Below are 72,089 nucleotides of genomic sequence, written 5' to 3'. Positions count from 1 at the left end.
ACTCCCACTATCCTCTTGACATATAAGACTTTCTTGTCAGATATTCAAGAGATAGTGTGGATTCTAATCAAGACAAACACTTCACACAATTGGCCTTAGTTGGTCTTTGTTTTATCCAAAACGTCACAACTTACCAATTTCAAATGTACAAGAGTAGGATACTTTTACTCTTACATTTGACTTGTGTTAAGAAACCTTCCTTTAAGATATGTCACTCAAGTTACAATCGTGGAGTATGACTCTAAGACTTGTTTTGGAACGAAGTATGACTCATCTTCTTGATTTAACCACTTCAACAATTCATAACTCCTCTTCTTAACTATCAGAATCCACTTAGAGGATGAATTGTGATAAGGTCTCAAAATCATTAAGATGGTCTTAAAACATGATACTAAAGTACTCTCCCATCTTTTCAGATTTGAGAAACTTTTATCTTTCTGCCTAAGTTGATTCTTCTTATTCGCTTTGTCATACATTGGAACCTTTTTCAATGTCTCAGAATTACACTTAAGCTTGTAAGTATAACCATATTTACTGAGCTATAGTAAATTATGGTGAATAGTCTTATCGATCTTTTGTGGTGGACTTAACCAGTGCACAAGAATGTGTACTCGATCCCTTAGTCCTTTACTTGACTCACACATCCATGTGAACAAGTAGTTAGTCTTAAATTTTCTAATGCTTGAAAGTTCTCATCCATCATGCTATACAACTTGCCTGATTCCAAGTCTCGGTCCAATTGAAACCTTGGGTGATGAGAATCTTTCCTTATTTGGTAAATTTAGACATTACCACAAATGATAGAATCAAATTCACTTTCCAATATTGCTATCAGTGGAATCTTATAAGCAACAATTTTCCACAAACGCCATTGTAAGGAAACATAAAATAACTAAAATCAAAAGATTTACCTTTTATTTTAAAACTTTGCGTTAAAACTTATCCTTACAATCCATATGAAAACTTGTTGTTATCTATTCCTAAGCAATATATATCATAACTCTTAAGTAACAGATCAAGAATCCGATCTTCAAACTATGCGATTAGAAATCCATCTTCGCAATCAGAATCTGCATATACTTCTTTTAAGTTTCTACACTTCTCCTTTGATTCTTAACCACCAACATGTGACCCAGTCACATCATGTAATAAGAATCTCCAAGTAGGAACTTAATAGAGTTAGACAATGGACTTTACCTGAAGTAGAGTCAAACTTATTGACTTTAACATCCTTAGGTAAATTTGGCAGTTTCGCAACCAATGCCCCTTCCTTTGGCAATGGACCCTTGATAATGGGACTATCTCAGACTTAGCCTCTCTCTTTACCATTTGGTCAACGGATTTGACTATGACTGATCCCTTTCCATTGGGAAGAGAGAGCTTTACTGGATATCTAATGTCATCATTGTCAATGTCCATAAAGTTTTCGGAAGTTGATCTTAGCAAATAGATAAGATCATTAAGGGTCTTGTCATAGTCTGTTTCATAGGAGTCCCAAAGGAACTCACTATGTGACTTAGAAAGTGATTGAACCACCAACTTTCTCAAGACTTTGACACCAAACTCTCCCGACTTGTCAATATATGATTATGTGACTTCATCTCCAAGATGTGATCACACCTAGACCTTGCCTTGCTAATAGGTCTTGAGTGAGCTTGAACTTGTGGGTTAGGGAGAATAATTGGAGGAGGTGGAGGAAGTGAAGTTCCAAGAGATTTGGGAAGATCATAAAAGTCTGAACTAGACATCTTTTGGGAGATATTCAAGATAATTGATTTAAAATCCCTAATATAACACCCAATATGAAATATTAAGGCTAAGAACCAACACAATACTTTTATAACTTGGAAGAGGGATGCCGTAATCCAAGCTATACAATAGTTGAAGGTAGGTGAATGACGATTCACCAATTTCCACCAAGATAAACGAAATGTATTATTAGGTTTTAATTGGTTTTGAAACTCCTAGTTCCTTTTGAGATTCATTGAACTTTTCAATGGCATGTTTCAATCTCGAGTGTGCCCTTCAGGTTTTGTGACTGGGATGCCAAGGATCACAAAACAAGGTGTGAAGTAACCATGCAAATTACTTGGTACTCTTAAGTGTTTACCCCTCAATCGATGTGCCGGTTAACCACACACGCTCCATCGATACTATGATAAACATTAAGTTACCCTTTGCCTACCTTGTTAAATACGAGTTAGTGTGCCGGTTAACCACACACGCTCCAATAACCGACTTAAACAAAGTGCAAAGTGTAATTTCATGGATTAGCACCTAATTCACATTTTCCTAAGTAACTAAGATTGGGTATTTATAAAAGGTTTAGTTACTTAGTATTTATCATTAATACTTTTAATGAAGGGAGAATTCTAGTCCTTGTCCTACCCGTTCGACTAACGACCCTCCACCGATCAAGGAAGCGGTGGGTGAGAGTGGATACCCATTAAACTGCCATTTTATAGGCAGTAACCTTATACCCCCCTTATAGACCGGCTTCATGAATGAGACCTACTAACGGAAAGACTGTCTTTACTCTTACACATATATATAAATATTATTAACTTATAATATTATAAAGTATAAGGGTTGAATTTTAACTTTTAAAATTCTAAGGGCTAACTTTTAAAATTCCAAAACTTGAGGGCAAGTTTTGAAACTATTCAAAACTAATTAATTCCATAACTTATGTGTTTAAAGTAGTTTTAATTAAAAGACTCTTCAAGTTTCATAACTTGAGGACAAGTTATGGAAGACTTTAAACTAATAAAAGAATCTACCTTTTCTTTATTTTGTAACTTACGGAATTAATTAAGGTTACACATTTTATTACTTGATGAAGTGACTCTTGAACCTCCATAACTTGAGGACAAGTTATGGAGTCATAAAACCATTTAATGAGAATAAGACTCTTCATTTTGTAACCTTTGCCATCTTTTATGAGTTTTAGAAACTTGAATGTGACCTTTCATGTAACTCGAGGACAAGTTACACAAACACATTTTAGAATCATCTCTTAGATTAAAATGGATTGAAAACACATAATCAATTAACTTATCTATTAATCTAAGCAACTCATATGAACAAAGATAATTCACATCAAACTTTTTCATGTAATTAGCATAACTCTTAAACTAATACAAAACATGAATCTATTGAGAATTATCTTTGAAATTGGATTAGCATGAACATTACCACATCAAAAACAAGTTTATAAGTTCAAAAACAACTTATGGTAATGTTCCTAGTCCAATTCCATCCAAAAAACTCGAAGATATGCTGTCTGGAGGCCAAACTCGTCGAGTTCTTCATGGATCTCGTCGAGTTCATGCTCTAATACATGAACTCGTCGAGTTTTCTACCAGAACTCGTCGAGTTTTAGGCCCTGACATATTCTTGGCTTCGAAAAATCTATTTGCATCAAGTATAAGAGAAAGCAAACCTGGCTCTGATACCACTATTGGGTTTTGAGCATTCTAACACTCCTAAGTGTAGATGCAACCCTAAATACCTTGGATCTATGTTTTCTCTATTATACATGTAAATATGAACTTTTCAAGGTATTCATCCTAACTAACATAATAACATTGATTCATATGAATATATCAAGTTAGAATTACATACCTCTTTGATATAGAATGTCTTCATGAAGCTTGAGTGCCTAGTGCCTCAAGTGTGACACCTTAAATGGTTCACACAACACCAAATACACTTGGAATAACTTGAGAGAACATACACACTTCATGAAATCGGCTAGCCCTTCATTCTCACACATAGTGTCCGATTTTGTCAACAATAAGATGCTTATATAGTTAGTAACAATTAGGGTAAACCCTAATTGTCATGGCTTTCCATTTCCTTGGATCCATGGGTTCAAATATACCATGGAGCATCTTATGGGTTTTAGCCCAACTTGACAATCCATGAAGCATTAGCCCACTATACAAGTATGGATGATTTACACAATCAACCCATATATTTAATTAGTCTTCTTTTGATCACTTAATTAATCCTAGATTAATTCTTGATCAATACTAATTAAATAATCTTATTAATATTAGAACTTATAATATATTAACAAACCTTAAGTGTTATTTCTCTCATTATAGTCTATCCAAATGCATGATGCCATGCAACCCAAATGGACCATGCTGGGACGGGTCAAGTCTTACCAATTATAGTTATGGACTTAGACATTAATCCAACAGCTTATAACTATACGAGCCCGCATCCACACACTCCTAGAGGGTATCAACTATTAGGTTACCAAACCAATTGATATTATGGCCAATTCAGAGTTTCTAAATGACCCTTGAAAAGACCCCAGACGTACCACAAAAAGTTACAATAGAGAGGATTTTGGGGTGTTTTTGTGTTGGTTCATAGAGATGTTAATAACGGGGAAATCATATTTGATAGAGGGTGAAAGCGATACATATGTCATGTCATATCGCAAAAGATTGATAGAAATTTTTTAGGGTACGAGGATAAAGTTCATTTGAACATTGTACTATTATTTAAAACAAATTTAAGTTTATGTATTTATTACTTTTTTTAGATTTTAAGATTCCATGTACTATTACTTTTGCAATATAGATTTTATAAAAACAAATATTATACAAAAACAAAAAACAAAAAAATAACACAAAAGCATATTATACAAAAAACAAACAAAAATTGACTATTCTGGAGCGTTTGTCTGGAATCTTATTCAGGTATCCAGAAGAGGAATGACATATCTTCTTCTTTAATAAAAAAAATATTATTTAAGCCACATGACATCTTTCTATACCATGCTTCTGCCACATGGCCGTTTTTTACACCCTTACTTATGGTTTTCCTGCTCAAAATTTCTTCTACGTCTATCCATTAATTCCTATTTTTAGGGCTACAAATCATGTATTTAATCAGCAAAATTTTGGAGTTTATTACGTCTATCCATTCCTATTTCTTTTGGAGATGGCATAAAGTCAACCCTCCCCCACTCAGTGTTATATCCATTTTTCTCCTCTAATACCACTCCATATTGATTTAAGTTTTAAAATTTGAATTCCGCTTTCCCCAGATCTTGGCACATCCCTTTAGGGTTTTGAATTCATCGTGTGCATTCCGTTCTTCCCTATTGGTCTTATCATGTGGTTTTTAAGGGGGGTTTTTGGTTGTGGTTCAATATAATGTTTTGGTTTTTCAGTTTGTCGATATTGTCTCTACTTGTGTCTACATGTTTGTATGCTTGGTCGCTTCCATGGTTTTAAAATGACGCGCCTCAAGTCATGCCATAGCACGAGGCGTGGAATAGTTGTTACAAAAACGTCCAAGGCAGTTTATTAAGTGTGGTGCCCAAACAACGTGTTAATGCGCGCCTTAGCACGTTATCACACAAGTTTTTTTTCAAGGCGTGGGTTCTTTTTGTTTTATTTTGTTTTTTTTTATCGGGCCTAAAATAATTGAGTTTTTGTTAACTTTTTTATATTAAAGATTAATATAACACTTCTAAAAACTTGATATGTTTTATAAAATTCAATAATTATATGATTTATCTCTTTTAATGTATCTAAAATGGTCACGCCTTGAAAAATGCTATGGCTTGCCAAGACTTAATTTTGACATTTCCGCTAAGCCACGCCTTGTTATTTAGAACATTGGTCGCCTCACTTGAGTAGGTTAGTGTAGGTTTATGTGTTCGTTCCACATATACATGTATATATTGAGCTATCGATCTATAATGTGTTATTATTATTATTATTATTATATTTACATTTTGTTTTAGCATTTGCAGCTGTTGGAGAGATTTCCCCTAAAAATGAAAGGATTTTTAGCAACTTTTCAGGTTTGTTTGAGATTTTTGTGAAGTTGATTTCATTTTGTTAATAGGATTTATGAGTAGATTTTGAATTTTATTCCAATATCTCTGCACATAACCAGTTCATTTTCTTTGGCATCCTAGAGGTATTGTAAATACGGGAAGTTTAAATATTTTTCGGTTTTTAATCTTGGCCTTCGACCTCTGTTCTTGCCTCTACTATTATTGCAAACGACGTTCAATCCTCATTTATTGATGCTTATTGGAAAAAAAAAGTAAATTATATTGATGCTTACTGAATATTCCGTCTTTCCTGGTCAACCACAACAAAAGGTTGGTGAAGTTAGTGAATCAAATCGACCAACAGCCGGTCAAAAGATGCTATTTATCGCCCTTAATTTGACAAAGTATGTGGCATAAAGAAAGAGATAGATAGGCTATGAGAGAGATGAATAGAAGGAATCATATTTCACGTTAAGACTTACCAAGCAAGTTTACTTGCATTTCAAAAATCATGTTTTGTATTTGGAAGATGGTATTTTTTGCTTTTGCAATTCATATTTTTAGTAGATTTTCTTCAGTTTAGTAAATTAACTTGCATTTCATGTTAAGTAATGGGTATTCATGGTGAAATGAGAGAGGATCGAAAGAAAAAGGATGCAATTGTATGACTACAGGTAAACATGAGGTTTGTTTTTTATTTTGAAATATGAGATTAATTTTTTATTCAAAAACCAATATGATATGTTATTATTTGCAAGTATATATTTGTGGCTAATAAGTTATAATGAATGCTAATAAAGAAAATAGTAAATAAATTGATGAACATCTCATGGGAAGTATTGGTGATTTCAGTATCACTTGACACTTTGGGTAATTGGAACTGACATGTGAGCTAATGAGTTTATTGTTTGTATTCTATGTTATTGTTGGATTAGGTGTCTAAGCCAATAATTAAATTGGTATATACTTCAACTGAAAGCGAAGTTCTTTTAGGTTGCCTTCAAAACTTGTAATTGACATAATGACTTTTAGAGAGAGAGGTTGATTTATTGGTTTATTATAAGATTAATAAATAGCAATAAAAAATTATTGATATATTATGAGATTAATATATTAATTAGAAATAGTATTATTTAATTAATACTTAATTAGAAATTAATTGGAATTAAGTAGATTAATTAAAAGTGCAATGACCTAAGCTGTAATTGTTCAATAGTTAAACAAGAAAAGGATTCTGGAACCTTCCTAGGGTTGGAGAAATTATGGATTGGACCACAACCAATTGGTCATCAAATATATGAGATGGGGACGATTTAGAGCAAGTTACGAATGAGATGTAGGAATGTTAGGCACCGACTTCATCGAAACACTAAAAACTTCGATGTATGCTAGAAACAATCGAGGTGAGTGATCGGTGGCTATTCGATGGTGGTGAGGAAAAAGAAACGATGGTTTTTGCGGTGGTTAACGGAAAAATAGTTGTGACGGTGGAAAGGTAGCACCACGACGGTGGTGAGCATCGATGGTGGCGGTGATTACGTGGTATAACGGTTGGTAATCAGGGTATGAGATGCTATATAAAATGGATCTAATAGATTCAATTGGTTTTGACCGATTCAATTGGCTAAAATTGAGGGAATGTTGTTTAACTTTGACTAATTCACTTGATGGGAAACTTTGGTATTTATATCAGCTGAGAGAAAGGGAAAGCAATCGATTATATGGGACTTAGTCAATAAACCATCATCATTCTTATCTTGACTTTTTCAGATATTGACCAAACTAAGATTCATGATTTGGTAATGCATAAAATGATTGTACATAGCGTAATAAAGTTTGTATGACTTAAAATTCAACATTTTACTAAATATGCTTTATAAGGTATTATATATATATATATATATATATATATATATATATATATATATATATATATATATATATATATATATATATGGCTTGCATATCGTGAATCCTCAAATACATTTCTAACATATAAACCAGACAATAAACATATAACTCATATATAATTTTCTAATAGATATTTAATACTTTAATTAATGTTTGTATTAAAATCATGTTCATGAAATGGACTATGCACTCACTTGTTAAAGTGGATGAATGGAAAATTTGGTAGCGCTCCGCCAAACACCTTGACTTTTCCATTACGTGACCTAGGTATGAATGTCACTAAGTTTTTGTCTAATATTCCTGACGACTAATCATAGTCCAGATTCCTCACTAATTTCAATGTCTACATCAAGATCTATCAAATAAGGAACAACCAGGTAGGATCATATCGGATGTATGGTTTGTTTGCTGTACAGAGTATACTATTTGGAAATCCCTCTTTAAACACCTCATTAAGTCCAGCCTAGACATCACTCCGATAAGGAGATAAATAAGTATTATGCCATGGAATTACTGATAAATCTCATTTATAGATTCATAATAATGACTATGAATATAAATATAAGCTACATTGAAAGCAATACAAGTGTAGCTTAACTTATAGAAATTTTCCTGATAGAAGTCTGGAAATTGAACTGGCAACATCCCGACTCGAGAGCTTCCACTTATCGGGCTCGTAGGGATTCCAGAGCTTCGCTAAAATACACACACGCTAAGAAATTCCAAAACTATAACTCATAGAATTAGAGTGGAGGTTTGGAGAGGTGTGAGGAACAAACGAGGCATTGCAACCTATTTATAGTAGGGGTGCACGCCGTACACCATAGATGTTCACCACACATCTTGTCGGGGTTGGTGACGTGGCTTCAGTCAAACATTGACATGTAGTAAAAACCTTGTGGGCCACGTCTTCTTGTCATTGCGCATCGTGCGCCGCATGTGCTTAGGCGCACCCGTAATTTAAAAAAAATCGTATCTTGTTTATACTAACTCAATTTTCGACGTTTTTTATATCCACCCATAGCTATCAACAAGATCTACAACTTTAATTTAGAATATGTTGACTAATTATCACTTTATTTTTAAAGCTATATTTTTAACATGCTTAGATTGTTAAAGTCTGTATAAAAATCATAACTTTTGCACACGCTATCCGTTCTCGACTGTGTTTTATCGACGCATAGGTAATGAAGAGATCTTCAACTCTCGTTTACATTGTTTTTCTTAAAAACTGACCGATTTCTATTTCGGTTTCCATGTCACGCACTGTTGCGTTGAGACTTCGAAAAACCATAACTTTCTCATATGAAGTCGGATTTTGACATTCTCTATATGTATGCTCTCGGTTTTTACGACTGTTATGACTTTCATTTAGATTATTTTCCCTAAATAATCCTCCATTAATAACATCTATTTATGACTTTGACAATCAATTAACCTATTATTCTTTAATCCTCTAGCTCTATCTTGCAGGCTTTACATAATACAAGACAAGATGCAAATTATATGTAGTATAAATTATACGCTTACAAATTTAGTGACAATGTTTATTTAAATAAAATAAACAATTCATAATTCACGCCACAAAATCATGTTGAAATTGACTTATGCATCATAAGTGATCTAACATCTACACTTGAATGAGATTTTAAGTATAATTACATTTAAATTGGTTCAACACTTGATATTATTATTGTTATATTTAAAACTTTATAAAAAGAAACAATTTTTGTAAAATCGCTTCGTGTTTTATAAAACTTCATTTTTAATAAAACACATGGTGTCAAAAACTGTGGAACTCACCAACAAATTTTGTTTACGTATTTTTAAATACATTTATTCTTAGGTAATTAATGCTAGAAGTATGTTACCAACCCTTTAGGAATTGTATTTCCTCACTTTTGTGATGATTTTTTTGATTCGGCCTTATGTCGTTCTATATTATGTTTTTATTGAAATGCATCAAATAATATCGTATTTTTAAAAATTTAAACAATGTAATTTTATTTCAAGACATCTAAGTTTGTAATATATTTCCTTAAGTGATTGTATTGTTTAATATATGCTTGTTGATTGTGATCCAACGATAATGTCGCAACTCCGACGTTTCTGCCGCCGATCGGATGTGACATGTGGTGACAATGAGGTCGTGGGTGGTAGTGGTAGTGGTGGTGATGGGGGAAACGATGGTACGTGGTAGCGATGGTGGTGGGTGGTATGAGCGGTGATCTAAGGGTTCATATATAGTGTTAAAAAAAGACAATATGACAATCTTCAACATTCCCACATAAAAAGAATTTTAATTCCCTCATCGGATGAAATTTACTCTCCCTCAATGAAAGGAAAACTATACTAATTTAGGAATCTAATTCCTTTTATAAGCTTGAACCAACCATAAGAAAGTATTGGAATTAGATTCCAATTCATTTTAATTCCAAAGGATTCCAGCAAACTAAACAACACCTAAAAGCAAAGTTTTATTTATTTATTTATTTGTTTTGCATAGATTTGGCCACATTACATATCCTAATTTGAAGTGTCGGTACAACTTCAACCCTTTTAGTTTGTGAAAGATATTTGATTAATTTCCACTCGTCTACTTTATAAAATGTCATTTTCACCCTTCAACTTTTAACTTTCTGTAGTGACAAAGAACATGGTTTGACATGCGGAATTAAAGCTTGCACAATTGAACATGGTGATTTGGGTGTTTAAGAGATATATTGAATGTATATGGTGTTACACAAAAAGGATCTAGATCTAGACTACATAATTAACACACACTTACACACTCACTTCTACATCTCTCAAGCACACCTCTACAAGTGGTATGAACCCACTATTTATAGAGGTGTTTACATGTCTCTCTCTCACTCTAACATGTAAATGGGTCTAAAGGCTAAAGCACCACATGCAAGTGGGTTTTACAAAAGTCAAACATTTACAAAGTCATGAATGAATAACTTTGCAACCCCAACATTCTCCCCCTCAAAGTTAGGAATGAATGACCCACTTCAAATCTTCCAAAATCAAGCACTACGCGGTTCGAGCCTCAAAGGTGACACATGTCGAAATGATCTTCAATCTTCAATTCTTCCATGACTCTTCAATTTGGGCTCTAGGATGTGAGACCATACAAACCAAGCAGCAACGAATGATTAATTCCAAATAATCACCCTAAAGTTGCGCATAAAAACACACCCCAAAAATCTTCAATAATACCAAACCCATTTCGAATTCATCACTTCCGAACTTCCAATTGCATCATCTCATAGCTTTGAAACTTCAAGATCACTTCGGTCTTCAAATCCGCGTAATATGAAAAATTCAAGTTCGAATTTCCATATAAAACTTCTCCCCCTTTTTATAATCGAAATTTGATTATAAAACTCCATGGAAAAAGAACGTGCTCTATTCGGAATTTTTCATGTCAAAACTCCCCCTTAACATGTGGCATAAACATTGTGCTTCAATCCGAAAAATCCAAAAAATATTGAATTTTTAGCTTCGTTCACGGATCGCCTTTGACAAAATTTCTCAAAAATGGGTAGAAATCGTCAATTTCAAAATTCTGCAGTGACCCGTTGCGCCAAAAACAGCCAAATATGCGAAACACACCCCCATTTGCGAAACTGGGTAAAATGTGTAAATTCGCACAAACTGCAGGGACCAGATTTGAAAATTCTGCAATTTCAAATGACCCATTTGCGAAGTTGGGTACAAACTGTCAAAAATGCGAAACTACAGGTATTCGTTTTGATAATTTCTGCATAATCTTCAAATTTGCGAAGTTGGTCAGCTTTTGTTATTTCTTGAAAAGAGCAGGGACCAAATGCGAAACTCTTGTGTTTCTTCCCCAATTCGCATTTTACTGTAAGAGCTTTCCCAAATCACAGACTTCGCACATTCTTTACTTCGCATTTTCAATCACCAAAATGCGAATCATAATGAGATGAATTCGCATTTTGATTCCAATCCAAAACTCCAAATGCGAAATGTACACTGCAGTTACACAAATGCGAACTTGATTCCAAAATGCGAATCAAAATTTTGTTCTCTGTAACCAAATGCGAATTGTCTTTGATCACAAATGCGAATTCACCATTTTATAACAAAATGCGAATCATCTTGTCTTACTTCCAAGTTCATTCCAAAATTATCACAGATTCATCTTTACTTCGCATTTTTCTTCACGAATCATTCCTCAACCATCTATTCAATAGCGAATCATCGACTCCAATCACAGAAATGCGAACCCAGCAAATGAACAAAAAAAAAACGATTTCATCATCATCAATTTATCAGATGCGAATGGCTTCAACTGTTCATTCTTGACATTCATCCAAACTATTCGAATCTTCATTCCAGTTCATTATCATATCCAAACCAAATTATCATCAATCGAATAACCAACTCAGTTCCCCAAACACGTTCGATTGACGAAACCAAAAGAATCCAGTTATCGACTCTAACACTTTTCGAAATCAAAAATCAAATTTCTACATCTGTTCTTTATCAATCATCGAGCACACTGAAAGCTTTCGTACATCAACGATTTCTTCCCAAAATCAAAATTATTGATCATCACACAAAAAGCTTCGATCGATCGACTCCAACTCATCGAACATCAAATCCAAACAGTCTCCATACATAGAAATCATCGACAATGAACATCGATTTTGACTTTTTCACAGTTTTGACTTTTCGGAGTCAAAGATCAACAAACACCAAATTCATGATTCTATTGCCCGATTTCAGATCAAAACTATGATTAACGAACTGTTCTTCACAAAAATTGCAAAGATTTTGAACAATTTTATCAAAATCCACCATACACAATTGATACACTTGATCATCATCGGCTTGCAATAGAAGAAATCATACATCGATTCACAAGTACATCTCATCAATCAATATTCATCGATTGTTAAGAATCATGAGAAGAAAATAAGAATCAAGAACTTGGAAACAAAATACGATTTACGATCAGACGAATCGTTCAACCATTTGAAGCGCAAAAAGAACGACTTGAAAGAAATCGGTAGTCAAGAACATTGAGTCTTACAACCGCTTTAAGCATATGACAAAATTACTCAATCAGTGAATAAATTTCGACTGAATTACAGTGACTCATTGAAATCGATAGAATGAAAGAAATTGATGTTAATCCGATGAATTTATGAAGGAACGATAAAGAACAGGACATCCAATGGTACAACTTGTAAAGCTTGTGTACAAGTCAGATTGATACAGGCATCGGATCAATCAGATTTGTTTATGGACTCAATATTATCTCATCCGATTTAAGATTTGGGCTCAAATAAAAATCATGAACAGTAAGATCCACTTTTTGGGCTAAATCATGATACGAACAGTATACTTCGACATTTTGATTAGGCTTGGACATTTGAACAATGAATTGTAAACAAATTTCGATTTTATTTTTGGTTTGGACTTGATCTAAACAAAAATTGATTGGATCAACAATGAGGTTTGAAACGAATTAGATCCAATGAATCAAAACGATCAAAAATCAAAAACGTTACGCACGATTTCAACGAAATTAAGAGAGATCATAGAGAGAGACTCACCAAAATTGCTCCAAATTGTGACAAAAATTGCCAAACCGAGAATCGTTCTTCAAAAGTCACGTTGATCGTGAAAACCAAGCTCTGATACCAATTGTAGTGACAAAGAACATGGTTTGACATGCGGAATTAAAGCTTGCACAATTAAACATGGTGATTTGGGTGTTTAAGAGATATATTGAATGTATATGGTGTTACACAAAAAGGATCTAGATCTAGACTACATAATTAACACACACTTACACACTCACTTCTATATCTCTCAAGCACACCTCTATAAGTGGTATGAACCCACTATTTATAGAGGTGTTTACATGTCTCTCTCTCACTCTAACATGTAAATGGGTCTAAAGGCTAAAGCACCACATGCAAGTGGGTTTTACAAAAGTCAAACATTTACAAAGTCATGAATGAATAACTTTTGCAACCCCAACACTTTCTAAAATATTACTTGTAGCTTTTTGTTTTCTAAATTTTCGTGTTTACTCCCCATAGTAAATATAAGATGATTTTTAGTAGCCCTCAACTTTTAAAATTTTATTTTGACCCTTAGACTTTCTTATCTTTGGTATTTACCACATCTACGACAACTTTGTAAAATATTACTTTGATCTTATCGATTTTGAACTTTGTAAAATGTCGCTTTCATCTACTCGATTTTTTTAAACTTTCGTTTTTACCCTCATAATATATAATTAAATTTTCTTTAATAATTTTCTTTCATTAACTTAAAAAGCTAATTTATTACGCTCTTATTTTTATGCATGTGCCCATATAATTTCAATGTGGTCAATGTTTAGACCTATATTTAGGCCTTTCACGACTCGACTTTTTAAACTTACGTATTTACCCACTTTCTAAACTTTAGTGTTTATCCCTTTATAATTCCTCAACTTGTATGATGTTATTTTAACTCAATCAGCTTTAAACTTTATAAAATATAACTTTCACCCTCTCGACTTTCTAAACTTACGTGTTTACTCCCACCACTTATACAGAGACCGTAATATATATAAATTATAATCTATTTTCCTTAATAAAAATTTGTTGTATTTGCACCGGCAACTTCCAACCCTTTATTTTGTAAAATGCTACTTTCTACTCATCTACTCTGTATATGTTTTACATATGCAAATCATTTGTCAAATGCATTGCCGTCACAACATGATGTAGGCCAGGACGCCAGGTCAATGATTTAATGTCATTTAGAATTAAAAATTTTATAGGGACGATGAATGTTTAAATACAAAAGAACTGGACTAGTTCCATATAATATATAACCACATGGACTAAAACTGTAATTTACTTCAAAATTTAATTTGATTGAAATCTCTTGTTTCTGAGGCATTTAGAAATCGCAGGTCAATAGCAGTCCATGGCGTCCCTGGTTCAAGAAGACGGTAGCGACGATGTGATGGTAGTTCTCACATGCATAGATCGTAACGAGCAGGATGATTTTAGTCCCAATCAAGATGAAGATGCTATGATATCAACCGTCGATGTTTATAATTGGAACTTTCCGTCAATTCTTAAACACAGAACAATCAAAGTTAAAGCTCAAAGAAACAGGCAAACCTATGATTTTTAGTTTCGATTTAGTTTATCTGATTAAATTTTATTTTTTTCTTGAAAATTTAACTCTACTGAGCTTATATTGTCCCGTCTATGTACTCAATTTTACAGGCTCATTGAACATTCTTCCTATTTCCATGGACTTCTAGGAGGAAACTTCGGGTAATTCTGTTTTTCTTCGCCTATCTCTTACTTTGATTTTACTCTGAAGCTTAACAAGTAATTAACATTTCTAAATTGTACTTGTGCTTTGTTGCTAAACAAGCTTGAGTTTATGTTTAGCTTGTTTTCTTCTTTTTATTTTTCTCCTGTAGATAGATCGGTTTATTTTGGAAATCGATTGCTAATAAAGTTGTGGAGAATACTAATCAGTAAAGTGTGTTATGCTCCCAATTCAGAGAAAAAGAGTACTTACATCATCTTGGAAACTTAAACATTCTTTTCTTCAAATTCAGATTGACATGTAGGTTCTTAGCATCCAATTCCAAAATTTCCTGATGTTTAGTTTTTAGTGTACATTATTCTTACAACAGTAAATCTGGCTACTTCTTTTGGAATGTAGCAAGATAATGTTGATTACTTGGATGTGAAGAAAGCTATCAATTAATAAGTGTCTTAAAAAGTTATGGATAGTTCATATACTTTAACATTTACCTCAATAATTGATTTTGTTAACCAAACTCCTTAACTGATAACCCAGATGTGATTTTTTGACCCTAAATAAATGATCAGAAAACCAGGATCCTGATTGATTTACCAAACACTCAACTGATTATTGCATATTAAGATAGCAACAGAAGTTTGAATGCACATGATATAACATTTATCTTATTTTTTTTATTTATCATCAGCAATCCAGACCTTGAAATCCTAGTTCAGTGGAACCAGCCAACATTTTTAAGTCTCCTGGCTTCATTGTTTGGTTCACCAGTGGATGTTACTTCTGAAAGTTTCCTTTCTCTATTTGAGGTATAAATTTGATTGTTTTTGAACAATCAAATTAATTTTTTCACCTCATAGTTTCCATATTCTGCTACCATATATTCTTTTGTCTTCCCCTAAGTTTAAACAGTTTGTATATTGTAAAAGAGATAATTTGTTGTTTTGTAGGGTGCACTTTATTTTGGTATGGAAACGATTATCTCAAAATGCATGATGTGGCTGACTAAGGCAATATCAGTAAATGGAGTTCCCTTGCTACAACTTAATGATCTTCTCAGTATCTGGGAATTTGGGTCTGAACTCGGTGAGTTTATAAAATAAGCCTTAACTTGTGAGAATTGCTTCATAATTAGATGACATTGCTATAATTTGGTATATTTTCCAAAGTAAAATACTGTAATATGAAGAAGTGAAAGTAGGATGCTATACTATAGTACTATTCTTGCATTTAACCCTTTTGCAAAATTAGATACTTAGGCTCAAGTAAAGCAAAACTTAAGTTTATGAATTCAAAAGAGCAAGAAATTTCCTTTTTGGATTTGGGAGTGTAGACTAACATGGCTTTACTAATTAAGGGCATGATAAGACTTAGGTTTTTCTTTCAGTTTAGTATGTATTTGTCATACATACGTAATGCATGAATCATGAAATGATTTTATTGATGTTTTGTAGACTTAATTAGGTACCAACATTGGTTTACTCCTATTTAATATTGATAGAAATCATTGATTCACAAGATGTTGTTGTTCTTATGCCTGATAAGCTGAAGTTTTATGCATTGCAGTGAACAACTATCTTCCTGAACTATGTACAACTTATATTGCAAAGAACTTTGTACGTACATTCACTTATCCAATCCTCCACATCTGCTTTAGTCATGTATCTTAGATAAGGGTAGTATTGGAAATTCTGTAAATGAAAAGCATCTTATTAGTGGAGGGTAATTTAGGTAGTATTTTGCTTAATATAGTTTGTTATTTTGATTATTGCTTATCAATTCAGTGAAGCTTTGATTTTCTGTTCTTGTTTCGATTTCATATTCTTAATCAGTTCATAGCATCATGTTGAACTACTGATATTTATTAATTTATTAATGCAAAATATTTGTTTTTGCAGATTTGGGCCATGTCATGTAGTTCTTTTGTTGATGTTCCATATGATTTGTTGCTTTCTAGCACAAAGCATCCCAATTTGACTGTAGATAGGTTGGTTTATATGTATTATAACATTTCAATTTTTTGAAAAACATTCTTAGAGCCGAATTCCCCTTTATTGTTTCATAGTGTAAAAGGAACATATTAATTAATAATGTTCTTGATATCTTCAGTGAAATGCAGCTTTGTGATGCACTTCTCATATGGATTTCTGCTAACAAAGGACAATATACTGAAGATTGCTATATCAACCTTTTGAAACAGGTATAGAATAACATCTTATTTGTTTACATTTTTTTTAGAAACATATCACCAGTTTTTCCACTTGCATCACCATTTATTTATTGGAACTTGATGTTAATGAATTGTTGTAAACTGTATCTTAAAGTATTTTATTCAAGAAATAGCAACATACTCAAAGTATAATGCACTAATAGGAAAAAAAGTTGAAAGTAAAATGCTATAATGGGGTTGATTTTTCAAAGTACAACGCCTTAATACACAAATAAATAAAAACACATTGCTATTTCTTGCATTTAGCCATTTATTATATGTATGTCTTTTGATGCACTCACCTTTTGTGTATTTACAGATCCGTATTAGTCTCTTGCCTCTGTGGTTTGCTTTTGGTATGTTCAAAATCTCTCAGGTTATCTAAAAAATACAATGATTTAGTGAACATTCATCTCTATGTTTATAAAATAGATGAAATCTGATTGGTTTTTTAGGGAAAAAGACCTATGAGTCCTTATCCATGTGTTGCAATGAAAGCTATAGTGGAGTTATTACCCTTCTGAAACAACCTTTTACACCTCGTATGAATGCTCTACAAGACAATGAGTTGCTTAATCTTAGAATTCGTTTGACTGAGTTGACTCAGGTGTGTATATATTATATAACTCATTTAGATAAAATGATTTGCTACTTATTTGATACAAATCTATATCTTTTTTGCAGCGAGTGGATATTTCGTGTTGTACACAAATGAATCCTGCAATTCTTCTTTTGTCAGTGCTTCCATTTTCCTTAAACTTGGAACCCCAATTGAGGATAAAATTTGAAAAATCACTCATCAATCATGAAAGTATAAATGCTTTTCCATGGACAAAATGGTCAAACTTGACCTTTGAAGCTGTTCATGAGATTGATATCTCCAATTGTCCCATGCTACCTCTTAAAGTTGCCATTGACATCATCAGCTACTCATTTCCATCATTGAGAAAGCTTAAGGCTGCTAATCATTTAAGCTTCAAGACTTTAGATGTAATGCAGTTAGTGAAGAAATGTCCTTTACTTTGTGATATTGACTTAACTGTGGATGTGAGTCCAGTAATTCCAACCCAAGTCTCAATTTTATCCTCATTTCTTCCTGCTATTATCCCCCGATCATTTTCCATACATTGGCATAGTAATCACTCCAATATTACAAAGCTTATACTGGAGGGCAGAAATGACATTGAAGGTATTACACTGTCTATACACTTAGGCTATGTTTGGCGTACTAGCTGAAAAGCTAGCTGTTAGCTGAGAAGCTAGCCGATAGCTGAAAAGCTAGCTGATAGCTGAAAAACTAGCTGATAAAAAACAACGTTTGGTAAAACTAGCTGAAAGCTAGCTGAAATATATAAAATTACATAAAAGGACATGTAAGAGTATGCGTTTCTACAATTAATTAAGCGGTGTATTTGAAAAATTTTAAAAAAGCTCCTAAAAAGCTAGTCTAAGTAGCTTTTCAAAAAGCTTGCTTATAAGCTCTTTTTTAGCTTACCAAACACGACAACATAAAAAAGCTCGAAAATAAGCTAGCTGTGGCGCGCCAAACACAGTCTTAGAAACAAAGTCATTAAATAGTAACAAGTTTCACATTTGTTTTGTTCCTTTCTGAAATTTTGTATTTTGACTATTTTCTTTCTAAAGTGTTGTTTGGAGAAATGATTTAAAAAGGTATTTGAGAAAATGATGACAAACTTGTGGAAATGAATGGAAAAATAAAGAAGGGGAAAAAGCCTCATTTTTTAGACTTTCTCTATCATTAAGTCGTTCTTTCTATATAAAGTCAAAAAGAAATTCATGTATATATGCTTAAGGTGTTTTTTCTGTTTCACTTAATCTTCACATAATGACTTAACGGGTTAAGCCAAAAATACATGGCTTAATGGGTTAAGAAACCACGCTTTACCTATTTACCCTTCTTTTTTCCTCCCAACTCTTCTCATGTTAAAATTATGAATATCGTTAAAATTGATAACTATTATATATATATTTTTAATATGCAAGGACAAAGTGATCATTTAGATTTTAGTCTCATTCAGATAGTTTATTCAGTCTAGAAAAAAAAAAAAAAAAACAGACCTTATGTGTACACCACTATCCAATGTTTTCACAATCCACAATTCATTTTGTTCCATTTGTTTTGGGGTCTTTTTGGTCAATTTGCTTACTTATCCTCTCAACTTTTTTTCCCAGATTTTGACCTCCGAGCTATATCTAATATCTGTGTTTCAATAAGTTACATAAGCCTTAGAGGTTGTACTTCAGTGAGTGATGTTGGCATATCTTCTCTTATATCCAAATGTTTGAAGCTAAACTCCATTGTAGCATGTGACACTTCTTTTGGACAAAATTCCATTTTGGCTCTTTGCTCTTCAAATGCTTCTTATGATCATCATCCTTCTGTAAAACACAGTGGAAGGAATATTCCCCATGGTTGTAATCTTCAAATGCTTCACATTGGTGGATGCAAAGGTGGACCCACTTAACACTTTTTGTCAACTACAATTAGGTTTTGAGTAGTAAATCATATCTTTTTTTTTTTGGAATGGAGTTGAGACAAATGTGATCTTTGTGTCTTAAACAGGCATCAACCTGAGTTGTTTTTCAAAGCTTATGTCTCAAGCATACATGCTGAAGAATCTTTGCTTGAGGGATACTGAAGTGGTTGATGATGTCCTTTTTAATTTCCTTGGTTCTTCATTAGAAGTGCTTGATGTTTCTAACACAAAGGTACTTACATAAACATTGTTAAGAAAAAACTTCATTCTTTTACTTGTTTTTTATTTGTTAGTTTTCATTTTCTTTGAATCATGTATCTGTATTGTAGATAAATCTTGTTTAGATGATCACTTGTTATTAAAGATATAACTCATTTCTGAATTTCAGGTTTCAAGTGCTGTTTTGGCTCATGTTATTGGCAGAAATCCTGGTTTAAAATGCTTAAAAACAAGAGGATGCAACAACTTGTTGCATAAGGAAACCAAAAACCTTTTCTTTGAAGTTTGCAAATTAGAGGAAATTAGTGTTGGGTGGGGATTTTCATATTTTTCTCTTCAAAATTTAAAGCCTTCACTTTCATCTCTTAAAGAAATAGAAGTGGGATTGGGTGCATCCTTAGGTCAAGAAGGACTGAAATGGCTTCCTGGAATTTCTCCTTCACTGGAGTCTGTGGTTCTCTATTTTCAGGTATATATATATAATCATTGTTATATTCAATGGTTAGAATGAGGAGGGCATTTATGTCTTTTACACATGGCAGGTGATTTCAGATGATATCATAATAAATATGCTGGAATCACTGAAACATCTGAAATCATTTTCACTGTGTCATTGTCTTGGTGAGATATCTTCATTGGGTTTTAAAGTGAGGATGCCAAATTTGAGAAAGATTAGACTTGAAAGGGTAGCACCATGGATGAACAATGTTGACTTGGTCAACCTGACTCACAATTGTGCAAACTTGATTGAGCTCTCATTGCTTGGATGCCCACTTCTGAATTCGGGTTTGTAGTCTGAATATGCTTGTTTCATGAAAAGGGTATAATTGTCTTTAAACTACATCTTCTTCAAACCTGTTTTTGTTTTTTTGTGTATGTAGAATCACAAAAGATTATTTCTAGTGGGTGGCCAGGCTTGATCTCTATCCATCTGGAGGTTTGCAACTAATATTATATCATAAAAAAAGTGTTTAAAAAATTTAAATTCTTTAAGTTCATTTAATTTTTTTGTGAATATATCCATGAGGTTAAAAACTCAATTTATATACAAAGCAGTCTACCTAAATATTACTTGTCACTGATTCTTGTTAATATCTTTTTCAGGAATGTGGAGAAGTGACCAAAAATGGTGTTGTGTCTCTTTTTGACTGTTTTGCCCTTGAAGATATCTTGTTGCGCCACAATGTAAGCCACTTCTAGAAGATAATAGTCACATGTATTCAACTCTCAACTTTACCCTTTAATTGCAGGGGTCTGGGATTCAGAAAGGTTTTATTCATGAAGCTGTAACCAAGGTAAATAATCACACTGTTTTTTTTTTTTTTTTTTTTTCTATACAATAATACACACATTTTACCCTTGTAATCAATCTTATGATGAAAATTAATAAAACAGCTGCCAATGCTCCGGAAAATCTCCCTTGATATATGTGATGCAAAGGACAGAGACAAAGACTTTGACATTCCTGAGGTAAGTTACCCTCCACAACATTATTTTCTTTCAAGGGTATTCTAGTCATTTCACTAGTAGTAATTATGTGCCAATTTAATCATTGCAAACTTCATAGGACAGAAATTTCTTAGTTGACCATCAACTTGTTTGACCTGTTCCATTTTCAGTCAAGTTTTTGAATTTTACCCTTTTGACTATTTGGATATAAATTATTGGGAAAATTACTAAAAAAACACATGTACTTTCACCATTGCATCAATTTAGCCACTTAACTACTATTGATTGTATTAAACAAACAATCATACTTTTTTTTTTTTTTTAACCATTCTATCAACAATAAAAGTGTTTATCTCATGATTTGTCACCAACTATATCATATGTTCTTATTTACTTATTTTAATGTGTGGGAGGGCAAACAATTTTCTAATGTTTGTTTAAAGTGTACCATTATTATTTTATTTTATTATTTATTTACTAGTATTCAATCTACTTTATATTTTTCTCATTATTTGTTGAAGAAAGAAATCCCAAACAACAAAATCGAAGGATCTAAATGATGGAGATCTTATAGAATCGTTATCTGTACAAATCCAGAAATTACCACCAAATTTACTGATTTCTTTATTAAGCGTTACAACAATTCACCATTGAAAAAGATTTAATCCAAATAAACTCCCTAACATTAAAACAGCTAAGTGATAAAATAAGAACATGCAAATAAGTTGGTTGACAAATCATGGCATAAACCCTTGACTAAAAACAGTTGAAGTTTAATTTGATGGATTGGTGGTTATATTTTATATAATGTAGGTTGACAATCGGCACTTCTTAAGTCATGTAAAAATAGCAAGATGTAAATCTCATACTCATAGATGCATTTTTGATCCACAACATGTTCGAGCTTCCACAGTGTCGATACATCGAGAAACATTGGTTCTTGTGTGGGATAGCAAACACCTCACCACAACTCTTGTCAAGGAAAGGGTCTAGCATTTGTATGATAAAATTAATGATTAGATTGATTTTTTACCATGTGTTTTCTAGATAAAAATATTAATGAGGCTTAAAAAACATTTGAGAAAATGCAAACTCTTAGAATATAAAAAGGCATCATTTGTTATTGGACATGTATGTAGTGTAGTTTTTTTGGTCCCTGGGTAGTCGATTTATACAACCACATGTTAAATTATTAAAAAAAATAGTCCGTTATTTCTTGTAACATTCGTCTCCTTGTTGATAAATAACCCGTTTTCTTTGTATCTTTCCTCCCCTTCTTATCTCTTCTATGGAAACTCTTAAATTAAATGATTTTAACCAAAATTCTAAAAAGCAAATCTAAATTTAATACAAAACAAAATTATAATAAAAATAAAAACCCATCTTTATAATCTCAAGTAGACAAAGATAACTAGTTAAGCTCGAAAAGGGAAAAAATGAATGATGCATGTGTAAATGAGGTGGAAAATCAAAGCTTTGGAAACAACTAGTTAGGATGAGTGGAATCACATTCTAACCGTAAAAATGTTACTCATTAAAGAAATTGTAAACTGCATCATTTAAGAAGCAAACATCGAACCTTAGGATCCATTACATGGGAGGTCAATCGTAGAGTACTAGCAATAAATGAGAGGTTAATTGCTAGTCATTAGTATTGGCTTTATTGCCACTATGAGGTTTCACTTTTGGATTTGCAAAACAACTTCTAACTCTTTGAGGTGTTAGACGTTAGCTCGTATACCATGTTAAAGATGGACTCCTTTATTTTCTTTCCAAAAAAGCCTTAGATAAAAGAGGTGGATGTGGCATTAGTGCGACTCCAACCTATTTATCTTTCGTCGATTGGAATGTCCAACATCACACATTAGATTATGACGCACCTCGTAGTGAAACTTCACTTCCTACGTATGTGTGTGTGTGTATATATATACATACACACATACACACACACACACACACTCACGTAGGCTTAGGTTATTTTGTTTTTACTAACTATTATGTGCCAGAATGCACAGATCTGGACCAACGGATGAATATAATCAAAGGTCATGATCTGAGTGTTTATGATATTACAATAGGGTAACATGTATCATATAATCACACAAATTTCAGCAAAATGGTATTTTGGTCAATTAACCTATTTTAAAAAAGGGATTTTTCGAATTTTAAGGGATCATTAATTCCCTTATTTTTAAAAATCTGAATTTTTTAAATTAATTATAGTTAAATTTTAATATTATTTTTAACAATAACCGATTTTATTATGTCAAAATGATAAAAAAGTCAACCATAAACTAGTAAATATATTTTGTGGTTTTATTCTTGCAGAATATAGTTTCATTCAAGATATTAATAAGAATAACATTTTGTAAAGAATATGAATCTTATTCTTTAATAATCACTATTTACATTCATCCGTAAAGAATAAGATTATAAATAATTATTAAATTCATTCTAGAAAAATTATAACTAATAATGGTTTAAGGATTACATTTATTCTTAAAGATTAAAGCTAAAAATGGTTAAAAAAGAAAAAACATCAAAATATAACAAAAACACTAATCCATTCCGAAAGAATATTATGGTTAAAAAACAATTTATAAATTCTGACAGAATACATTCTACTAGAATACATTATCGTTCTCCATGTTTTCTTCATTTTCCACATTAATGACAACTTCTTCAAAACCTAAATTCACAAAAAAAAACATAATCAACTTTCAAATATTAAAATTTTTAGTGCATTAAATAGAATAAAACAATAAATTCTTATAGAATGTGATATACATTCAAATAGAATATAACTATAATTTCTATAAACCAACATTAACAATCATCCATAAACTTGCAATGTATATTATTCTGAAAGAATATAATGTTTCATTATTTAAGATGTCATTCTAGAAGAATCAAGTATCAAGAACAAATGGAAAATCAAGAACAATCAAGTATCAACAACAAATCGAAAATCAAGAACAATCTACCATACAAAAAAATCGAAATCCTCCATGATTTCGATTCAGTGATACTACATAATTTAACACTTTTGACAAACAAACACAGCTGACCACCTAATTATGTGAGAATAACATTAGGTGAGAATAATATTCTGTAAGAATATCATTTTATGATAATGCATTTTATGACTTTGTTTACAAATTTCTGGTTTTTGATTTATTTTACACACTACAAAACAGTGCAAAAATTTTTCAATGGGCCAATTGAAATTCTAGAAGCAATGTAATTTTGACTCAAAGTATCTTCATTTGCTTTATTCCACATCAATTAAATAGAACCAGTAACAGGGGTACTTTACAATTTACATTGGCCGCATTGTCAACAAAAAAATAAATATATACTTTTAATAATTCAATTGAGTTTCATGTTGATCAACAATTTAGAATAAAGAGTTTTTACTGTGACATCCCCATTTTCACGGCCAGAAAAGACCGATTTTGTTTATGCTTTATAAAAATCAGAGTACTTTTAATCAAAATGTTGCGGAATTTGTTCCCAAAAAAACACGATAAATACGTTATTAAAACATTCTCGAAGAAATGTATTTTATTCATTTTAAAACATTTGGGATGTCATTGTCAATACAGAAACATAAGCATAAACAGAACTTACATTTATTTACACTAGTGATCTACATCTCTTTAATCTCTCAGTGTAATGTGACTTCATATCAACACCTGTGATATAAATAAACTGAGTGGGTCAGGTTGGGAAACCTGGTGAGTACATAGGGCTTTCAACCCACAATAATATAATTATTATGTTGAAACAATCAAGCAATTAAACCCAATTACCCATCCCCATTATCTTCTTTACTCTTAAGGATTTACCCTAAGAATCATCTATTTCTCGTTCATTCATTCCTAAGGATTATCCTAAGGAATCGGCACGAAGTCCATCGTTACCAAAGCTTATAGATTACAACTGGTGAACACGTAGTCCAAAACATCTGGTAAACACTTAGTTCAAAAGTAACTAGTGAACACACACTTAGTTCAAAATACCTAGTGAACACACTCAGTTCAAAGATACGTAGTGAACACACTCAGTTCAAAGATACCTAGTGAACACACTCAGTTCAAAATACCTAATGAGCACCTAGTTCAAAAACACCTACAGGTTACGAGCTTACTAGCGTTCCACCGGACCGTCTATTATCGCCCATGGTCATCATTTATACTCCACTAGATGACTGGATCACTGACAATATTGATGTCTCCCAGCGTGTTATCACAAAACAACTATTTCATCTACCCATGTTTTACCCAACACATGTTGTAGATATAAAATACATATATAGTTTAAATCATTTAAAACATGTATAAAAATCTTTCACCCGGCATAGACAGCAAGTATTCAGACAATATGCACACACAGCATGTAATTTATATTAAAATACTTCATATCTATGTGTAAGATGAAAGGGACTATGCACTCACTTGATAAGGTGGTGACTCGTCACTCGGACAACACTTCGATACTCTCAAAACAATTACCCCTTGACGAAACCTAGTATAAATACCACTAGGGTTTAGTCTAACGATAACCGCGACAAATTAATAGTCTAGCTATTATTATTATTATATAAGCGTTAAATAACACTCAATATAACTCATAATAATAGCCCAAATACTCATTATAAGTTCTTAATAACATTACTATATTAAAACATAAGTTATATTAAAGATAGGGTAGGCATAACTCACTTACAGCGGGTTTTCTCGAAAACCGGGCTTCGCTGGAGCAGCGTTCCCGAGCCGAAAGGCTCTTTTCTCGGGACTCCGGGAGCCTCGGGGCTTCCTTCGGGTGCTAGGGGGTTTACCTAGGCTTTTAGGGGGGTTAAGGAGGCTAGAGAGAGAGAGAGAGAGTATAGAGAGAGAAAGAAGAGGGTTGAGGGGTGAGGAAATGAGGGAACCCGACACCTCTATTTATAGGGGTGCTGACTGACCTACTCGCCGAGTAGGAGGACCTACTCGCCGATTTGGTGCATGTGGCAACCTTCTGGTGGTGCCACGTGTCCAATTCTGGTGGTGCCACGTCACCCCTATCGCGTATCAACCTTCAAACTTAGAAAAATCATAACTCTCGCATACGAGCTCCGTTTTCGACGTTCTTTATATCCACACGTAGGTAAAATCAAGATCTACAACTTTCGTTTAGACTCCGTCAGCTAATTCTCGACCGATCTTAAATTTAACAGTAGGAGACGTTTAGACTGTTAAATGACCGCAAAGAATCCGTAACTCCTTCATACGGACTCCGTTTTCGTCCATCTTTTTACCGTTGAGTTCCTATTAATGAGATCTTCAACTCTCATTTAGGTCGTGTAAGCAAAAAACCGCTCGAACTAAAATTCGAGTTTCGGGCCGTGCACTGCTAAGCCGAATCTTAGAAAAATCATAACTTCCTCATACGAAGTCAGATTTAGGCGTTCTCTTTATGGATTTTCTCGGTTTAACATATTCTACGACTTTCGTTTCGATCAATAAGGTTAAAAAGTCCTCCATCGTAAAGTCACTATTTACGTCTCTCGGTGCCGTGCCGGTTTTGCCGTAAAACTTCGGCGGGTCATAACGTCTTCATTATAACTCGGATTTCGGTGTTCTTTATATGTACGAAAACCTTGAGACATATTCTGCAACTTGGTTAATACTATTTGTTATAAATAATCTTTTGCTGAAATGTCGTTTTCGACACTTATTTCCTCTAAATTAACTAGCCAGGATCTGCGGGCGTTACATTTACTTTACATCAATCTAATTGTAGAAGGAGAATCAATATTGAAGATGCGACCAACAAAAAACCGATTTGAGATTTATTTTAAAATAATATTTGAGTAAAAATTGCATCCCGATAACATCAATGTTTAACCGATTCTTTTTTGATTTGCGATGATTGATTCGAAGGAAGAACGAATAGAGGCAATATAATAAGGGAATGAAGTTGTCGGATGTAATGGTTCGATTGTACCCTTTCTTCCACATATTTTATTATTTGCAGGTTTGATTTGTTTCGTGGAGTGGTAATGGACGATGGTGGATGTTGTTAGCAATTGTGATGAACACGATGAAGGGTTCCGCAAAGGGGATCGATGGTATATAGGGTATTGCGACTGAAGAATAACAGATTCTGGTGAAGACGTGAGATAAAAGAGAGAGATTAGGTCAAACCTAATTATTTTGTTTCCTTAATTGAACGGATTTAATTAAATGATCCTATTAATTGAATGTGTCAAAAACCCAGAAATACCCTTTTGAATTAATTAATTATTTAATTATTTGCTAAATTGTGATTAGTGCATTTAGAAACACAATAGTTGTTAGAAACATTTGAACCTAGCTCTCTCTCTCTCTCTCTCTCTCTCTCTATATATATATATATATATATATATATATATATATATATATATATATATATATATATATATATAGAGAGAGAGAGAGAGAGAGAGAGGAATGATCATTTGAGAATTTATAGTTTCCCGAGAACCCGAGAACTAAAAGTGGATCGTCGGATTAAAAAAGTTAAGGGTTAAGATATTTTATGGCACTTTTGTAAATAAATGGGAAAATTAAACACGGGGGTATGGTTCTGAAATTAATCTAAGGGCATTTGTGGTACTGAAAAATCATTCCCCCAAATCAATCGATGCCCTCTTTCTCTCAAATCCATCGATCATCTTCGTCTTGTCATCCTCTTTCTTTTATAGCTTCATCGTCGATCGTTGCCCAAGAACCAGCATCCGAAATCTATGGTTTCCTCCGTCAACTGTCTCTATTAATTGAATCAAGTAAGGTGAAGACTCTACACAACTCGTTGAAATCTAAGATCCTTTGAATCTGAATTCTAAGCCATAAAATCCGATGACCTTTCCGTTTAGGCCGTCTCATCATTGACGAGCACATTGCAAGGTGGAATTTAGGTTACCGGACTATCTAGTTCTTGCATCAGACCCTTACGACTCACCGTCTGCACTCTTTTTGTTACCCTAGATGCTGTGTGTTCATGCAAATTTGCTTCACTCGTTAGAAGTTGTAACTGTAAATGTCATTGTTCCTTCTATAGAAGGGAAATTTGAAATGACAAAACCACATAGACGAAAAGGTATAATCAATATCTCTTTAACACACACACACACATCTACATAGTGTTTTTACTCATCTCTCTGTGTCTTGTGTGTTTTGATCTGTGGATGTACATTAATATTTTTGTGTTTATTAACATGTTGAAGCTCTTCTTGAAGACAGGAAAGATAATTATGGCTGCTGCTGGAACAACCATGCCCGTCGTCTTCTAGACCATATGGTTGACTTGATTTTTTATGTAGAAATGTTTACTTTCGAGGGCATATGATTGGGTCAATTCATTATGTAGCTATGGTAATACGAATGGAATAAGAAGTAATTGTCTTAATCGCTGCTGTTTATAAATAATCGTTATTATTAATACTTGTTGCTGTTAACTGTTAAGGAAAAATTAACTGCAATTTCATGTCGGACTTTTGGTTGTTGTAGACGTAATAGAAAATTATTACTATTTCGATTTTACTTTTTATTTTTAAGTCCAATAACTATTTTTTTTTCAAACGCTAGAGATATTATTAAGCTAACAAGAACCAACAAAAAATGATGAGTAATGGTGGAGTTCACACATCCAATCTCTTCACATTTATCTCTTAAATTCATCTAATTTAATATGTGGCTAAGAACCTGTAATGTTGATGGCAACAACTAATTTAAAAAAACTTGTCTCATAATTGTTATAAAGTAGATGGAGGGACTTGTTCAAATTGTTGTTAGTTGTAGTATTTATTTTCTTTACTAGATCAATAATAATGTGTACTTGTCTCAATGATTTCTTGACTGCAAAACTCAAGTGGAGTATCAGAAGTTAGCACTCATCAAGGCAGTAACTTTGCTAGCATTTCTTTAACCATTGGGAAGTCAGAGCTTGAACAAATGTTAAAACAGATGATCTTTACAAGGTCCTTCTTTCTTTTTATACAGTTGTACACTGTTATTATTTACTCTGTAGGTGGTGGCTTTTTGTTTTCAATCTTTACTTCTTATTGCTTGTTTGAACTTGAGGGGTGGTTTTGAGGTAAAATAGTATTTGACAATATTCAAAGAGCTTCATTATTTGGAATATATTGTGTTTGTCATTACTAATATGTTATATATATACTGCATGACGCGACAGGTCTGAAACCCTGCACTTGATAGCATTGTTGCATTCAAGAACCATTGAAGAGCCACCTGATAACTTCCTTGCTACTACTACAATTCCAAGAGTGAGTGGTATTTTCATTTTGATGCACCTCTTTCGGTGGTTTTGTTGTTCCTTTTGAGCATCAATCCATATTTATGTGAAAAATATATGTGGTTATATTCTTGAGGTTTTTGAGAAACAAATTGCTTCACCTACTGAGCTTCCGGATTCCAACAAAGGTAGCTCCATGGGCACTTCTAGTAAATGTTTCTTGCATGTTTACTTATTTAGTTACAAGGTTACAATGATTCTTGTGTACACTATACAAGCATTCCTCTAGTAAGTTTGGAGCAAAATGTAGTAACCACTACTTGTATTTACACCTCAATTCTCTTTTAATCCTATCTTTCATTCTTTATCCAGTACGGAAAAATGTTATGCCTCTCCCGCACATGGTGGGGTCCTACCTGGCAATAGTGGCCCCACATGGGAATACCATGCCACCTAGTGAGGCCAACGGTTACGGGAACACCTCTCTCTTTTCTTTTCTATTTCTTTGGTGATCAGAATAAGAATTATGTTTATAAAATTAAAGGGTATATTTGTCTTTTGGGACAGGTTCCTCTCTTATGAACACTTCTTAGTAATATATTGCAAGTTCTGGGAGCTCGATACATATCATGATTTGTTGATTGATAAAGAGAACCTTATCAGATATGGCAACCATCCGTTAACCTACAGGATTGTTGACCGAATATTCTCTCAGGTTTCTTTCCAACATTTTTATTACAAAAAAGATCTTTAATTTTCATTGATGTGCACAAATTATACCTATCTAGCTTTAAATGTATAACCTAACAAACTTATACTAACTATGCACCTACATGCAGTGTACCTAGTCAGATTATAGTATAGCTTGGGTAAGTTGGGTGTCGATCACAGGGAACGGTATTTAATTAATTAAATAATTACTAAAAGCTAAACTAAGAAAAACAACAAAAAGTGGGGGTTTTATCTGATTTTATAAGTTCGGAAAAACTTAAGTACTCAAATAAAAACGATTGTAATCAATATACTAAAACACTTTTGTTTAGTTTCGAATCCACCCTTTTCCTATGTTAGTTCTTATTTATGGATTAATGAAGTTGGTTACCAAGTTATTGTAATTAGCAATTCAAGTCCAAATTTATTAATATTTTCACCAATTCATGAACTACCTTGTATGGTCATACACAAGCAAAACACAAAATTAGTTATTAATTATAATTGGTCTATGTAAGATTTATTAAACACAATTATGGTCACAATTATGTTCTCTAACACAGTTAAATTGTTACTTTTATCACTTAACTAAGATGTGGTCAATCCTAGCTCTAGCAATTTAATGGTTACTAAATCACTAGGTAAACAAGTTCATGTAATTTAATAGTCACTAAGCTACGCTTAACTTGAATTAAAGCAACAAAGAGAAACAATTTAACATACTAGGTAAGTTAATCAAACACAAGCTCCAAACCAAATTTTATAAATCCATAAACTAATAAACTAAACCATAGTTATTAGGGTTTCATCTAACTAAACGAAAGTAAAGAAGTTTAGCTACTCATAATCACAGCTGATGAACACATAAACATAAGGTAAACTAAGCTAAACATCATTAAACTAAGCAAACCGAATGTGTAGATGCGAATCCTTGCTCCAATCTCTTTATCCTTTGATCTCTAGTTGAATTCTGCCCCCAAAGGGGTCTTGGAAGGGTATTTTTCGTTAATAGTCGTAGCCTTCAACCCTTTCTCCTCTAGAATCGACATAATGTCCGAGATATATATATATTTACCAAAAATCTCGACACCACGCCGTGGTAATGGCACCACGTCGTGGTCCTCAAGCTTATCCCGTATTCTCCAAGCCAACGACAAGAATCGCAAAGATTCCATTCACCACATCGTGGTGGTTGGAAATCCTACTTTTATCAAAGCACCAAAGTCGTCCGAAATTGTGTGTAGTTTCCAGATCATTTTGAATCCCCTTAATCGGAGTTACGAGTCATGAGATATGGCCAAAATACTGACGAGGGGTCAAGCTGTCTAGCAACATCCTTCTTGTGTCTTCTTCTTGTCCAAGCTCGTATTTTCCTGCTTCCAGCTTCCAGCTTCCATATTGCTTCTGAGAATGTCTTTTATGCTTCATAACAAATATTAAACATAATAAGTACCTTTTGTTCTATAATAAGCATGAATATAGCATAAAATATTAAGATATGATGTAAAATATATATGTAGATATGCACATATCAAAATACCCCACACTTATCTTTTGCTTGCCCTCAAGCAAAACTAATTAATTAAGTCTAGATTTTATCATCAATATCACATAAGACAATCCATTTTGAACTTAGTAATTATACCAAGACCTCAATGCACATATTTGTGTCTAAGGTTCCTAAAAACTTCCCTAATCCTAGTTACTCACAATTCGTATGAACCTTCACCCCTTAGCTTATACGACACTCATTTCTGCAACCCTCCGAATCAATCCTCAGAAATCTTTCTTAACCTCAAGGTATTTTTGTTTAAGCTACCCAAGCATACATAATCTAGAAAAATTACAACTTTAGATACCACAACGTTACTCTCAGAATTCTTCACTTCTTTGAATATTTGATCTTTGATTTCTTAGAATTCACCACCTTTTTGTTTTCTTTGTGGTATCTTCAACTTTTTGATTCTTTAGAATTTTGATCTTTTGATCTTCATACTTTGATAGCTCCAAAATTCTTACAACAACTTTTCGGTAATTTCTCTCTCTCTCTCTCTCTCTCTCTCTCTCTTTTATAATATCTCACTTTTTTCACTCAAATCCTACATGCTTAAGAAAATGAGCTTAACTTCAACCTTTATTTGTTAAAGGTATTAGTCTAAGTGCAATGACTACATAAGCTCTCCTGGATAGATTTCAAGTACATGATGCAAAACATATTACCAGATTACCTTTCATATCTCATGGCTTTTCACTAGGAAATGGGAAGCCACAAATATACTATAACATATATTGGCTCAATTAAACATTTGAGCTCTCATCGAATCATTCCACGCAACACTAGCAACTTAAGTTTAAATGAGTACTAGATTCAATTTTTAGATTATTATTTCAAATCTATTATAAAATTTTAAAATTTTCTACCAATTAACTTTCTCGAACCCCTACCCCACACTTATTACATACAATGCCCTCATTGTATGCATAAAATAATTTAAAACCAGTAAAAGGGAGAAAAATGAACAGACTCCCTTGTGATAGAAGATGTATCTCGAATCAAGTGAAAGATCTCTAGCTTGCTCTAAAGTGTGGAAACAGAATTGGAAAGTAGAATGGCAGCCTCCTGATGTGATGAAAAACTCTCCCACAACATAGGAAAGTGGCAACCATGTCGTGGCAGCCGAGACATTACTTCCGCATGGCATAAAAATAAAATTTGATGGTGTGGGAACAAGTCATCTGTGACATCCCCAATTTCACGGCTAGAAAAGACCGATTTGTTTATGCTTTGTTTTTACAATCAGAGTAATCTTTTAAAGAAAACAATTGCGGAATTTTTTCCAAAACAAAAATATGATACGAATTTATCAAAGCATTTCTTTAAAGAAATGTATTTTTATTAAATAACAAAATCTCGGGATGTCATGTTCCGATACAGACCAAAAGCATAAACAGTAAAAATAGACCTTATAACAGTCATTTATAACTATTGATCTATAATCCAAAATCTCTCGTCAAGTCCACCAACTTATACTCTTGTGTCATTACCTGTAATGCAAAGAAAACTGAGTGGGTCAGGCTTGGGAGCCTGGTGAGCATATAGGGTTTTCAACCTACAATAATATAATTATTATAATTAATTATCAAACAATCAACCCAATCTCCCATCCCCATTATCTTCCTTACTCTTAAGGGTTTACCCTAAGAGTCATCTATCCGTTCACTCCGTATTAGGCACTAAGACAATAGCTGCCAAGGTTCCTTCGTAAAGCACTAATTCCATAGCTGCTATGGTTCATTCATCGAGTACTAAATCCATAGCTACCAGTGTAGGTACTAAGTCCATAGCTACCAACGTTTATCTAACAAGTACTAAGTCCATAGCTATCATCGTCTATCTAACAGTATTAAATCCATAGCTACCAACGTTCGTCTATACGGTACTAAATCCATAGCTACCAAGGTTCATCTATATACAGTGCTAAATCCATAGCTACCGAGGCTTATCTTTACAGTACTAAATCCATAGCTACCGAGGTTTATCTTTCGTCTCATCCTCAAACTCATCCTTCATCACACACCAACTATTTCGTCTACCCATGTTCTACCCAACATATTTGTAGATATAAATACTTACACAGTTAAAATCATTTAACATCTGTATAAAACATCAATTCCACGCCCATCTCAAATAGACAAATAATATATAAACACATAGCACGTATTTCATAGCAAATACTTCGTATTTATGTGTTAGAAGAAAGTAACTATACCCTCACCCAAAACATATACTTAATACATTCAAACAATACTTGTATTAAAATCGTGTTTATGAAAGGGACTATACACTCACACATATAAACAACTTTATATATAAACACATAACAAGTATTTCATAGAAAATACTTAATATTTATGTATTGGAAGAAAGTAACCACACACTCACTTGATTAGAAGATGATCGGACAGCACTACGGCTCTAAGAGTAGTATTTCTTCGGTGAAACTAGAAGATCTTCACACACTGGGCTTCTCGCGGGCAGAGCTTCGGCTTGGAAACTCTTTTCTTGTCGGGATCTTCAGGCTTTGGGACTCGCTTCGGGTCTCGGGATGACACCGGGGCTTCGGGGGGTTAAAATAGGGCTTAGAGAGAGTATCGGGAGTGGGAGAGTAAGAGATGAGCAACCTAAATCGGCTGACCCTTGATTTCTATTTATAGGGTAAAAATGCTAAACTCACCTCGTGAGTTTTTAATTCTCACCTCCAGAGCTCGATACGTAATTTCATTCTTCATGGCCACTTACCCTGGAAGACGTCCATCATCTGTTCACCTCGTGAGTTTCTAATGCTCACCTCGTGAACTGACACAACCTTGGGGTTCACGCCCCGAAGTTCGGAAATTCATAACTTCCACATACGAGCTCCGTTTTTGACGTACTTTATATCCACGCGTAGGTGAGATTATGCTCTACAACTCTTGTTTAGACTCCGTTGGCTAATTTTGACTTTATTTTTAATATATTATAAATATATTATTTTAAGTAGGCCGGGATAGGAAAACTCCGATATAAATTCATAACTTCTTCATCCGACTTCCGTTTTCATCTGTCTTTTTACCATTGGACTACTATCGACGAGATCTTCAAATCTCGTTTAGATTGTTTCGGCTAAATATCGCTCGATCTCATATTCGAACTTCGGGCTGTACACTGCTAAGCCGAAACTTCGAAAAATCATAACTTCCTCATACGAAGTCAGATTTGGGCATTCTTTTCATGCACGCTCTCGGTTTAACGTATTCTACGACTTTCATTTAGATCGCTAAGGCCAAATATCGCTCTAACGTAAATTCACTATTTACGTCGCGTTGTGTCGTGTCGGTTCTGTGGCAAAACTTCGACAGGTCATAACTTCTTCGTTATAACTCGGATTTCAGCGTTCTTTATATGCACGGAAACCTTGTGACATATACTACAACTTAGTTAAGATGAATCCTACTAAATAATCTTTTATCAAAAAGTCATTTTTGACGCTTATTGTCTCTAAATTGACTAGCCCTGATCTACGGGCGTTACAATTATCTCCCCCTTAGGATGATTACGTCCGAGAATCATCAACGAAAATAGGACTTGTATAATGATCCCATACGCTATCTCTTCATCCTAGGTAATAACTGTAATTTCTATGTTTCCTCGAAAGAGTATTTAACTCTCTGGATTTCTTGATAGCAGGTAGTGCTCAATCCTGCATCTGCTCTTCATGTTATACTGTACTTTCAATTGTAACCTTCGAGTTACAAAATAAATTCTTATTGAGGACTCCTTCTTGTTCTTAGGATAAATACTTTCATTTATCTATTGCAACAGATCGATGGGTCATGTTCTAATGACCTCTCATCGCATGATGCAATGCTTTGACTCAAGTCTCTTAGAGTCAAATTCCAAAATGGAATATACATTCCTTCATATTCTAATGTGATATAATCACATTTCAGCATGTAGCATTTCTTCCTGCAAACTTCTTTTAACAACGAGCGCGATACTATCGATCGCATTAATTTCAACCTTCTGACTTACGTCAGATGTTACTTCGAACTTGGTTCTCCGAACCAAGTAACATACTCACCGTAGTCAGACTCAATTTGAATATGACCACTAGGGTCGGAATAACAACCATCTTACTAGTCACTACCGAAACAAGGGTAATAACACACTTGAACAAAACAGAATCAATTACTAGCTTCTTGGTAACCTTGTGACTTTCCCTGATCCAAGTGCGAGTCCTGTGCTTCCGGTAGTATATGCATCTACTACCTTTCACACCTATTCGTGCTCGTCCCAAGTATTGTCTCACAGTCCCCAAGTCCTAAAATCACAAAACAATTTAACACATACGAATGTGTCTAAATAATCATAAACAATTTCCCTAGATTCTACTAGGACTTCTTCATTGCTCAATCTTCAATCATCAACTCTACTTCAACTCAATTGGTGATGTAAACACCAGAAGATGAGACAACTTCAAGAATTTCATCAATCGTTTCATCATCCTGCCAATCGAAGGTGTACTTCAGATGTACCATACTCCTCTAAACGTACTGTTATTTCATAAGACATACTCTAAAGGCAAGATACCAATCTTACAATATCTTCTGATAGGTTTCATCCACCATCATAAGCCTTCTTCATTTCCTCCATTTACTCAAATTTCTCTACGAGTCTTCACCACAACATTTTGTACACCAAAGCAGACGTTCGGTGTACCGGGCGAGAATTTAAGATAAGAAAGCTTTATTTACGATAGACGTATAAATATTCTTATCACTCCGAAACGTTTACATGCTAGTTCTAATATCGTAGTCATACACTTAGAATCCTAAACACATAAGGTTTCTAGATCCGGTCGGCAACAGACCATAGATCCGAACAAATAATAGCATCAATATAGCTATCACACAAAACATTTAGCACATAAAAGCATTTTAGGCATCATTCCTAAAATAAACTAGTGCTTGTGTCAATTTAGGTGTACTACCTAACATATTTTAGACACGCTCAACTCTCAATCATCGCTTAGCATTCTAAGATTAAGTCTAGAAATTTCCTACATATTCCTAGTTCGCTTAAACTAATGCTCTAATACCAACTGTGACATCCCCAATTTCACGGCCAGAAAAGACTGATTTGTATATGCTTTGTTTTTAAAATCAGAGTAATCTTTTAAAGAAAACAGTTGCGGAATTTGTTCCCAAAACAAAAATATGATACGAATTTATCCAAGCATTTCTTTAAAGAAATTTATTTTTATTAAATAACAAAATCTCGGGATGTCATGTTCCGATACAGACCAAAATCATAAACACTAAAAATAGACCTTACAACAGTCATTTATAACTATTGATCTATAATCCAAAATCTCTCGTCAAGTCCACCAACTTATACTTTTGTGCCATTACCTGTAATGCAAAGAAAACTGAGTGGGTCAGACTTGGGAGCCTGGTGAGCATATAGGGTTTTTAACCCACAATAATATAATTATTATAATTAATTATCAAACAATCAAACCAATCTCCCATCCCCATTATCTTCCTTACTCTTAAGGGTTTACCCTAAGAGTCATCTATTCGTTCACTCCGTAATAGGCACTAAGACAATAACTGCCATGATTCTTTATTAGGCACTAAGACAATAGCTGCCAAGGTTCCTTCGTAAAACACTCGTTCCATAACTGCTATGGTTCATTCATCGAGTACTAAATCCATAGCTACCAGTGTAGGTACTAAGTCCATAGCTACCAACGTTTATCTAACAAGTACTAAGTCCATAGCTATCATCGTCTATCTAACAGTATTAAATCCATAGCTACCAACGTTCGTCTATACGGTACTAAATCCATAGCTACCAAGGTTCATCTATATACAGTGCTAAATCCATAGCTACCGAGGCTTATCTTTACAGTACTAAATCCATAGCTACCGAGGTTTATCTTTCGTCTCATCCTCAAACTCATCCTTCATCACACACCAACTATTTCGTCTACCCATGTTCTACCCAACATATTTGTAGATATAAATACTTACACAGTTAAAATCATTTAACATCTGTATAAAACATCAATTCCACGCCCATCTCAAATAGACAAATAATATATAAACACATAGCACGTATTTCATAGCAAATACTTCGTATTTATGTGTTAGAAGAAAGTAACTATACCCTCACCCAAAACATATACTTAATACATTCAAACAATACTTGTATTAAAATCGTGTTTATGAAAGGGACTATACACTCACACATATAAACAACTTTATATATAAACACATAACAAGTATTTCATAGAAAATACTTAATATTTATGTGTTGGAAGAAAGTAACCACACACTCACTTGATTAGAAGATGATCGGACAGCACTACGGCTCTAAGAGTAGTATTTCTTCGGTGAAACTAGAAGATCTTCACACACTGGGCTTCTCGCGGGCAGAGCTTCGGCTTGGAAACTCTTTTCTTGTCGGGATCTTCAGGCTTTGGGACTCGCTTCGGGTCTCGGGATGACACCGGGGCTTCGGGGGGTTAAAATAGGGCTTAGAGAGAGTATCGGGAGTGGGAGAGTAAGAGATGAGCAACCTAAATCGGCTGACCCTTGATTTCTATTTATAGGGTAAAAATGCTAAACTCACCTCGTGAGTTTTTAATTCTCACCTCCAGAGCTCGATACGTCATTTCATTCTTCATGGCCACTTACCCTGGAAGACGTCCATCATCTGTTCACCTCGTGAGTTTCTAATGCTCACCTCGTGAACTGACACAACCTTGGGGTTCACGCCCCGAAGTTTAGAAATTCATAACTTCCACATACGAGCTCCGTTTTTGACGTACTTTATATCCACGCGTAGGTGAGATTATGCTCTACAACTCTTGTTTAGACTCCGTTGGCTAATTTTGACTTTATTTTTAATATATTATAAATGTATTATTTTAAGTAGGTCGGGATAGGAAAACTCCGATATAAATTCATAACTTCTTCATCCGACTTCCGTTTTCATCTGTCTTTTTACCATTGGACTACTATTGACGAGATCTTCAAATCTCGTTTAGATTGTTTCGGCTAAATATCGCTCGATCTCATATTCGAACTTTGGGTTGTACACTGCTAAGCCGAAACTTCGAAAAATCATAACTTCCTCATACGAAGTCAGATTTGGGCGTTCTTTTCATGCACGCTCTCGGTTTAACGTATTCTATGACTTTCATTTAGATCGCTAAGGCCAAATATCGCTCTAACGTAAATTCACTATTTACGTCGCGTTGTGTCGTGCCGGTTCTGTCGCAAAACTTCGACAGGTCATAACTTCTTCGTTATAACTCGGATTTCAACGTTCTTTATATGCATGGAAACCTTGTGACATATACTACAACTTAGTTAAGATTAATCTTACTAAATAATCTTTTATCAAAAAGTCATTTTTGATGCTTATCGTCTCTAAATTGACTAGCCCTGATCTACGGGTGTTACATCATCCATACCATGGAATTCAATATAGAATTGAAAACGCCACTCTTGAACACTTTGACTACTGAAGGTACAGGATCTGAATCAAAAAATAGACTTGAAAAGCACCACCTTGTGGTGGATCAAACATATTATTTTTCTAGTATTCTGACTACGACAACACGACATGGTGGGGATTACCATGACGTGTTGGTCTTGAAATTGCAATAATCGGTGCCAGAATGAGCTGATTTCTGGAAAGCTTCTTCTTGTGAATGCAAATGTGCCGGATCGAATGGAATTAAAGAACTATTCTTGAAAAAATTGTGCTGAACCACTGGCACAATGTGTTGATGATGTCCACGTCGTGTTGTCTTGTTTTTAGTAAATATGCTTCAAAAAGCTTTTCTCTTCATTATGTGGGAACCCCACACTTATTCAAAAACTTGTTCTTCAATTATGATCTTCAAAATCGCACGGCTTATTCAAATTAACCTCCTTCACTGCTTCAATTTCATTCAACACTACAAAATAAGATCAAGAACTAGAGGAACACATCATCATTCGATTAAGGTAAAATAAAACTAAAAATAAATTAAAAATAAATAAAAAAGAAAATACAAACTCTAAAAACTTTGGGTTGCCTCCCGAGTAGCGCTTCTTTTTGAAGAGTCATGAGCCAGACTCCTTCCCACTCTATGTTGTGTCAGGTGGAAGTGTAACCTACCTGTTCTCCATCATTTTGAGCCTTGTTTGTTTGTAGGCAACCCGTCTGTAGAATGCCTTTCTTGAGATTTCTTGCATAGTTGGGTTGACATTTTCTTTGTGTTTTCGCTTGGGTTTTTTCCTCACTCCCGTGTCTTTAGCTTTTGTCTTGTCTCTTTCTGGGTTTTTCTTATCAAAATTGGACTCATCACTCTCTTCTTCTTTTTCTCCAGTCGGATCTATTACTGGATTTGGTGGTCTTGTAAAATCAAACACCTCAAAAATCATAGGCGTTGAAATTGGAGGTTTCGAATAATTCACTTCTTTTTCCAATTGCTCTTTGGGTAAAGGCTCCTCCCATTCCTCCCACTATTCTTCCTTCACGCGTTGATATTCATCATGCTTAAGGAACTTCTTGTTTTCTTGTTTCACCAGATTTGGATTGGCATGAGATAGGAAAGGGAGAGGTGATCGATACGGCTCAACAACTGAGAAATCATAATTTTCTTTTATCGCCCATGACGTGGCACTATTGCCTCCACGTCGTGGCGACTGGGAAGCTTCATGATACTCTTCTTTTTCTTTACTTTTTACTTCGAGTGACTGATTAGATTCCTCTTCAAGGTCCTTCATATGCACCAATTCATCATCTTCCTCTGTATCAACGGTCATGACTTGAGCCATAGGGGTTGAATTGACTTTACTTGAAAGTAGATCCGATAGCTTTTCTTGTACAAGTTTTGTTAATTGTTCAACTTGTGTGTGGATTCTCAAAATAGATGCTTGTTGAGCATTAAGTGTTGCATCAGTTGCATCATGTCTTTTTTTTTCGCTAGCTTCCATGAATCTGAATAGCATTGGCTCGAGAGCATCTATCTTCTTGGATTGGTCTTGCTCAATTTGATAAAGATCACGCTTAAGTTCTTGAATTTCTTTCACATCTCATTCTCTCTTGTACTCCGCATCACAATCCCTTGTAGAATGAGGTCCTTCACAATCTCTGCATCTGTCATGTACCATATTAATGGATCCATCCACCTTTGTGAGCCTATTTTCCATGGCATCGAGCTTTGCCATTACCGTTGTTAGGACTTCATAAGCTCCATCTCCATTCGCTCTTCTTCTCGTGATATCCTCCCCCCTTGGGTTGTGATACTCCCTTGAATGCTTGGAGAATTCTTCAATCAAAGATTTATTAGTAGCCGGATCCGTCTTTGTCATGGGCCCTTTCAAGTCTAGAAGTTGGCGAGTACACACATTGACTCCATCATAAAATATCGAGATTTCTTGTTGCAGATTGAAGTCATGTTGAGGGCAATGTCGTAACAATCTCTTGTAACGCTCCCAAGCTTCATATAGTAACTCCCATTCTAGTTGTTGAAAATTTTGTATATTTCTTTTTAGCTTTGCCACTTTTGAAGGAGGGGTAAACTGGTTTATGAACTCAGTCTTAAAATCGTCCCATGTCATGATTGCTCCAAAGGGAAGTGATTTTAACCATTCTTTTGCTTCACCCTTCAAAGTGACCGGTAAAAGTCGAAGCATCACCGCATCTTTACTCATGTTTGGTGCATTAAAATAATGTGAAATCTCCACCACCTCTTCTAGGTGCTCGTAGGCGTCCTCGTGCTCATTCCCATAAAAAGGTAAATCTTTTAGCATATTAAGAATGTGCCTCGGAATTTCAAACTTTGTCGTGGTTGAGATTTTTGGTGGATCAAGACCCCATCTATTTTCGTTCCTCATATGTCGCTTGTACTCTTCCATTGTCATGGTCGTGATGTCCCCCATATTTGTTTCCTGCTAAAACAAAACTAAAAAAACGCGTAAAACGAACAAAAAAAATAACTAAACAAAAAATTGATTGTAACGTAATCATGACGTGGCCAAGATGCCCACGACGTGGTGACAAATCAAATAGAAAAATAATAAATGCTGAAAAATAACTTTTTGCGGTTTTTACCCCACAAAAAGGATCGATTAACCTAAAACAATTAAATTAACAACTAAAATAGTTGTTCCCCGGCAACGGTGCCAAAAACTTGATGTGCACAAATTATGCCTATCAAGTTTTAAATTTATAACCTAACAAACTTATACTAACTATGCACCTATAGGCAGTGTACCTAGTCAGATTATAGTATAGCTTGGGTAAGTCGGGTGTCGATCATAGGGAACAGTATTTAATTAATAAAATAATTACTAAAAGCTAAACTAAGAAAAACAACTAAAAGTGGGGGTTTTGTAAGTCCCAAAAACTAAGGATCCAAATCAGTGATCAATTAAGGCAAACATCAAATAGAGTGTAGAAGGAGTAGAAGAAGAATTAATCCAAGCATGCACACATCTATATCATATAAATGTTAGGTACACCTTGGGAAAACACACACACATACGACACTGACGTCTCTGTACAACTGACACATACACACTCTATTTATAGGACCACCAGCCGCAGACGTGTGTACAACCGCACACGTGTGTACAGCCGCACACGCGTGTATGGCCGCACACAGAGTGTGCATCCGCACACACATGTATAGCCGCACACAGAGTGTGCAGCCGCACACGTGTGTATGGCCGCACACACTCGCTAACATACTATAACCAACATAACAAACCCCAAGACCCTACCAAGACCTATACAAGATGAATGCCTAGCTCAAACCACAAAATTATGACCTAACAATCTCCCCCTTGGTTTGATCTAGCATGGACTCAGGTCTTCTTCATCAGTGATATCCTCCTTGAGCTCTGAGATAGATGGGCCTGCTCCCCCTAAACTTCCTTCACTTATTGATATTCATTTGCCACGAGGTAAAGGATCTGAATCTTGTTGAGCAAGAAACCTGGCAAGCCGCAAAGAGGCAACATCATGCGTAGGTTGTGGAGGAGAAGAACCCCCAGGAGCAGAAGAACTCCCGACTTCAAACGAAGATCTAACATTACTTGGTCCTTTTAGGTTCGGTTGAGTTGGTGTAGCAACTTTGGAGGATTGTTGGACTGGTGGTGCTTGTTCTTGGATAAGATCTCCCTGCCTCTGATCAAGTCATCTTGTTTTCACAGGAGGCTGGGAGGTTTGTGTCAGTATCTGATCACTCATCAAATGGCAATAAAGTTGGAATAGCAAATGGAAGGGGAGGAATCCTTGAAGTTGTATCTATATCGGTTGAAAGGTGTCGGCCATCTGATCAAAAGTTGGAGACTTCACTTTGAGAACACCGCTAACTCCTTTTGTCAATGATCAAGCAGCAATAGAATAAGAAGATGAAAAGAAATCGAGCTTGCACACGTTTATATCAGAAAAACGTCAGGTACAACTCGATGGAACACTCTGTAAACACTATTGCATCGAGGTCTTCACTGCTTAACCGTATATCATTATCCGTAGTCTGTAAGCTGATCTGTGAGACACTCAACAAGCTATACTTTAACTCAGGAGCATAGATGACGTTCTCAAAACTCAGCACTCGATTTACAACTATTCCTTTTTGAGTGATCTTCCCTCCATCTCCTCTCGTGAAGGAAACATAGCCCCCATTAAAATTCTGAATGACGTGTAGTTGGGAGATGTCTCCTGTCAATGTGCCTAGAATAACCGCTGTCGACGTACCAAGGTTTGACGACATTCCTCCACAGTTATTCCTACACAATGAGTGGGATTATTTAGATTTGGGGACCCAGGTCATTACAAGCCTGGGTCCCAACCGCACACACCAACCGCACACTCCAATCACACACTCAACCGCACACTCCAATCGCACACTCAACCGCACACTCTAACCGCACACCTTCAAACTCTAACCGCACACCTTCAAATTTCCAACCACACACCTTCAAATTTCCAACCGCATACCTTCAAACTCCAACCGCACACCCTCAAAGTTCCTTCAAAAATTGACACTGAATTGGCTCTGATACCAATTGTAAGTCCCAAAAACTAAGGATCCAAATCAGTGATCAATTAAGGCAAACATCAAATAGAGTGTAGAAGGAGTAGAAGAAGAATTAATCCAAGCATGCACACATCTATATCATATAAATGTCAGGTACACCTTGGGAAAACACACACATACGGCACTGACGTCTCTGTACAACTGACACAGACACACTCTATTTATAGGACCACCAGCCGCACACGTGTGTACAACCGCACACATGTGTACAACCGCACACGTGTGTATGGCCGCACACAGAGTGTGCAGCCGCACACACGTGTATAGCCGCACACAGAGTGTGCAGCCGCACACGCGTGTATGGCCGCACACACTCGCTAACATACTACAACCAACATAAAAAACCCCAAGACCCTACCAAGACCTATATAAGATGAATGCCTAGCTCAAACCACAAAATTATGACCTAACAGGTTTTATCTGACTTTATAAGTTCAGAAAAACTTAAGTACTCAAATAAAAACAATTGTAATCAATATACTAAAACACTTTCGTTTAGTTTCGAATCCACCCTTTTCCTATGGTTAGTTCTTATTTATGGATTAATGAAGTTGGTTACCAAGTTATTGTAATTAGCAATTCAAGTCCAAATTTACTAATATTTTCACCAATTCATGAACTAACTTGTATGGTCATACACAAGCAAAACACAAAATTAGTTATTAATTATAATTGGGCTATGTAAGATTTATTAAACACAATTATGGTCACAATTATGTTCTCTAACACAGTTAAATTGTTACTTTTATCACTTAACTAAGATGTGGTCAATCCTAGCTCTAGCAATTTAATGGTCACTAAATCACTAGGTAAACAAGTTCATGTAATTTAATAGTCACTAAGCTACACTTAACTTGAATTAAAGCAACAAAGAGAAACACTTTAACATGCTAGGTAAGTTAATCAAACACAAGCTCCAAACCAAATTTTATAAATCCATAAACTAATAAACTAAACCATAGTTATTAGGGTTTCATCTAACTAAACGAAAGTAAAGAAGTTTAGCTACTCATAATCACAGCTGATGAACACATAAACATAAGGTAAACTAAGCTAAACATCATTAAACTAAGCAAACTGAATGTGTAGATGCGAATCCTTGCTCCAATCTCTTTATCCTTTGATCTCTAGTTGAATTCTGCCCTCAAAGGGATCTTGGAAGGGTATTTTTTCGTTAATAGTCACAGCCTTCAACCCTCTCTCCTCTGGAATCGACCTAATGTCCGAGATATATATAGTTACCAAAAATCTTGACACCACATCGTGGTCCTCAAGCTTATCCCGTATTCTCCAAGCCAACGGCAAGAATCACGGAGATTCCATTCACCACGTCGTGGTGGTTGGAAATCCGACTTTTCTCAAAACACCAAAGTCGTCCTAAATTGTGTCTAGTTTTCAGATCATTTTGAATCACCTTAATCAGAGTTACGAGTCATGAGATATGGTCAAAATACTGACGAGGGTCAAGCTGTCTAGCAACATCCTTCTTGTGTCTTCTTCTTGTCTAAGCTCGTATTTTCCTGCTGCCAGCTTCCATATTGCTTCCGAGAATGTCTTTTATGCTTCATAACAAATATTAAACATAATAAGTACCTTTTGTTCTATAATAATAAAAAATATAGCATAAAATATTAAGATATGATGTAATATATATATATATATATATATATATATATATATATATAGATATGCACATATCATTCATATTTCTTCTTGATCAAATTCTATCCTGCTTAGGTTCCAAGAAAGTTCACGATTAAAGTCGAGGGTAAAATGGGATGTGAAGATTTTGTGTGCTTTATTTTATCTGAAGAGGATAAATCATCTGGGCCTCGTCTTGAATACTGGTATGACTCCTTTCTCAACCATTTATTTTATACAATTTTTTAACATCTTTTTTGGTTGCTGTAAATAATTTTTTTTTCAAGTTTAAGTGCATAGATTTGGATGGAAACGGGGTGCTGACTAGGAATGAATTACAATTCTTCTATGAAGAACAGTTGCATAGGATGGAATGCATGGCTCAAGAGTCTGTTCTTTTTCAGGACATTTTATGTCAGATAGTTCACATGACTTAACCACAACTACCCTTTATTTTATTAACCAAACTTGTATACCATCATATTAGTTTTCTTTTTAACTATATATAATTTTTATTTACAGGAAGAGGCTTATTTTACATTACAAGACTAGAAAGGAAGCAAGCTCTCTGGAAGCTCTTTCAATATCCTCTTTAACCTTCATAAGTTCATGGCCTTTGAATCCCGTGACCCCTTTCTCATTCGCTAGGTAAGCCATTCCATCTTTAGTAATATCATCAGGGGTACAAATGGAAATAACATTTTTCTTGTTAAATAGGAACGTGATAATCTAACATTGAATGAATGGGATCAGTTTGCACATTGAGAATATATAAAGCTTTCAATGGAGGAAGATGCATATGATGCATCTAATGGTAGTGGGGATGTATGGGATGAGTCTCTTGAGGCTCCATTTTGATTACAATTCCAAACACTACTATGACATCCCCAATTTCACGGCCAGAAAAGACCGATTTGTTTATGTTTTTTTTTATAAAATCAGAGTAATATTTTAAAGAAAACAGTTGCGGAATTTGTTCCCAAAATATGATAAAGATTTATCAAAACATTTCTTTAAAGAAATGTATTTTCATTATATAACAAAATCTCGAGATGTCATGTTCCGATACAGACACATAAGCATAAACAGAACTTATATTATTTATACTAAAGATTTTACATCTCCTTTAATCTCTCCGTGAAATATACGTATCGATACTTGTGATACAAAGGAAACTGAGTGGGTCAGGCTTGGGAGCCTGGTGAGCATATAGGGTTTTCATCCCACAATTTTATATCATATATTTATAAATATAGAACATTCAAACTTGTACAATTTCACCATATAAAGGCAACTCTTATCCCACCCCATCGATCCTCACAACGACACGATCTAAACTCTCGTATCTAAAATTTTCCTCTTTACCTGATCCCTACTCACGGATCTAAAACTATCCTCTTCACCCGATCCGTACTCACGGATCTAAAACTAACCTTTTCACCTGATCCATACTCACGGATCTAAAACTAACCTTTTCCCCTGATCCATACTCACGGATCTAAAACTACCTGATCCATACTCACGGATCTCTAACTAACCTCCTGATCTGATCCATACTCCCGGATCAATAATTGTACCCAATCCATACTCCCGGAATAGGGACAATTAACTATACCTTAATCCTGATCTGATCCATACTCCCGGATCAATAATTGTGCCCAATCCATACTCCCCGATTAGGGACAATTAACTTAGTCTTAATCCATACTCCCAGACTAATGACAAGTTTTATCTCTTTACCTGATCCATACTCCCGGATCTAAAACTTACCTCTTGGCCTAATCCAACTCATCCTTTTATCACACACCAACTATCTCATCTACCCATGTTCTACCCAACATATTTGTAGATATAAAATACATATACAGTTTAACTCATTTAAAAACTATATAAAACATCCATTCCCCACTCATCTCAAATAAACAACAATATATAAACACATAGCACGTATTTTATAACAAATACTTCATATTTATGTGTTAGAAGAAAGTAAACACACACTCACTTGATCAAAAGATGATCGGACAACACTACGGCTTATAGAAGTAGTATTCTTCGGTAGATCTGGAAGATCTTCACAAAAATCGGCTTCTCGCAGGGAGAGCTTCGGCTCGGGAATTTCACTTCTCGGGATCTTTAGGCTTCGGGACTTGCTTCGGGGTTCGGGAATGATATCGGGGCTTCGGGGGGGTTAAAATAGGGCTTAGAGAGAGTATCGGGAGTGGGAGAGTAAGAGAGAGCAACCTAAATCGGCTGACCCTTGATTTCTATTTATAGGGTGAATTTCCTGAGTTCACCTCGTGAGTTTTTAATATTCACCTCATGAACTTACTCACCCCGTGAGTTTCTAATATTCACCCCGTAAGCTCGATACGTCATTGCGTTCATCATGGCCACTTGCCCTGGAAGACGTCCAGTACCTGTTCACCTCGTGAGTTTCTAATGCTCACCTCGTGAACTGACACAACCTTGGGGTTTACGCCCCGAACTTCAGAAATTCATAACTTTCGCATACGAGCGGCTGCATCTTGCCGTGGGGCCTCTGGTGCTCTGCCTTGACCTTCCTGCAGATCAGGAATCTCTCCACGTACCAAGCTACGTCCCGCTTCATGCAGGGCCACCAGTAATCGGGTTGAAGATCTCTATACATCTTCGTCGCCCTTGGGGGGATGGTGAACCGAGACTTGTTGGCCTCATCCATTAGCACCTTCCGTACCCCGCCCCAGTACGGTACCCAGACCCTCCCATGCAGGGCAACAATCCTCGGCTATCGTAATCAAACGAAGCTACTCGGCCCCCAACTTTTCATATGGTTTTTACACTTCCACCCCCTCCTCCCATTATTCTTTTCAAAACAAATCCTTAATTTACCATTCAAACCATGCTTTCTGAAAACCCTTACAAATTAAGTCCAAAATTTACTCTTCAGCCTCCAGCTTCCAAATATCTTTTCAATTTAAATCCAACATATACCAAACAGTCCATGTCTTAAAAAATCTTTCCAAATAAATCCTGAATTTATACTTTGACCCTCAGGCTCTCAATTATAACTTTTTAACCCCCAAAACTAACTCCTTACTACACTATTCTGCATTTAGGGCTATCATTTATTTATTAATTTGTCTATTTATTTATTTAATAAACGGGGTGTTACAATTTTATTAACAGTTTAATGTAATAAATTCACATTTTAGTACACATAAAATGCCTCAAGATATGACAGTATAAATATATGTTTTAAGTTGAGAATACAGTTGTGAATATATAATTTTTATATATTAAATTGCAAATTTATTGTATTACATTGTCAATTTTGTGTATTAAACTGTGAATTAACTGTATTAAACTGTAAATGTTTTATTCGAAGTTATAAATATAAAATTTAAGTTAAGTATATATAACATTTGTTTGTATTAAATTATGAATTTGTTATATATTAAGTTGTGAATTTTGTGTATTAAACTGTAATTTATTGTATTAAGTTGTGAATTTGTTGTATTAAGTATAATTTTGTGTTAAAACATTAATAATTTATGTATGAATTTTTGTATTGATTTTCTTGTGAATATATTTATATTTTTTTCTTGTATAAGTATGTGAAAATATATCGGTTTTGAGATAATTGTTTTGCACTAAATTCAAAGTGAGTGAATTAATATGTTTATTAAAATGTGAATGTACTTTTTAAGCTTAGTATAATAAATTCACATTTTAATACACATAAATGCTTCCAAATATGAACGTATAAATATAAGTTTTAAGTTGAGAATATGACTGTGAATATATAATTTTTGTGTATTAAACTGTGAATGTTTTATATGAGGTTATAAATATAAGTTTTAAGTTAATAATATATAACATTTATGTGTTAAAATTATGAATTTGTTATATTAAGTTGTGAATTTTGAGTATTAAACTATAGTTTATTGTATTAAGTTGTGAATTAGCTGTATTAAGTTGTGAATTTTTTTTACATAATTTTGTGTTAAAATATTATTTATGATTTTTTGTATTAATTTTCTTGTGAATATATTTATCTTTGTATTGTATAAGTATGTAAGAAAGTATTAGTTTTTAGATAATTGTTTTGCATTAAATTCAAAGTGTGTGAATTAATATGTTTATTAAACTGTGAATGAAGTGTCTAAGTTGTAAATGCATGACTTTATATATATATATATATATATATATATATATATATATATATATATATATATATATATATATATATATATGATATGATATGATTTTGAATGAATGGTGGCTGTAAATGCATGAATATATATATATATATATATATATATATATATATATATATATATATATATATATATATATATATATATATATATATATATATATATATATATATGATTTTTGAATGAATGGTGGAATTTAACTTTTCTGAATATGTAATATGTAAATTAGTGTAAAATTGATTGTATTAAGTTGTGAATTTTATATATTAAATTTTAAATTTTCTATATTAAGTTGTATTTTATATAAATTGTGTGTTAAAATATTAATGAATGTATAAATGAAAATATTATACTATAAAAAATACGATTTTTCCATATTTTTACCAAAAAATAAATATTTAGATTTTTAACATATTTAATAGGTATTCAGAATACATATTTACTTAAGAATTAGGGGTTCTTAGGAGTTTTAATCTTTTGTGGTTCTCATTTGAGCCCCTCACACACACACACACGAAGGTTTGGTTTGGGTATCCGCGAATATCGAAATATCCAAACCGAAACCGACCCATAAATACAGTTTCGGTTTTTTTTAGTTTGGATTTTTTTGGTTTTGGATTGGCCGGATCAGATCGGTTTTTCGGTTTTGCGGTTTTTTTTTTTTTTTTTTTTTTTTTTTTTTTTTTTTTTTATAGCAATCTCCTACTCAAAATACAAAAATAATAATTATTTTTTAGAGTAAATTACACGAATAGTCCTTATGGTTTGGGGTCATTTGCGCTCTTGGTCCCTAACTTATTTTCTTAACTCGGAAGGTCCCTATTGTTTGTTTTTGTTACACGCTTGGTCCTTACTGTTTGTTTTTGTTACTCGTTTGGTCTCTATCTTACCTAAAAAGACTATTATTTAAATAGAAAAATTGATAGGATAGGTAAGGTAAGGTGAGGGGGTGGGTTTGGGGTGTGTTTATTTAATATAAATTAAAAAATCAAGGCAAAAATAATCTTTTTAGATAAGATAGGGACCAAGCACGTAACAAAAACAAATAATAGGGACCTTCCGAGTTAAAAAAAGAAGTTAAGGACCAAATGCGCAAATTACACTAAACCATAGGGACCATTCGTGTAATTTACTCTATTTTTTATTTAAAATCATTTTAATTACGCAAACAAAACACGTTAATGAGGCTGAAAACCCAATCGACGCACCTCGACTCCGCCGTTGTCGCCTTGTGGCCGTTTGTTCCAGAAAACCTCGACCCAGCCGCGATTTTTTGTCATCAGCGACTTCGTCCATCAGGTAATATGCCATTGATCATCATTATTGGTTTCATCTCCATTTCTTCAACTCCATAGTATTTGCTGTGTGGAGTGTATGTGTGTGATTATACCTGCCTGGAGTGTGTGTCGAGTGTTTATATGCCATTGATTCTGTCTCCTGTATTTCCTGTGTGGAGTCTGTTCGTGATTTTTTCGGTGATTCCACTTCATTATGCTTTCCAATTAGGGACAATTAAAGTCGAATGGTTTTAATAACGAATTTTAAAAGTCTAGTGACCAAATTTCTCGACCTGTAATAATACACACATTCATCTTTTTTATTTTTTTGAAGGTTTTAATGGGTGGACCAAGATGGAAAGGAAAAGGGTCAGAAGCAAAAGCCCTTGAAATTCCCATGTCAAAGACAGTTTCAGATCTCCAGTCTTCTCTAATCAAATCCAATTCTTCAGGAATACTATCAGGCTCTAGTGTACTTCTTGCAACTAATCCTGACCAAACTGACCTTCTAAATCAAGCCTGTTTTGGTCGACCAATTATAACAATCGATAAAGATAAACAATGGTTTCAGTTGACTTTAGAAGAAGCCTTTTATCTATCTTTTTCTCTCAATTGTATAAAGATTGTAACTGGTGATAATGTTATAAAAACAAATAACGAGTTATGGGACTATATCAATATGACCTCCAAAAGGGTATCTTTTCCTGATTACTTTAAAGCTTATTCTCATTTAAGAGCCAAGAATTGGGTCGTGAGGTCCGGGTGTCAGTATGGTGTTGACTTTGTGGCATACTGTCATCATCCTTCACTTGTTCACTCCGAATACGGTGTGCTGGTTTTCTCTGATGGGAATCGGAATCGGAATCAGAATTGGAATGGGAATGAAGATGGGAATGGAATTGGGAATGATAGATTGAGGGTTTGGTCTGATTTTCAATGTATGCTTCGGCTTTCTGGTAGTGTTGCAAAGACATTGTTGATTCTTTATGTAAATAGAAATGGTGAAAATGGGATTGATTCACCTTGTTGTTTAGGGAATTATAGTGTTGAAGAGCGAACAATTACAAGATGGAATCCAGAAAGATTTAGGGAGGATCAAGAGAATGTGGAAAATGGGACCAAGTTAGTTAATCTACTCTAAATGAAAGAAATAACAATGTACTTTCATTTATTTTTTTATTATAGCATCTTATTTTGATTTTTTTTTTCCATTAAAGCATTATGTTTACAATTTTTGTTCTTATAAAGGTAATTGTACTTTGATAAATATATCTGGTCCTTTTTTTATAAAGCTATTTATTACATTTAACCCTATTGTTAGCCATATATATTTATAAAAGATTAATTGTTTGAATACATGATTAATTGATTATCGTGTTTCATGATGTATTGATGTAGAGTCAAATGCAAGAAATAGCAAAGCACTTTCATTTATGTGTTTGTTATAAAATCCTACTTTTGTTTCTTATTTTGAAAAATCTTTCAGTTATAGCATTGTATTTCCAATTTTTTTAAATCCAATTATAGCAGTGAAAATAGTTTTGTTTTCTGTCGACATTGCAATTATTAGGTATAGTTTTTCAAAGTATAATTTTATAGTAGGAAGAAATGGAAGTAGGATATTATAATAAACAAATAAATGAAATTATATTGCTAATTCTTGTATTTTATCCTACTGGGCATATATATGCCAAACAAAGTGTTGAAAAATTACATATTCAGAGACATACGAGTAAGCATGTGATTATTATGTTTTCATAATGTTTAAATTTAATTTTGGAACATTTTATACGAGCACATGAGTAAAGTTTAGTTATTTATACACTAAATTTAAACTTAGTTTAAATTGCTTTTAAGCTAGATAAATTGTTTTTAAAGATTCATACTTTACTAAATAGATCGGTATATTGTTGTTAATGTTTTGTTTGAGCATTATTGGCGTTGATTTTGATTTTGATTTTGGGTGGTGGATGTTGGTAGGGTCAAATCGGGTTTGGTTTAGAATAGTAAAAAATGGTATGGATTAATTGTGTTGATGTGATATTTTTGTGTTTTTTTTTTATTATTTATAAATAATTTATATATCAAGCATGTTTATAATATCACAATGTTGCAATGATAATATAATGGAAGGGTTCCACATGTGTTCAATCATCGAAAACCCTTCATCATGTTCCATTTTGGTAATGGAACATGAAGTACACATTATGAGGGTGAATTACCGATTAGGTCCAAGTAGTTTGATAGAATTTATAGTTTTGGTCCTTAAATTTTTATTGTTTTATTATCTTTACTTTAATCGAAATAATATAGATTATTTATAAAATTATTTTTATTTTTTAATTCAGTTATCTAAATTACTATTATTATTTATTTATTATTTTATTTATTTATCTTTGTTTTTGTGGTTTAAAAATCTTTTAATATTTTTGATGTTTTATTTAAATATATTACTTAATGTTTTTTTGACGTTTTGTTCGATTAAATTATATAATGATTTTTTTGACTTTATTTCGAGTAAAAAAATTAAAAGAATAACTCGGATAACTATCAGTCTTCCAATAAAATTCTTTAATGTTCATTATATATATATATATATATATATATATATATATATATATATATATATATATATATATATAGAGAGAGAGAGAGAGAGAGAGAGAGAGAGAGAGAATTGCAAGAATAGTCCCTGTGGTATGTTAAAACTAGCAACTTTGGTCCAAAATGGGTTTGGCTCGCAAGGATGGTCCAATAGTTTCGTTTTGTTACGAGTTTGGTCCAATTTCCTATTAACTTTTTTATAATGACGGATTGCCCTTATTATTTTATTTTCCATTTTCTTTTATTACAACAATTAAAAATAAAATACCCCCTCCCCCCCCCCCCCCCCCCCTCTCTCTTATAAAATACTTACCGTACACCGACAGTTTCCTTCCCCTATTCCAACCTCCACCTTCATAACCCCTTTCATAGCCACTATCGACCATCACTGCATCACATACTACCTATCAACTCTGACGACGACACCACTTCCTAGAAACCCTAGCGCCATCGATTTGGATTACATCTCTCGACCACTGTCGGCTGCTTATTGTCGTCATAGACTTATGGACATGATAATCACCATCCTTTCCCATATGTGTGTGCGTGCTTTTTATTGTTCTGTCTTATGTTTGTGTCTTAGACTGGAAATCACAAGTGAATCGTGAGTGGTTGACCCACATTCCAAATTCCATTTTTGAAATTGTTGTCAACGATGGTGGTTAACATAGTTCTAGGGTTTTGATTTTTAGGAATATAGATGGCAGGTTGAACGACAGTTGCAAGGGAGGAGAAACGATATTATGTTCTGATCTCCGACAATTGTAGTTCACGTGGATGACCATTAATCTAAGAAATCGATTATCACAACCATACCCTTGATCCAAGAAATCGATTATCACAAGCTTATTAACAAATGAACTGAAATTACAGCTAGGAAATGTATTAGAAAACTATTAATTGATGAACAAAGTGACTGTTTCAGTTGTTATCCTCCATATCCAGAGCTTCAAGAACACAACCCAATAGAAAGGAAACTAATTGGAGGGGGGAGGGGACATTATGTTCTCTAATTGAGAGAAGTCATTGGAAGAAGGTAAGTAGAAAACTGATCTTGCCCCTACTCCGAAAGAAACTCGGGATCACATTCAAGGAAGATGAAAAGGGTGTGTAAACACAGTTTAAGAACAATTTACTATTTTGTTTTCTGGGTTCAAAATTTTTCTTTATGGGTTTCTGCGGTGGATCGATTTTCTATCATTTTCAAAACCAAGTCAATTTCTTGCAGATCTCTTTATAGGTGGAGATGTGTGTAAAAGATCATGAACTTGGTTGTGTGGATTTGATAATGACGAATATAGTGTCAATTCCTAAAACTGAGAGAAAGAGGTATTTTATTTTTGTTTTATTTTTAATTGTTTGTTAATTATTGTAATAAAAGAAAAATAGAAAATAATATAACAAGGGGTAAATCCGTCATTATAAAAAATTTCATAGGAAATTGGAATAAACTCGCAACAAAACGAAACTATTGGACCATCCTTGCGAGCCAAACCCATTTTGGACCAAAGTTGCTAGTTTTGACATACCACAGGGACCATTCTTGCAATTTTGTCATATATATATATATATATATATATATATATATATATATATATATATATATATATATATATATATGCTTATGTTATTGTATTTTAACTAATTATTGTATGGATATAGAAATTATTGTGGGTCATTCATTTTACTTATTTTAAGAAAGTGATTAATACATATTATTGAATTAAATATAATTGAAAAATATCATCTAACTTTATTATAAGGGTATTTTAGTCAACTAATATAGATTTAATAATGGAAAATTGCATATTTTAAGGGATCATAGATTGTATTAATTTTAAAAATCCGATTTTACGAATTATAATTCTTTTAATTTGGGCATTCTGACAGAATATGTTTTTGAGTTTATTCAAAAATAAAAATATTCTTGAACTATAACATAATAAAAATATTTTTGAACCTATTTTCTTGATCATGACTTTAAAAACTGTTGTAGAATAACAAATTCTTGAACCATCAATTGTAGAATAAAAACAAAAATTACATTAATTCTTATAGAATACGGGTAGCAATTGCTAAGAATTACGTTTATTGTTAAAGAATAAAACTAAATAAAATTTCAAATCGGGAAAAAACATCAAAATATATCAAAGATACTAATACATTCTAAAAGAATAATGTTGCTAAGAATCACTTTCAATTTTGTGGTCAGTTTTTCAAGCATCAACTTCTTTGAAGAAAAATCCAATTGTAGTTTAGAATCCAATAATGCATTAGCAAATGAAAAATAAAAAACTAAATTCTTTTGGAAAAATATGCGGACTTGTGAATTGCACCAAAACCAATAACCAAGAATTGTAGAACATGCATAAATCAGTGAGAAAATATCCATATTTCATTCCAACAGAATTGGAACTCGTGATTCCATTCCGATAGAATTGGAATTCAAGATTTAGTTACCATATGCATTCTGTAACATTCAGTTTAAAATTAATTAAATAAATAATAAACTCTAAAGCCGCTTGATGTAATTATTATTATTATTTTATAGCCAAATCAATAATATTCAGCGGAATGTTGGTTTCGGGGAGCCAAATGATATAATTTTGGATTTGGGGGTTAAAAGTGTAAGTTCTGAATTTAATTTGAAAAGGATTTCAAGTCAGGGTGTGTTTGGTAATTAATGGATTTAAATTGAAAGGATTTGAAGGCTTAGGGGGCTGAATGGTAAATATGGGAGTTATATTGAGAAGTTTTGATGGAATAGGAGCTAAACTTGTAAAAATCGGATTGAAGTTTGTAAAGAACACAGGTTTTAGACCCGGTGCTCATTTCCTTCCTTCTTCAAGAGGCGACGTCGGGTAAACCTAACCCTAGTGTATCTCTTTCATCAGCCGCCACCAAGGTGAAGACTCCTCAGCCGCTGCTTGCATCACCAAGCCCGGCCGCCACCTTTTTCCGCCAGCTATCTCGCCGATGATCGTCGCCGCAACAACCTCGACTGCCGGAGACGCCATGGGCAATAAAAGAACCGCAGAGGAATGTGGGGCATGTTGTGTTCGTCCTGCGTGAGTCGGGAGCCACCGGAAGCGCTCGGTAAGTCCAACCGCAAATCTACTTCCTCTCTCTTTTGTTCTTTGCTGTGAATACGACGTCATGAACGTCGGCTGTGGTCACCGGTGGCCTTAGGTCGTCGTTCCTATGCTTCTGGTCGTCTTCTGCCACCCAATGTGGCTAAGTTGGATGTGTTTACGTGTTCAGATTGTATTTGTGAGTGTATTTGTGGGTTTGCTCGGCTGGAAACCAAGAAAGGCCCTCCACCTCCATCGTGAGGTGGTGACTGTCACCCACTGTCGCCATTCTGCCACCATTAGCCACCATCTCCTGTGGTGGTGTGCATTTGGGTGCGTTTGGACTATTATTTGGAGTACTTTTGGTATTGTTTGACCTAAAAACACAACCACCACCACCACCACGAGGTGGTGGCTGTCGCCGCGTACCATAACCACCACTACCCGAGGTGGTAGTGGGTGGTGCCCAACTTATGTAACACAAATGGATCTAAAAACCTAACTAATGGTCTAATGGGCACACGATTGAGTTAAAAATCCTAATTAGGGTTTAGAAAACCCTAATTTTGGAAATATGTAATAAATGATTGGGCCTTAAGATAAGTCCATGTAGAGGTTTGGGCCCAATTTGGAAAATTGGGCCATATATTGGGCCTTGGTTGATTATTGGGCATTTGGGCCTTCAAAGTGTGAGTTTGGGCCTTGGTTTTAAACCAAGCTGGGTTAGCGGTAAAATGGTCCATTTACTCTAAGTGTAGATTTATGGTTATGTATTGAAACCCAAATGGTTAATTGGGTTTTGTCTTGATGATTCACAGTACGAGGATCGGCCAGCCAGCAGTCAGGGATTTATCCGCGGGACTTCGGCGGTGCAAGGTGAGTCTCCTCACCATACTAATGGGTCTAAGGCACCAAGGCCGGCCGATTTTGTGATATATAGTACACTAGTTGATATAGTGTTATGTGGCATGTTATCCAGTTATGTGCTAAGAGGTATGATAGTTGTATATGTGTTATACTTGTATGGAAGACCATGTGGGGAGCCATGGCTTTCCTATTGAAGACCATGTTGGGAGCCCATAACACTTGGATGTAAGACCATGTGGAGAGCCCATGGCTTTCCTATTAAAGACCATGGGGGAGCCCATGACACTTAGGTGTAAGACCATGTGGGAAGCCCATGGCATCCTGGAGTAAGACCCTGGGGGAGCCCACAGCATCCCTATATGTTATATGCATGGCTTATGTGGTTTGTGTAGCTTTTATAGCTAATATGGTATGTGTAATTATCATGATTGATATGGCTTACGTGATTGGTATGGCTTATGTGATTGATATGGTTTATGTAGCTGTTATAGCTAATATGGATTATGTGGTTATGTGGATTGTGGGGGGTATGCTCTGGGGAACTCACTAAACTTCGTGCTTACAGTTTTGTTTATTGTTTCAGGTATCATTGGTTTGGAAATGAAGGGTCCGACTTGATCGCAGTGCACACACACCCGTGTGCCGCAACTTATGAATTTGGGACGAACTATGATAAATATTTTAATTAATCATGTTTCTGGAATGTTTGGATTTAGAAGATATCTGTGTTTTTACTATAATAAAAATAAAAATTTTACCCTTGATTTTTGGGTCGTTACACATTTAGTTGGAAAAATATCCAAGTAAAAAAATGCATAAATCAGTAAATCAATAGAATAATGGAGACGAGATGCACAATCGATAAAAATTCCATCACTAACCGAGAATACAATCTGAGACTACCCATGACATGTTGAACAATCAATACCACCATATTTCTCTTTGGTATTTCATCAAACACTTTTAGGGCACTCCTTAAATCACCATATTTTCTATAATTTGTTTAATGTATTGTACAAACATTAATTTATACAAGTGCCATATGAAAAATAACTCCCAAAACCTGACAAGTTCTTAAATTCAACTTGATTTTGGTTATAGGTTATCTATCGACCATAATTTTATCATAAATTAAAAAAACAAATAGCAATAATATCAGTTCAGTTTAATATATAGACATATGTTGCTCAAGCTCTACCAACATGTACTCAACAAAAGGTTGACCAGCAAGTGTGGTGTTAAGGAAACCATTGCAACTTTAGTGTTGTCCTTCTCGATAGGTACAGGTAGAGCGATTGCGGGTAGTAGTAAAGAAGATTAGGCACCGTTAAAAAGATCAAGTAATCGTTGCCCACTCTTGAGTCTTCATAATCACCTTTACGATCTAAGCATATATCATTGAAATCGAAAATAGAAACTTGAAATCAAAAAATGAGACCTGATTAATGAATCTATGCACAAAAATCATCAGTTGTAAACAAAAATCTATAGAGTGTAGTTCAAATTGGGGAAAACTGTCTGATTTTAGAGAAGTCGAAATAAAAAAAAATGAGAACAGGAGGTGAGGTAAAAGAAATATAATGTGAGTCGATACCAACCCAAGCACTGAATTTATCGAATTTCCAATGTCAGTAGATGTATACTCAAGTAGCCGGTCAACAAAATTTATGAACAAAAAAACTCACTGTGATCTTATGGAGAGGGAGATGGGATTTGAGGTAGATGTAATCACCTTTCGCCGTAAAATGAAGTGAGGGACAACTATCAACTTTTTCTTTGAAGGACTGTGAGGCGATGTAGAAGAGTGATTGGGTGAAAAGGCGATGAAAGAAACCTACGATGGCGGATGATGGTGGTACGATGACATCAAGGTTTTTCTGGTGATGAAGTGATGAATATGATGAACAAGGAATCGATGTAGTATATGTAAATAAAAAGGGGAGAAATTAGCTTAAAAGTCAATGTAACTAACATGATTATAGGGAGTAATTTTAGAAGTTATTTATCAAATTACTTAGATACCATTATTTATTTATTTAATTATTTATTTTTTTAATTTTGATTGGTCCATAATCAATCATACATCCACACAATAACTAGTTAGAATACATGAACCTCTCTCTCTCTCTCTCTCTCTCTCTATATATATATATATATATATATATATACATATACATATATATTCACACACATATTAGATTGAATAGTTTTACATTGGTTTTTTTTTTCATAAATAGTTATATGAAAAAAAATTATTTAGGCAAAAAATGAAGAAGCACTGACATATAAACGAATGATGTAAATGAAAAACGAAGAAAACCATAAAACTTCTAAAAATTGAATAAAAGAACAAACACTAACATATAAATGAATGTTGTAAACAAAAAACACATTAAAAACAAAATTAAATAATTATATTGGACGGTTTATAGTTATCCGGTTTATTATTTTAATTTGTTTATTGAAACAAAACGTAAAAAAAACATCATTAGATAATGTAAACGAAAAAACAGTAAAAAAAAAACATCTAATAATATATTCAAATAAAACGTCAAAAATATCCAGGTTATTATTTTAATCTGTCTATTCGAACAAAACGTAAAAATCATTATATACGGTAAACAAACAAAACTGTAATGTCCCAAATAATCACAATAAATTTTTAGCTTTTCGAAAACAATCCAAAACCATAAATGTTTACAAAACTATTGTTTCAAAATTGTATTTCAGCTTTCAGATTATCTCAAAATCCAAATAACAGAAAACCGAAGGCTATGCACGATCACGCTTTCAGCTTGCCACAGTCATCTGAAGTACCTGAAACAATAAACTGAAACTATGAACCAAAGCTTAGTGAGTTCCCCCAAAGTATTAACCCACAGAAACATATAACAACATATACTAGGTCCACAGCTAACATACTGGATTACCCCTGAGCCCATAGTATGAGTTTAGCTTGCCTTTTAGGGCCACATCTCCTATTTGGCTTGCTCCCAAGCCCACAACATAAGTTTGGCTTGCCCTTTAGGCCCACAGCTTATGTCTGGCTTGCTCCCAGGTTTGTTGGTCACAACACAAAGCAATATTACCTCAACCAACCATACTATGTTGATATATACATAACATATAACATATATCCAATAAACAGATGAACATATAACCAGTCAATAGACAAACATGCCGATCTACAGATCACTATCGCATACTACATCTTATTTACTAGGATACAGATCTAACAGATCACTTAACATATCAAAATCTTCTATACCAGGATACATAATGTAGTAGACCGACATTGGTGCCTTCGACCCATAAGTACAATGAGGAAAACTCACCTCAGTATGAATAGATAGCTGAGTAGGTCTCTGCTCTGAATATCTGCTCTAACAGTCACCTATTCATCAAATAGTGACCAATGATAAGTACAACTCAAAATACCCAAAATACCCTTTGGTCAAACTTGGACTATGTCAATGGTCAAAGTCAAAGTCAATTACAGTAGGTCGCCATACCCTGGACATCCTTGGCAACACCTGATGGGTTTTAGTATACTACAACATCCTATGGGGCACATACAACCCTAAATGCTTTGGATCTATGTTTTCTCTAATTATACATGCAATATTGTTTCCAAAGCATTAAGCCTACAACTATCATTGAAATGACATAATCAACATAAAAGAGAGTTATAGAATTACCTCTTTGTTGTAGCTTGTAGAACTTCTTGAGTTTGGCCTTTAAGAACTTAGTGCCCCAAGTGTTGCACCTCAAATGGAATTACACAACACCACCAACAATGGAGGAATTGAGAGAGAATACTTGCACTCCAAAAATTGGTTATCGCTCTTCCAAGAACACTAGGATGTCTAGTCACCAATTTGCAATGCTAAAGGGCTTCTTATATAGTGTGGCAAGATTAGGGTTACACCATGTAAACCCTAATGTGCATGACCTTCCATATTCCTTAGGCTCCATGGGTTTAAACCTCCATGGATCATCCATAGGTTGTCACATGGGTTCAGCCCAACCTAAGGAATCGTGGATCATTGGCCCACACCATAAGAATGAATGATTTACCAAACCAATCCCCATATATTTAATTAGTCACTTTTGATCACATTAATTCGAAATTAATTCTTGATCAATACTAATTAAATCATATGATTTCTTATTAATATATTAGAACTTATAATATATTAACAAATCATAAATAACCTCTTCTCAAAAGTCCATCCTATCAAATTGTCCTGGTGATATGCAACCCAAATCGGCCATGCTACTCTCGGGTCAAGTACATACCAATTATAGTTATGGGCTTAGACACCTAATTCAGCAGTCTCCCACTTGGATAAGTCTAATAACTATTATTGCAAGTAAGACTCCACAACCCAACTAGCAATCGTAGCTCTTAAAAGCCGCTGTCGAAAGGGATCATATATTACTCTATTCTAGATATCATGTGGACATGAGACATGGATTTTAATCATTCTCTCCGTCCATCCATTGTTTCTCGATTTCCGATTTATGACGAACGACTAATTAAACAAATCAAATCAGTCCAGGCTTGGCCAAGCACTTCGGGTGTCATCACTAAATCATCGAGAGGCCCACATATATCGCTTTTAACCACATGGGGTAAAAGGAATGGATAAACTTTGACCCAAATGCTTGCTTGTACTTACTAATCAAATTACACACAACAATATGTTTTATAACATCCAAGTTACTGGTGCATTTACATATGTCAATGTGCAACCGACTCGCAACTACAACTCACATGTCTCTGTTTCAAGAATATAAGATATTATCGTCTCACAATCACTCGTGATAAAATCCATGAAGTGACTCAGATGAGCATGGGTTGAATCTAATACTCGAATCTTATTCAAGGAGTACTCATGAACACTACAACTATGTCTAAAATACCTAGACAAACTACAGACCCATTCACGACAGTCTTGCCTCAATACCTACTTCCAAAGTATGATCGTCTGTGGATGGTTTGAATAACCTAGTTATTCGGGAAGTCATAACATGCAAAATGAAACACAATAATAATACTAATCCTATATGGCCCCAAAACTTTTGAGTGCCATATTGATTACTCATTATTCAATGTATAATGCTTCGATTTATCAACTTAACACTTGAATTAAAACAACAGCTATGCCTTGCTCCAAGCATGCACACTATGTTTGTCTATGATCCTGACTTTGTGAAATAGATCAATTGAAAAACATTTCAATGATGCTCATTTCACAATTCTAAATCTTTATTGAGAGTGTAAGAATTCCAAATTCTTGATCACTTCTAAACTATCATGTAATGCAACCTTTGTAATGTCATGGTACCAAAAGTCACAGAGACTTGACCAACAATATTACAAAATATTCCTTTGGAGATTGTTACAAGACAATTCCATGGAAATGAAGTCTCAAATTCAACGTACATTCCTTTAAACATCCTTCTTGCATAAAAGTTTCTAACTTTCTCATCTATTCTTCAACCCCCAATATGGAAACATTCCATATTTACCATACAGCAACTCATTATTAATAGATTCATGTCTATTCATAATAATGTCAATATGTTCCATCCATTACAATACTTCCAACTATCCTTTAGCGACCAATCCTTGGCGAACCTTAGATTGTTCTTAACAGTTGTTTAAACACTTTAGTCATATCCGGTTCTATTCCTTTTTCTCTTTTAATGCCTTAGGCATTTGGAAAAATTAGAACACGAGAATATTATATCATATGCAATTGATCCTATACCCGAAGCATATGGGATGCGATTCATAATGTCTAACATAAAGACACGATAGTTGATCAGTCTTTTGCTACAATATTTTTATTTGCCATGTTCTCATAATTTGAATTATGAAGAGGGATTCCATAACCATAGTCAAATTTTGAGAACGCAATTAACATTTCCATATATAGAATTTCCTTATGCTGAACCATTCCAACATAACATTCACATATATATTTGACCAAATTTGATTAAAAAACTCAATTTAAGCTTTTAGATTTTGAAATGAAGTATAATTTCCTCTCCCTTAATTATTGCAAAACAACTTTTCAAACCCACAACTTTGCGAATTGAAACTTTTGTTTTCTATTATTAACATTGCTAACTTGCAACACTTACCATAATAATTATGCTTCCACTAGCATAATAATTATTATCTTACTAGCATAACACTTATGCTCCCACTAGCTTTGACATGTACCAAAAAATCAGTTGGACTTCTAGAAGGTAGGTAAATGACGATTTACCAATTTCCACCATGAAAAACGAAATTGATAATTAAGTTTTAATGGATTGAAATTCCTAGATCCTTTGAGATTCATTAAACTTTTCAATGGCATGTTTAAATCTTGATCATGCCCTTCAAGCTTGTGATTGGGATGTTGAGGATCACAAACAAGGTGTGAATACCATGCAAATTAGCATGGTACACCCAATGTTACAACCACATAATCAATGTGCCGGTTAACCACAAACTCTCCATTGATCTATGATTAACATCAAGATACCCTTTGCCACACAATGTTAGTCCCAAGTTAGTGTGCCGGTTAACAAGGTGCAAAGTGCAATTTCATGGGTTAGCACCAAATTCACATTTTCCTAAGTAACTAAGATTGGGAATTTATAAGTGTTTAGTTACTTAGTATTTCATTATACTTTTAATGAGAATTTAAATGTCTTGTCAAACCTGTTCGGCTAACAATCCTCCACCAGTCAAGGAAACAGTAGGTGAGAGTGGACACCCATTAAACTGCCATATAGGCAGTAACCTTATGCCCCCCCCCCCCCCCCCCCTTATAGAATGACTTCGTGAATGAGGCCTACTAACGGCAAGACTGACTTTACTCTTATACATATATACAAATATTATACCTATAATATTATAATAGTATAAGGCTTGAATTTTAAATCTTTAAAATTCTAGGGTTTTTGGAACTAAATGTTTCAAAAGTGAAACTTTACATTTACAAATTCCAAAACTTGAGGGCAAGTTTTGAACTATTCAAAAACTTTTGGTATCCATAACTTATGAGTTTAATATAGGTTTTATGAAAAGACGCTTGACATTCCATAACTCAAGGACAAGTTATGGAGTTTATAAAAACATTTATGTAAAAGACTCTTCAAGTTCCATAACTTGAGGACAAGTTATGGAAGACTTAAAACCATTTTATGATGACATTTAAAAAAGAGACTTTTCACTTTCCATAACTTGAGGACAACTTATGGATTTCATAAAAACATTTAGATCAAAAATTGTAACTAACAAAACCACACAATATGTCTATGATCTAATTAAACTCATAAGTTAAGATAATTCATATCAAACAAGATTCAAGAAATTAGCCTAATCATAAACTAATACAAATCATGAAACTTTGACAATTATCTTTTATTTGGATGAGAATCATCATTACCATATCAACAAAATCAGATTTTATGAACTAAAACATTTTGTCGTAATGATTCTAATCCAAAACAGACCAAAAAAGTCGAAAAACTGCCCACTGGAGCACCAACTCAGTGAGTACATGAACTGGAATCGTCGAGTTGGACCTTTTCTGAGTGGACTCGGCGAGTTCACTGTCCAGAATGCAAAAAATTCGATTTTTTTGCTTAGAAAACCAATAAAACATCAAGTATAATGGAAAACAACCCTAGGCTCTGATACCACTGATAGGTTTTAGTATACTACAACATCTTATGGTGCACATACAACCCTAAATGCTTTGTATCTATGTTTTCTCTAATTATACATGCAATATTGTTTCCAAAGCATTAATCCTACAACTAGCATGGAAATGACATAATCAACATAAAAGAGAGTTATAGAATTACCTATTTGTTGTAGCTTGTAGAACTTCTTGAGTTTGGCCTTTAAGAACTTAGTGCCCCAAGTGTTGTGTGACAACCCGGACTTCGTTCCGTCGTCGTAACCCGTTCCGTCATTAAAAATTCGTCATCTTGAATTGTTTCCGTTTCATTTCTAAATTAAGTCATTAATTTTGAGTTTGCTATTATGACTTAATAGTTGTCCAAACACGTTAGAAACTCATGAAAATGCCCCAAATTATTATTTGGAAAAATTTTAGTTTTATTCCGTCGAGTTATAAAATAATTAAATCGGGTACTACCAAAAGCCTTGCTTAACGTCAGTATCGGGTATAATTCCACCGTGTCCCAAACTTTAAGCATATATAAAGTTGAGAGAGCCTCATTTGAAGCCTTTTCCACTCTCTCTCTACTCTCTCTCTAACCTCTCTCCTCAAGTCCAAGTTCTTGATTCAAAATCACTCATTTCAAGCTCCAAATCATCAAGGTAACTATCCTAGCTCCTAGTATAACACCTTTAGCCTTCAAATTCGTAGTTAATCTATGAAATAGGACCATTAGCATGAGTTTACGGTCCTAGAAGAGCCCTAGTCCGTGAACTCACATAAAAGGGGTTTTTGAGCCTTAAAACCCTTCCAAACCTCATTTGGAGCTTAGATATGACCTAAGGACTTATTTGCATGGACTTAGAACATCTTGAACACATCATTTAGGGTGTAAATATGAGTTTACGGCCCAAGCACATGCTTGGACCATAAACACCTATTCATGGGGAGTAAACTCATTTTAAGATGTTAAGATGCCACTTGAACACACCATAAGCCTTGGAATAAAGTCTAGAAGCAACCACAATCAAGTTAAGGGCCTTAAACATGCTAAAACTACCCCCATAGGAGCTTACGGCCTTCAACCCCCCAAGAATGGGTTCTTAGGACGTAAACTCCTAAAACTTAGTCAAATGGTGCCATAAATTCATTCCATGGCTTGTACATTTAGCTAGAAACACTTGTAATGACCTAGGACCACCAAAACATCAAAGGAAGGTGTGTGGGGGAGTTTATGGCCGTAAACTCTTAGTTTACTGCCGTAAACTCCATTAGATGGTCCATATGTTGGTTTAATCCATTCCTATGCCCTAGATTTGATCCTAGCAATTTTTCCCAAGTGATATAAGACCATTTAGCACCCTAGAACACCCCACCATGAGTTTATGGCTGTAAACTCATGGGGAGTGGGTCATTAGGGCCGTAAACTCTCTTATGAGTTTACTCTTGAAGAGTAAACTCCACATCCAAGCCATATACGTCCCTAGATGTCACCCGGGTCACTCCTAACACTTGCAATAGGGTGTTTTCGCGCTCGGAGTGTATATTCTCATTTGAATAATAGTTCAAAGCCTAATTAGATACAAATGTGTATCTTTTCATATTACATAGGAACCTCGTGCGTTTTCAAGCCTTGAACTGACGTTTAGCATCCAAACTGACACATTCCGCGATTGGTGAGTTCATACCCCTACCATTTTTAATGTTTTTTCAATGTTTTCAGGGGGGAATACAAGCAAAAGTACAAGGAAATCTTGTACTCAAACTTATGATTTCATTTGATCTATTTCATATTTCGTATGCTTTTAACACGGAAAATTGTATTAACTAATCGTTCAACTTGTAGAGTAAACCGTCATGTTATTTGTGAAACTCGTTTTAAAATGTTACATTTTATATTTCACAAATGAATTTCCATATAATTGTTGTTAAAAGCATGAATCTCAAAGCATTAAAATGTTCTTGATATAACTCCCCGTAGATACAAGAGTGAAGGGATAATAACACACAGTTAGAAACAGAGCGAATACGAAAGTACAGTTAAAAACAGATAATAACACGAAAGTACAACTAGGAACAGAGCGAATACGAAAGTACAGCTAGGAACAGAGCGAATACGAAAGTACAACAAGGAATAATACGAATACGAATAGGAAAAGGAATAGGAATACGAATACGAATACGAATACGAATACGAATACGATTAGGAATAGGAATACGAATACGAAATCACGCCTTTGGATACATTCAAGTGTAGGATAACTAGGACATCAGAATACCTAGCTAATACAACAAGTATGTTAGATACTTGTACATTACATTTGGATTCAATAACTGAACTTTACTTTTAGGAAAATAAGGGTTTTTCATGGGATAACAAATTATACATAACTGGAGCGTATAACAAACGAATAATTCAACTATACTTATAAGAAAATATGAGATTTTCTTGGATAACAAACTTTTCGGAAACCCAAAGGAAACTTGTACATTTTCAGAAAACAAACCTCTTATGAACTCACCAGCTTTATGCTGATTTTCAAACTGCTTGTATTCTCAGGTCCATATTAGACAGGTACCCGCGATCTTTTGGAGAAGACGAAGCGCTTATCAGACTTGTCTTAACTTTTGTTCTTATGATATATATATATATATATATATATATATATATATATATATATATATATATATATATATATGTATGACACTTGTAACACTTTGATTTCAAAAAAAGGTGATAACTCTATGTAATGTATTGTTTTGTGTTTACTATGCTTACTATGTACATTGGTTGCGATATACATGATGTCCTCCGCCCCGGAACGTTTCCGCCTTATGTTTCGGGGTGTGACAGATTGGTATCAGAGCCCTTGTTTATATTGAACTAGTATACCAAACCTTACATGGTATAAGACTATAAACACTAAGGGGCCTAAGTGCTCTGAACTAAAAGTATACCTTAAAATATAAGTATTTTCAAAAGTATACAAGTATACCCAACCGTCGAAATTTGTAGCTACAAGTAGAGCAAAACACAAGTAAATGGGTGTTGTACGCTGCGGTTAAACCTGGGCAGTTATGTAGTCATGTCTAGGATCAATATAGCCTGGCCAACTATATTCATTCGAGACACGACCAACATGTGCTTGGGAGTGACTGTGGTATGCGGCATGCCTAAAACTTACCCAATACCCAAACAACGAGCCGTCGTCACATCGAATCATGAAATACTATGGGAGTATTTATCGAGCCAAATCCATTATAGAAGATCTCATTCCAGCATTGCTCCTTAATCATCCCTTTAGCGATAGTTTAGTTGCTTTGATAACTCTTTCCTGCCTTATCGCTTAATAGAATTCTATGTCTGTCTTAATGAGATATCCCCGGTCCCTGTCGTGTGAAATTTTGCAAAAATTGTGGCCAAGAGGATCACCTTGCGCGAAGTTGCAGAACACCAACCAATCAAGTCTCCGGAGCAGGTATCAGTAAGGCCTGCTACGGTTACGACGAAGTCGTGCATTATAAGAGAAACTGCCCCAAGACAGCAACAGCTGGCAACACTGGAAGAGTCCTAGTTATAGGACAAGGTGAGGCAGCCGCCGATCCTACCGTTGCCACATGTATATTCCTCTTCGACAACCCTTATGCTTGCAATCCTTTTCAATTCTAGTAATGAAAGATAATCTGTTAGCTATTCATTCGAACATCTTCATAAACATAGTTGTCAACTAGTAACCGAAACGTTTACCGTCGAGATAGCTAACGGTGAGAAAGAGATCATTAGTGATAAACTTAGTTCCCAGCCTATGTGATCAATGAGAAACAGGAAGTTAAAGACCTTGAGAGCATCCCCGAAGTCTGCAATTTTTTCCTGTTGTCTTTTTCGAAGAGCTCATGGGAATTCCCTTCGGATGCCAAGTAGAGTTTTGCATCGACCCAATTCCCGGAGCAAACCCTATAGCCAAATCTCCGCATCGATAGGCTCCAGCAGAGATGCAGAAGTTACCCAGTCAGCTACGAGTTCACAGGAATGATGTTTCCAAAACAACATGCAGGACTTGATATAGTCACTACGAAGATGTGGTGATGCCCTTCGGTCTAACCATTTTCTTTAGTCATGTAGTAATCGAAGAAGGCATGTTACATTCTGAAACGCGTATCCCGAGGTACATAGAACTTTTCGAAATCCTCATTAGGATCGATCCCGTAGCCTACAAACTCCGACTACCCTCAGAACTTAGCAGCATCCATTCGGTATTCCACGTCTTTGTCCTTAAGAAGTGCCTATTCGGCGAAACCCTAGTAACCCCCTTGATGAGGCCGAAATCAACGAAAGTCTGAACCCCATAGAAGAACCAATCAAAATCATAGATCAAGAGATTAAACGTATGAAACAAGCCGTATCCCGATAAGTGAAAGGTTCTCTGGAATGTCATGTGAGGATCTGAATTCACTTGGGAGTGCGTATTCCGATGAAACAGAAGTATCCGTAATCTCTTTCCAAATCTGCGAGTCGCATCTAAAGTTTGAATTTCAGGACAAAATTCCCTCTAACGGGGGGATAATGTGACAACCCGAAGTTCATTCCGTCGTCGTAACCCGTTCCGTCATTAAAAATTCGTCGTCTTGAATTGTTTCCGTTTCATTTCTAAATTAAGTCATTAATTTTGACTTTACTATTATGACTTAATAGTTGTCCAAACACGTTAGAAACTCATGAAAACGCCCCAAATTATTATTTGGAAAAATTTTAGTTTTATTCTGTCGAGTTATAAAACAATTAAATCGGGTACGACCAAAAGTCTCGCTTAACGTCAGTATCGGGTAGAATTCCACCGTGTCCCAAACTTTAAGCATATATAAAGTTGAGAGATCCTCATTTGAAGTCTTTTCCACTCTCTATCTACTCTCTCTCTAACCTCTCTCCTCAAGTCCAAGTTCTTGATTCAAAATCACTCATTTTAAGCTCCAAATCATCAAGGTAACTATTCTAGCTCCTAGTATAACACCTTTAGCCTTCAAATTCGTGATTAATATATGAAATAGGACCATTAGCATGAGTTTACGGTCCTAGAAGAGCCCTAGGCCGTGAACTCACATAAAAGGGGTTTTTACGCCTTAAAACCCTTCCAAACCTCATTTGGAGCTTAGATATGACCTAAGGACTTATTTGCATGGACTTAGAACATCTTGAACACATCATTTAGGGTGTAAATATGAGTTTACGGCCTAAGCACATGCTTGGACCGTGAACACCTATTCATGGGGAGTAAACTCATTTTAAGATGTTAAGATGCCACTTGAACACACCATAAGCCTTGGAATAAAGTTTAGAAGCAACCACAATCAAGTTAAGGGCCTTAAACATGCTAAAACTACCACCATAGGAGCTTATGGCCGTAAACCCCCCAAGAATGGGTTCTTAGGCCGTAAACTCCTAAAACTTAGTCAAATGGTGCCATAAATTCATTCCATGGCTTGTACATTTAGCTAGAAACACTTGTAATGACCTAGGACCACCAAAACATCAAAGGAAGGTGTGTGGGGGAGTTTACGGCCGTAAACTCCATTAGATGGTCCATATGTTGGTTTAATCCATTCCTATGCCCTAGATTTGATCCTAGCAATTTTTCCCAAGTGATATAAGACCATTTAGCACCCTAGAACACCCCACCACGAGTTTAGGGCCGTAAACTCATGGGGAGTGGGTCATTAGGGCCGTAAACTCTCTTATGAGTTTACTCTTGAAGAGTAAACTCCACATCCAAGCCATATACGTCCCTAGATGTCACCCGGGTCACTCCTAACACTTGCAATAGGGTGTTTTCACGTCTCGGAGTGTATATTCTCATTTGAATAGTAGTTCAAAGCCTAATTAGATACAAATGTGTATCTTTTCATATTACATAGGAACCTCGTGCGTTTTCAAGCCTTGAACTGACGTTTAGCATCCAAACTGACACATTCCGCGATTGGTGAGTTCATACCCTACCCTTTTTCAATGTTTTTCAATGTTTTCAGGGGGGAATACAAGCAAAAGTACAAGGAAATCTTGTACTCAAACTTATGATTTCATTTGATCTATTCCATATTTCGTATGCTTTTAACACGGAAAACTGTATTAACTAATCGTTCAACTTGTAGAGTAAACCGTCATGTTATTTGTGAAACTTGTTTTAAAATGTTACATTTTATATTTCACAAATGAATTTCCATATAATTGATGTTAAAAGAATGAATCTTAAAGCATTAAAATGTTCTTGGTATAACTCCCCATAGATACGAGAGTGAAGGAATAATAACATTAAACTAAGAACTTTATCACTCCCTGTAGATACGAGAGTGCAGGACTAATAACATTAAACTTAGAACTTTACCACTCCCCGTAGATACGAGAGTGAAGGGATAATAACATACAGTTAGAAACAGAGCGAATACGAAAGTACAGTTAGAAACAGATAATAACACGAAAGTACAACTAGGAACAGAGTGAATACGAAAGTACACCTAGGAACAGAGCGAATACGAAAGTACAACTAGGAATAATACGAATACGAATAGGAATAGGAATAGGGATAGGAATAGGAATAGGAATAGGAATAGGAATAGGAATAGGAATAGGAATAGGAATAGGAATAGGAATAGGAATAGGAATACGAATACGAATACGAATACGAATACGAATACGAA

General features: G+C 34.5%; 2 protein-coding genes, 1 long non-coding RNA gene, 1 other non-coding gene and 1 pseudogene across 7 annotated transcripts; all 5 read left to right on the top strand.

The window, feature by feature from the left end:
- Positions 1-14,654: 14,654 nt before the first annotated feature.
- Positions 14,655-22,634, top strand: LOC111880430 (BTB/POZ domain-containing protein FBL11). Of its 4 annotated transcripts, none has more exons than XM_023876862.2 (19): positions 14,655-14,874; positions 14,989-15,039; positions 15,729-15,846; positions 15,988-16,123; positions 16,604-16,653; positions 16,936-17,024; positions 17,147-17,237; positions 17,566-17,602; positions 17,702-17,853; positions 17,931-18,435; positions 19,440-19,718; positions 19,831-19,976; positions 20,133-20,432; positions 20,506-20,749; positions 20,845-20,900; positions 21,068-21,148; positions 21,214-21,258; positions 21,359-21,433; positions 22,226-22,634. In XM_023876862.2, exons 1-19 carry the CDS (start codon positions 14,681-14,683, stop codon positions 22,403-22,405), a joined length of 2,829 nt encoding a protein of 942 aa, XP_023732630.1. In that variant the 5' UTR covers positions 14,655-14,680; the 3' UTR covers positions 22,406-22,634. The 4 variants fall into 4 exon arrangements, with proteins under 4 accessions (XP_023732630.1, XP_042751801.1, XP_042751802.1 ...); XM_042895867.1 differs by having other exon boundaries at positions 17,566-17,622; positions 17,710-17,853; XM_042895868.1 differs by lacking the exon at positions 19,440-19,718 and having other exon boundaries at positions 17,566-17,622; positions 17,710-17,853.
- A 5,788-nt stretch (positions 22,635-28,422) lies between these two features.
- Positions 28,423-46,548, top strand: LOC111880412 (probable serine/threonine protein phosphatase 2A regulatory subunit B''gamma; annotated as a pseudogene).
- LOC111880491 (small nucleolar RNA R71) lies at positions 41,394-41,500 on the top strand. Its single transcript, XR_002846498.1, has one exon. It is a non-coding gene; the product is annotated as a small nucleolar RNA R71 (small nucleolar RNA).
- Positions 46,549-51,057: 4,509 nt separating the features above from the next.
- On the top strand, positions 51,058-52,475 carry LOC111880478 (tRNA-splicing endonuclease subunit Sen2-1). The gene is made up of 2 exons (XM_023876915.3): positions 51,058-51,188; positions 51,501-52,475. The coding sequence occupies exon 2, from the start codon at positions 51,507-51,509 to the stop codon at positions 52,305-52,307; it is 801 nt and encodes a 266-aa protein (XP_023732683.1). The 5' UTR covers positions 51,058-51,188; positions 51,501-51,506; the 3' UTR covers positions 52,308-52,475.
- A 4,090-nt stretch (positions 52,476-56,565) lies between these two features.
- LOC111880435 (uncharacterized) lies at positions 56,566-58,488 on the top strand. Its single transcript, XR_002846486.3, has 3 exons — positions 56,566-56,866; positions 57,660-57,717; positions 58,292-58,488. It is a non-coding gene; the product is annotated as an uncharacterized LOC111880435 (long non-coding RNA).
- The last annotated feature ends 13,601 nt before the right edge of the window (positions 58,489-72,089 follow it).

Source organism: Lactuca sativa, chromosome 6 (assembly GCF_002870075.4).
Source record: "Lactuca sativa cultivar Salinas chromosome 6, Lsat_Salinas_v11, whole genome shotgun sequence".
Classification (NCBI taxonomy): Eukaryota; Viridiplantae; Streptophyta; class Magnoliopsida; order Asterales; family Asteraceae; genus Lactuca; species Lactuca sativa.
The sequence above is the reverse complement of the archived record's forward strand: the minus strand, read 5'-3'. Positions and strand labels throughout refer to the sequence as shown.

Excerpts from the sequence above, each read along its gene's own strand:
- LOC111880430 (XM_042895867.1), top strand. The coding sequence starts at position 14,681 with ATGGCGTCCCTGGTTCAAGAAGACGGTAGCGACGATGTGATGGTAGTT. Across the intron at positions 15,847-15,987 it reads GTTTCCTTTCTCTATTTGAG|GGTGCACTTTATTTTGGTAT; the intron begins GTATAAATTTGA and ends GTTGTTTTGTAG. Across the intron at positions 20,750-20,844 it reads ATGCCCACTTCTGAATTCGG|AATCACAAAAGATTATTTCT; the intron begins GTTTGTAGTCTG and ends TTGTGTATGTAG.
- LOC111880478 (XM_023876915.3), top strand. The coding sequence starts at position 51,507 with ATGGGTGGACCAAGATGGAAAGGAAAAGGGTCAGAAGCAAAAGCCCTT.